At 36.1% G+C, this 72,089-nt stretch overlaps 1 protein-coding gene and 3 pseudogenes across 1 annotated transcript in view; 2 read left to right on the forward strand and 2 right to left on the reverse strand.

Moving 5' to 3' along the window:
• Window positions 1–8,132: 8,132 nt before the first annotated feature.
• On the reverse strand, window positions 8,133–26,494 carry LOC109119526 (endoribonuclease Dicer homolog 2-like; annotated as a pseudogene).
• Window positions 26,495–26,932: 438 nt separating this feature from the next.
• LOC112940656 (endoribonuclease Dicer homolog 2-like) lies at window positions 26,933–27,666 on the forward strand (annotated as a pseudogene).
• Window positions 27,667–28,678: 1,012 nt separating this feature from the next.
• Window positions 28,679–29,455, reverse strand: LOC101256618 (endoribonuclease Dicer homolog 2-like; annotated as a pseudogene).
• A 38,966-nt stretch (window positions 29,456–68,421) lies between these two features.
• LOC138341634 (uncharacterized) overlaps window positions 68,422–72,089 on the forward strand; it is a 10,340-nt gene continuing 6,672 nt past the window's right edge. Inside the window, exon 1 of the mRNA XM_069293120.1 lies at window positions 68,422–68,694. Within this exon, the coding sequence (XP_069149221.1) occupies window positions 68,422–68,694 (273 nt within the window). The remainder of the gene's footprint in view (window positions 68,695–72,089) is intronic.

Genomic DNA, 72,089 nt, shown 5'->3' on the forward strand with positions numbered 1-72,089 from the left:
TTCTTAATTGAAACATGATGAACTTTGAATTTCATATCTTTTTATCTTTGAAGGCATGCTTACTTTGACTCTATATGAAACAAAAATATTCTAAAACTTGTGATCTTAAACACGTCGTAATATTTGTGTGACTATAAAACTTCTCGAAAATAGTAAAATAAAAAAATTATGACTTGATTATTTTCAAATACACACATATGTCATATAATTTTGAACAGATTGATTATAAAATGGTGTTACATAAAATCGAAAATGAGTATATGACATGTTAAATACCACAAGTCATTATTTTTTTCTTGTAAACACACTGTGAAGTCTAACTTATAGTGTAAGAATCATAAAATGTGAGTTAAATATTCAATATTATTGCTAATAGTTATATTTTTTTTTTTTATGAAAAGTCTATATACTAAACAAATTAAGCAACATATGGATTTAAAGATTATTCAAAAAAAGTTAGCATAAGATATTTTTTCGAACTTGAAAATTGCCAATTTCATTAAAGATCTCTTATTGATTTTCAACATCGTTATTGTTTATTACCCATATGAAGCTTTTCAAAATTCTATTGCGCTTGAACTCAAAGCCATTATTGTGAGGGTAACGGGTAAGAAGCCCTAATTAATCGCAAAATTGTGTATGGATTAGATGCATCGGGCAATCCAATGTTGGCCAGAAAAATCTTGGAGAAAAAGGGTATATAATGCACATAACAAAGCTCAAGAAGGTGAGTCGTCAGTGAGGAGGAGTACGAGAGTGAGAAATAAGACTCGTGGGTTCAAGAATGAACAAAATAATGATTTTATATGGAAACAAAAAAGGATGACAAAAAAATACTTTGGAAACAATTAGTGAAGCTTACTAAAAGGTGGTCGAATTTATAGAAGATTTTTTGGTGTAATAAATTTCTTTTGTTTTATAGTTCTAGTAAGATTTCGTAATTTATTATCAATGTAGATCATAGACTATAATTAATCTCCTAATCCTTGTCATTTGCCTTTTTAATATCATTATTATATGTTTAATTTTGAACAAAAAAAGTTCACAAAACGAATTAACATAATTCAGTTGATAATGTGAAAATTGTTTGATACATGATCTGCATCAATGTCCTTTTTTTCTAAGAAAAACTAATATTCAATTTTCTTAGTACATTTGATCATTTTAATAATGGTTATTTTTTAATTGTCTCCTATCCTATTCTTTTCTGTTGCCCACTCTTTCTAGCAGAACGTTAGAAGTAATTGTCTTTAGTTTAGTGGCTGAAATGATCAGTCACGACCATAGCTTCTCACTAAAACTTCATTATTTCACTCATTATTTTATCTTTTTATGATTTGTAATTTATGCAATATCTAGGACATTTATCTACCCAATTTACTATTATCGCATGTATTAAGGTTAGTCAAAATGAACTTGACAGAATGTACTTAAAATCCGAGTCCGCAGAAACTACTGTGTCTTCTTAACAAATTTAATCCCCTCACTTTACCAAGGTCACAGATTAATTTCTCCAAAGATAAAATGGATTTATCTTGTTAAAGAAGTAGTGATACATTAAATTTATATAACTTCAGCTAACATAAGAACAGTAACAAACAAGCCACACAAACTTAGTTGATAGACACTTTGTTTATGAAAGAGATTATATGAAAAGAAGAAAAATTTCCAATTTCTGAAAAATGAAAAATGACTTCCTTTTATAGCCATTTTTCAACAAGAAATGTGTCTGTTCAGAAAAATATTTTCAGATCCATTCTTTTCCAGAAAGTTATGTCTTTTGGAGAAATAATCACTTTTCGAAAAGATGTGTCTTTTGAGAAAATTAACAACTTTTTGGAAATCAGACAGTTATAACCGTTGCACTGAATTTCAAATACATTATGTAGCACCAAATTTAATTCTGTTATTTAACTAACATTCTGAATTAATTTATAGAAAAGAAATTGCTTAACAGGTCAATGATTTGTAAAATCCAAATCCAAATTTTAAGCCAAAGTCGAGGCCGAGTAAATGACGACGGGGCGAGGGGGCACCTTCTTCATAGCCCTTTACGATGTAAAGGAAGTTTTTTCTAATATAAGGACAACAATTTTCTTTCTTCTACCGATATGAGATAAATGACTTTTCATTTGCACTTTGCAAATAACTTTTCATTTTCCCTCCAAAATTAGTTTCTCCTCATTTTCATTTTTCTTTTCTCATTTCCTATTCACACTTTGCTAAAACCCAATATATACTTCCCCTTAATCTGCCTATTCATCATTGGAAGGAAGAATTTCTCCCTTATAAATAGTGATGGTCTTACTTTGTTATCAGAATTTTGAGAATAATTATCTTTTGTTTAGAAAATGAATGTGGTCAACCATGACCATTACTTCTCATTGAAACTTCATTAATTAATACTTTTTGTTTTGTAATTCATATAACATTTAAGCCATTTATCTACCTAATTAACTATCCCATATTCTTCCTATTCATTGGAAGTAAATAAGGTTGGTCTTACTTTGTTAGGAGAAAGTTGGGAGTAATTGTCGTTTGTTTAGTGACTGAACGCGGGTGAACCATATTGGCCATAACATCCCATTGAAACTCCATTATTTCAATCATTATCCTATATTTTTATGTCTTCAAACACATGTTATTAACCTCTAGGCCATTTATATACCCAATTTATTATCTCATAATTTTCTTATTCATTGCAAGAAAAAAATTCTCCCCTATAAATAGTGATGGTCTTACTTTGTATGCACAACGTTCAGAGTTATTGCATTTTATTAAGTAATTGAACACGGGCAGTCATATTTGCCATAACTTCTCATTGAAAATCTATTATTTCACTCATTATTCTATCTTTTTATGCCTTGCCAGTCATGTAACATCTACGTTATTTTTCTACCCAATTTACTACCTCATAATCTTCCTATTCATTGCAATGATGAATTTCTCCGCTACAAATAGTGATGATCTTACTTTTTTTTGCTGTATTAGAAAATATAGAGTGCATAAAATTAAGGTAAAAAGAAAGTTCTTATTAGTTGAAGGGAGATGTTCTTTTTATGGAGTTCTGGATTCAACTCTCATTGAGTATTTATTTAGTTGTACTTTGAGATTCAGGTATGTGGTCTGGAGGGGAAAAATTAAGAAGATTATTGCTAGATTTTTGAAAAAGAGTTTTTGTCATGAGCTTAAATCTCCTTAAAGAAAGAAAAATATATATCCATGTTTCTACCTTAATATAATTTATTTTAAATTGTAATTTTAAAATTTTACCAAAAAAAACTACTTGACTTTCCCATATAAATGTATATCATCCTACAATTTTTTGTAAGAAAGGCTCTATTATCTAATCATTTGAAGAATATCTACGTGTAAACCTAAATTTGTTTCGTATATTGCTATTTTTTGGTCACACTTTTTCCTTACAACCATGTTCCGAAATCTTCTTTTAAGTCGTGTGTCTATTAGAAAAAATATTATTATCACACAAAGATAGGAATAAAATATGTGTACATCTTAGTCTTACTCTATTCAAATTCACTTGTGGGATTATACTAAATGTTCACTATTAGAAAAACCGACATCAAAAGGGGTTCGGATAAACCCATCTTTTGAATCGTAGATCAATTAGAAAAAAATCATTTTATTCTTCTAAGGGGTAACATTTGTGTACATCCTGCCTCTTAGACTCAACTGTACATTAATATATTTTTAATACTAAAATATGAGATTGATCAAGACTTCATTAACATAAGTGATGGTGATGTTCAAAAAATAATCATATATCTTGACAAATTGCCTTACAAAAAGTTAAGGTGATCATCAAAATTTTGACCACAAAAATATAGATGTATTGCTAATTCGCCATAATATTTTCAGCATCAACGAAAATATCATATTGATTGATTTGTCTTTCGATATACTTGACATATTTCTGAAGGAAGTGGAATTGATACACTCCCTACTCCGTCCAGTTATACTTTGTAGTTTTACAACAATCAAATCATTCTTTTGATATTAAACTAAATTATGCTCTTGACAACTCAATGATATAGTAATGTGTATGTAGAACTTTTCCAGCCCATTTCAATGGAATGTTTTTCTTTACTAATCATGAATAGCTTGGTTTTACGGGTTGAACTCTTTCTTTTCAAAACGGTCAAACCCGATGAAGTCTGGCATTTTAGCTAAGCAACTTTGTGATAAATTAACCTGTTCTGGGATAAAAAGTGATGAACTTGTAGAAGTGGTAGCAATGAGAAAGAAAGTCGTGAAGGACACTAGGATAGCAATTTGGAATGCTAGTTTATCTATCAATATTTTCTTAAATTCATTTTAAAGGTTTGTTAACATTTCTTTTTCTTGACCTTTCCAGTAAGGTTGTAACTTAAAGAACTCTTAATTACCATTCCTATATTCCATTATGCTAATCTAGGAATTCTTCGTTTTTGCTCTCATTCTTTGTCAACAATTAATTGAATGTTTTTATCTTTTGAGTTATCCCAATACGTTGTTCGTATATTTATGAGGAAGAATCTCAACTATATTTCTTTGCACTTTTCAATATTTATTGTTATAACGATATTGTGAAATCACTATGACCTTACAAAATAGTAAATTCTTTGAAATTTACTTCAAATCCATTAAAGACTCATTGTCCTTCACTTGCAATAAAAATTTCTTACATAAATAGTCTTGCTTATAGAAAGTAAGATACACCAATACTGAAGATGGAAATATAGTTAAGGTAAGAATTCTTCAATTCTCTTTAAAAAATGATGAAAGAGAATGTGGACCATTTTCTCGAGATGATAATTTTGTGCCCTCCTAATTTGTTGCGCGTATTTCCTTTTTGTAGCTAAAAGAAGGTTGCAGGTATAGTCAATAAGTTGGAGACCTGGCATCGAACTATCGTCCACATCTACTTTTACTTGTTTGCACATTCTTAAGTTTGTGAAGTAAGTACTTGAACATGAGTGGTTTAAATGAATACCATATTCCTCTACTATATAAGTCTAATGGTTAGGGGGAGATAATTTCTTTATATTTTCTTGATTATGGTGTATTAGAGTTTTATATCTAAAGATTAAATCATCGTTGGTCATTATGCATACTGAGAGTTCATTAAGAGAATCAACAAATTCGATTCATATTATTCTAAAATTTTTGGAGGAGCTAGAAAACTCTTAAGGATTACTTCATCTTTGGTGATCAATAAAACTCTTATCATTATATACTATAGATGAAATTTTAATTTCTTATATTCCTAGACCATCTACATGTTAGTAGTTGTTAAGGGGGATGAAGGTATTTTCTATATGAGAAACTCACGAAAATCTTGGCAATTTCATATTTTAACTATTTTGAAAATATTATGTTATTGACATTTGTTTACCATATTTGATATCTTGAAACATCCTAAATTACCCCGAAAACCCTTTTTTGAAGATTTTTTTGGGGTCATATAGACCATTTTATTAATTACCAACAAATGAAAATAATGTTTAGGCCCAAGCCCAACTTAATCTGATTAGGGTAAACCCTACTTTTAATAAACCTAACTAAAAAATCTATTTTTACTGTGTTGCCTCCTTGCTCGCGGCTGAATATTACTCTTCTCGATTCTTGTGGGCAGTACCAACTCTTTTTTTCAATGTTCTTATATATCTTCTTCTCAAACAAGATGTGTCACTCAGCCAAGGTAACAACTTCTATATTTTCCCTTCCTTTATTCATTACTGGTGAAGTCGATTTGAAGTAACTTGGATACCTTAGAAGATTAATGAAACAAGCATAACGACCTGTTTAGTCGTTTTGAGCAGTAGAGTTTATTTCAGGTAGTAACTGTTTGGGTCGACGGATCACACGACGGACCGTCATGGGCACGACAGGCCGTCGAGAGGGTCTTGTTCCAAAACACTTAAACTCTGAAATTTGGGTACGGGGAATCAACTCTCTAAACTTCGCGATGAAATGGCAGCACGAACCGTCGTATGCACGATGGACTGTCGTAGACCTCTTAAATGAAATTGAGTCTCTGAACTCTGTGACGACCCTGTAGGACTGACCGTCGCAGGCATGACGGGCCGTCACGAGTGGCGTAATTCCACCTGGGTCAGATTTCTGCTAAAGTTTTTAAGGGGCGTTTTGGACTAGTCCTGCTTATAATTATAAAGTTAATGGGTTAATGTTAATAATGTATTTACTTGTGGGTTACATGAGATAACCTTGAAATAAATAGTGGGTTACTTTTATCATCTTTTATTCTTAATTATATGATAATTAGGGTAAAAAAAAAGGGGTTTGAATAAGGAAAAATAGAAAGAACAGAGAGAAGAGGGGAGAACGAACGATCGAGAGAAGGGAGAAGCGAAGAAGAAAGCAAAGACTTTGAGAAATAGCTTGCTTGATCACGATTCATCGGTGGAGGTAGGTTATGGTTTATGCTATCTCATAGTAAACTCTAAATAGCGATTGATATATATTGGGTAGTATTGTAAAGTCTTCTATATGCTTAATTGTGTGGTTGCATGATGTGATTATATAATTATGATGAATTAGCATGATGTGGCTGTTGAATCTTAAAGACTTAAATCCACTCTATTAATGATGATGCCTTGATATAAAAGAAGGCTTGATGAATTAAACAGAATGAGGTTAGTGGATCGGGTGTCACAAACCGACACGTAGAATTAGGGGATCAGAGTGTCATGTTTCGACACAGAATGTAGGGGATCGGAGTGTCACGTTCCGACACCAGGATAGTAGAGGATCGGAGTGTGACGTTCCGACACCAGGATAGTAGGAGATCGGAGTGTCACGTTCCGACACCAGGATAGTAGAGGATCGGAGTGTCACGTTCCGACACATAGTAGTAAAAGATCGGGGTGTCACGCTCCCACACAAGAAGAACAAAGAGAATGAATCTTGAATTATGCTAATATACTCAGGTTTGAAGAATCTAATTCCTAAGTGAGTGTGGTGTGGAGGCTTGAGTCCTCATAGATGTGCTTGGGTTGTTATCAATGATCCTTGTACTTGTTGTTGTCACCTGTTGAGAATATTAGTTGATTTTATGTTACTATCTGATATATATTGTTTTCTATTTTGACTTGGCCAATGATATCTACTCCGTACTTGTGCCTTGTATTGGCCCCTACTTGTATGTTTCTTTCTTTGTTATTTGTAGAGTGCAGCAAACGTACCATCGACTTCAAATCAACCGCAACTCTAGCCAGACTTCAGCATAATCAGAATTGAGGGTGAGCTACTGTTTCTAGCTCGGACTGGATTCTCTCCTTCATGTCTTGATGTCTTGAAGTTTGGACATGGACATTCTTTTACTTATTTCAGTTTTCTAGATACTCTTAGATTTAGTAATTTGAGGATAAATGTTCTTGTGGTGATGACTTCCAGTTTCTGGGAATAGTACGATGGAATTTTAGAAGTTATTTATTGGTTATATTAATGAGTTTTAAGTCTTCCTCATTATATTCTGTTTATTATGGTTGAAATGTTGGGGTTCAGATTGGTTGGTTCGCTCACATAGTAGGATAAGTGTGGGTGCCACTCGCGGCTCATTTTGGGTTGTGACAAACTTGGTATCAGAGCATTAGGTTCGTTGGTCTCATCACACAAGAACGAGTCTAGTAGAGTCTTGAGGAACGGTAGGGGGATGCCTTTAATTTTCTTTGAGAGGCTATAGGACTTTAGGAAAATTCCATTCTTTGTTTCCTTCGTGCTATTACTTGGATCCAATTGGTATCTAGGTGATACAAATTGGTATCTGACCATCTTCACTCTATTTCTCAGATGGTTAGAACTAGAGCAACAACTGCGCCAATGCCAACACCGGCAAGACAAGATGCGTCTTAGCTAGCCACTGGGGCTGTAGCTCGAAGAGGAGCAGCGGCAAGAGGCCGTGGTAGAGGTCGGGGGAGGACATCCTCTAGAGGAAGAGGATAAGCACCTGGCCCAACTAGTACTAGGGCGGTGACTCCTCCACCGACTGAGGAAGTATTAAGAGAGGGTGAGGAAGGGGAGAATGAACAAGTGCAGAATGAGAAATTACCACCCCAACCTACCCCAGAGATGATTAATCAGGTTCTTGCTTATCTTAGCGGGTTATCTGATCAAGGCAAGACACCTCCAGTGTTTTCTGCACCAGCACCTAAGGCTCTGGGAGTACAACATGCAGCTGCTGTGGCTCCCCGCATGGATGCCTCATTGGAAATAGGCACGTTTCCTTGGTTAACTACAGGGCCTATAATGACAAGTGATCAACAAAAACTTTTCAGTAAATTCTTGAAATTGAAACCTCCAGTCTTCAAGGGTGCTGAATCTTAGGATGCCTATGATTTTCTGGTTGATTGTCATGAGTTGCTACATGAGGTGGTCATAGTGGAACGATTTGGTGTTGAGTTCGTAACCTATCAGTTTCAGGGAAATGCCAAAATGTGGTGGCGATCGTATGTTGAGTGTCAACCAGCACAGGCGCCACCTATGACTTGGGCATCATTCTCTAGCTTGTTTATGGAGAAGTATATACCCCGGACTTTGAGGGATATGAGGAGAGATGAGTTCCTGCGCCTAGAGCAAGGCAGGATGTCAGTTACTGCGTATGAGGCTATGTTTCGCACATTATCTAGGTATGCCACCCAGCTTTGCTTCAGTCCACAAAAGCGGATTCGCCATTTTGTGAAGGGATTGAGGTCAGATTTGGAGATTCCAGCCTTACAGGTAGCTACTGCAGCAAAATCCTTTCAGGAAGTGGTAGACTTTGTGATAGAGGTGGAGGGAGTAAAGCCAAATGACTTCACCATGGCATCGACATCTAAGAGGTTTCTTAAGGGAGGTGAGTTTAATTGTTCTCACTCCAGAGGGCAGGGTTCAGGAGGTTACCCAACCCGACCTATTCACTCTTCACTGCAGGCTGTAGCTGGGGGTCCACCGCAGACCGGTGAACATTTCCTTGAGTTTGGAGGTTACCCCCAGACTTCGTCACTCTCACAGAGACCTATGCTTGAATCTAGAGAGTGTTATGGATGTGGGGAGACTGGACATATTAGGAGGTATTGTCCAAAACAGAGTTACAGACCCCCAATAGTCAGAGGTAGAGGTGGTCATGAAAGGGGCCGTCATTCTGGAGGACGTGGTGGCCGAAGTAATGGTGGTCACCAAAACGGCCGGGGTTACGGGCAAACTGGAACTACTGCAGCACAACATGGTAGGGGCAACGGGCAGACAGGTGATAGGTCCCATTGTTATGCTTTCCCTAGGAGATATGAAGCGGAGACATCTGACGTTGTTATCACAGGTAATCTTTTGGTTTGTGATTGCAGGGCTTCTGTATTATTTGATCCTGGCTCCACATTTTCATATACATCTTCCTCATTTGCTACTGGTCTTAATTTACATTGTGAATTGCTTGAAATGTCTATTCGTGTTTCTACCCCGGTGGGTGAGTCTGTGATAGTTGAAAAGGTGTATAGGTCCTGTCTTGTGACTTTTGTGGGGAGTAATACTCATGTAGACTTGGTTATCTTAGAAATGGTTGATTTTGATGTAATTCTCGGTATGAATTGGCTTTCTCCAAACTTTGCAATCTTAGATTATAATGCAAAAACTGTGACATTGGCCAAGCTTGGGACAGATCCGCTAGTGTGGGAGGGTGACTATACTTCCACCCCAGTTCATATCATCTCCTTTCTTCGTGCTAAGAGAATGGTTAGTAAGGGTTGTTTAGCTTTCTTGGCACATCTCAGGGATGATATTACCCAAGTACCTTCAATTGAGTCGGTTTCGATAGTCCTTGAGTTTCTGGATGTGTTTCCTGCAGACCTTCCTGGTATGCCACCGGATAGGGATATTGACTTTTGCATTGATCTGGAGCCGGGTACTCGCCCCATTTCTATACCCCCTTATAGAATGGCTCCCGCGGAGTTAAGGGAGTTAAAGGCCCAACTTCAAGAGTTGTTAGGGAAAGACTTTATTATACCAAGTGCATCCCCTTGTGGTGCTCCGGTTTTATTTGTAAAGAAGAAGGATAGCAGTTTTTGGATGTGCATAGACTATAGACAACAAAATAAAGTAACTGTTAAGAACAAGTATCCTCTTCCTTGCATTGATGATTCGTTCGATCAGTTACAAGGTGCTTGTACCTTCTCAAAAAACGACTTGAGATCTGGTTATCATCAATTGAAAATACGGGCAGCAGATGTGCCAAAGACTTTTTTTCGAACCAGGTATGGGCATTATGAATTCTCAGTAATGTCTTTTGGACTTACGAATGCCCCTGCCTCTTTCATGAGTCTGATGAATGGGATTTTTAAGCCATATCTGGATCTCTTTGTCATTGTATTCATTGATGATATATTGGTATACTCAAAGAGCAGGGAAGAACATGAGGAGCACTTGAGATTTGTATTGGAAATGTTGAGGGAGAAAAAGTTTTATGCCAAATTCTCCAAGTGTGAGTTTTGGCTAGATTAAGTGTCCTTCTTGGGGCATTTGGTTTCTAAGGAAGGAGTGATGGTGGATCCTTCTAAGATCGAAGCAATGAAGAGTTTGGAAAGACCTACTAATGTTACTGAAGTAAGAAGCTTCGTTTGTTTAGCTAGCTACTACCGTCAATTTGTCAAGGGATTTTCTTCTGTTGCATCTCAATTGACAAACTTGACTAAGCAGAGTGTTCCATTTGTATGGTCGGACGAGTGTGAAGAAAGCTTTCAGAAGCTCAAGACTTTGTTGACTACTGCACCAATTCTTACCTTGCCAGTGGAAGGTAAGAATTTCATTGTTTATTGTAATGCATTCTATTCTTGTTTGGGTGGTGCTAATGCAAGAGAAGAATGTAACTTCTTATGCTTCGAGGCAATTAAAGGTGCATGAACGTAACTATCCGACCCACGATTTGGAGTTGGTTGCGCTAGTGTTTGCATTAAAGCAATGGAGACATTATCTATATGGGGTTAAGTTTGAAGTCTATACGGATCATCGTAGTTTACAGTATGTCTTTACTAAGAAAGATTTGAATTTAAGACAGAAGAGGTGGATGAAACTACTGAAAGACTATGACATCACTATCTTGTATCATCCGGGAAAAGCTAATGTTGTGGCATTGCTTTAAGTAGAAAGGCGGGAAGCATGGGAAGTCTAGCCCACTTCCAGGTTTCTAGACGCCCATTGGCTAGAGAGGTTAAGACTCTGGCTAATGACTTTATGAAGTTATAAGTAAATGGGAAGGGAGGATTTTTGGCCTGTGTGGAGGCAAGATCTCCTTTCTTGACAAGATTAAGGGAAAGCAGATTACTGATGAGAAACTGATCCAGATCCGAGATAAGGTGTTGCGGGGAGAGGCTAAAGAAGCAAAAATTGATGAGGAAGGTGTTTTGAGAATTAAGGGAAGGGTATGTATACCCCGCGTCGATGATTTGATTCACACTATTCTTATAGAGGCTCATAGATCAAGGTATTCTATACATCCTGGTGCAACCAAGATGTATCGTGACCTAAAGCAACATTTTTTGTGGAGTAGAATGAAGCGTGACATTGTTGATTTTGTTGCTCAATGCCCGAATTGTCAGCAGGTAAAGTATGAACACCAGAAGCCTGGAGGGACACTTCAGAGAATGCCCATTCCTGAATGGAAATAGGAAAGAATTGCAATGGACTTCGTGGTTGGTCTTCCAAAGACAATGGGTAAGTATGACTTCATTTGGGTAATTGTTGACAGATTAACTAAGTCTGCTCATTTCATTCCGGTCAAGGTGACTTACAATGCATAGAAGTTAGCCAAACTTTACATCTTAGAAATTGTTCGATTGAATGGAGTTCCACTTTCCATTATATCAGATAGAGGTACGCAGTTTACTTCTATGTTTTGGAAAACATTGCATGCTGAATTAGGTACTAGGTTGGATCTTAGTACTGTATTTCACCCTCAGACCGATGGTCAGTCTAAGCGAACGATTCTGTAACGACCTGTTTAGTCATTTTGAGCAGCAGATTTTATTTCTGGAAAAACAGGCTGAGATGACGGAACCCACGACGGACCGTCATGGGCACGACGGACCATCAAGGGGTCTCGTTTTAAAACACTTAGAAATTCTGAAAATTGGGTACTGAAATCGACTCTCTGAACTTCGTAACGGAATGGCAGGACGGACCGTCACAGGTGTGACAAAACGTCACAGACTCTTCAGAGAAATTGAGTCTCTGAAGTCTGTGACGGAGCAGCAGGACGGACCGTCGCAGGCGCGACGGGCCGTCACAGGCTGCGTAATCCCAGGTGAGGTCGGATTTCTTTAAATGTTTTAATGGACGTTTTGGACTATTCCTACTATAATTATAATTTTAGTGGGTTAATGTTAATAGTCTAATTACTTGGGGGTTAAAAGAGGTAACCTTAAGTTAATTAGTGGGTTATTATTGCCATCTTTTACTCTTAATTATATACTAATTAGGGTAAAAGAAAGAGGGTTTGAATAAAGAAAATAGAAAGAACAAAGAGAAGGGAAGAGAAACGATAGAGAGAGGATTGAACGAGAGGAAAAACACAAAGCCTGGGAAATCGCTTGCTTGATCACGAATCTTCGGTGGAGGTAGGTTATGGTTTTCATGCTATTCGTAGTAAACTCTTAATAGCGAATGATATGTATTGATAGTATTGTAAACCCTGCTATGTTCTTTATTGTATGCTTGCTTGAACGTGATTATATAATTGTGATTATATTAAGCATGATGAAGCTATTGAATCCCAAATCTTGATAAAAGCCTAATCTCTTTTTAACGATGGTGCCTTGGTAAGGGAGAAGGCTTGATGAGCTAAAGTAATGAGATTGATGATGCCTTGGTAAGGGAGAAGGCTTGATGAGTTGATAGAATGAGATTAGGGAATCGGGTGTCACGAACCGACATGTAGAATTAGGGGATCGGGTGTCACGAACTGACACGTAGAATTAGGGGATCGGGTGTCACGAACCGACACGTAGAATTAGGGGATTGGGTGTCACGAACCGACACCTAGATTTAGGGGATCGGGTGTCACGAACCGACACGTAAATTTAGGGGATCGGGTGCCACGAACCGACACGTAGATTTAGGGGACGGGTGTCACGAACCGACACGTAGATTTAGGGGATCAGAGTGTCACGTTCCGACACATAGTAGTAGGGGATCTGAGTGTCACGTACCTACACAAGAGGATTAATGAATATGAGGGAGCGGAGTGTCACGTACCGACACAAGAGAAATAAAGATAATGAATCTTGGAAGATGTTAATATACTTAATCTAATGAATCTAATTCCCAAATGAGTATGGTATTGAGGCTTGAGTCCTCATGTGTGAACTTGACGGTAATTGTTAATGATATAGTACTTGTATTGCTACATGTTGAGTATTATAGTTGATTTTATGATATTACTTGGTATATACTGTTTTCTATTTTGAGTTGGCCGATGATATCTACTCAGTACCCGTGTTTTGTACTGACCCCTACTTTTATGTTTTCTTCTTGTTATTTGTGGAGTGCAGCAAACGTGCCGTCATCTTCGACTCAGCAGTAACTCTAGCCAGTCTTCATTACTCCAGATATCAGGGTGAGCTAATGCTTCTAGCTTGGACTGGATCTTCTTACTCATGTATTGATGCCTTGAAGTTCCGGCATGGACTAGCTTTTATTTGTTTTAGCTTCTTGGCATACTCTTAGTTTAGTAATTTGATCATAGATGTTCTTGTGGTGATGACTTCCAGATTTTGGAGAATAATAGATATTGGATTTTAGAAGTTATTGAATTGGTTTTTATTAATGAGTTAGGTCTTCCGCATTACTTTCTGTTGATATTATATTGGAATGTTAAGGTTTAGATTGGTTGGTTCGCTCACATAGGATGGTAAGTGTGGGTGCCAGTCGCGGCCCGGTTTTGGGTCGTGACAACCTTGGTATCAGAGCATTAGGTTCGTTGGTCTCATCACACAAGAACGAGTCTAGTAGAGTCTTAAGGAACGGTAGAGGGACGCCTTTACTTTTGTTTGAGGGCTATAAGACTTTAGGAAAATTCCATTTTTTCATTCTTTCTTTCGTGCTATTACTTGGATCAAATTGGTATCTAGGTGATACAAATTGGTATCTGACCATCTTCACTCTATTGGTTAGAACAAGAGCAACGACTGCGCCAACACCAACACCGGCAAGACAAGAAGCGTCCGAGCCAGCCACTGGGTGTAGCTCGAGGAAGAGTAGCGGCAAGAGGCCGTGGTAAAGGTCGTGGGAGGACGTCCTCTAAAGGAAGAGGACGAGCACCTAGCCCATTTGATACTAGGGCGGTGACTCCTCCACCGACTGAGGAAGTGGTAAGAGAGGGTGATGAAGGGGAGAATGAACAAGTGCAAAATGAGGAATTGCCACCCCAACCTACCCCAGAGATGATCAATAAGGTTCTCGCTTATCTTGGTGGGTTATCTGATCGAGTTCAAACACCTCCAGTGTTTTCTGCACCAGCAACTCAGGGTCCGGAGGCACAACATGCAGCCACTATGGCTCCTCGTATGGATGCCTCATTGGACATAGGCACGTTTCCACGTCTGACTACCGGGCCTATAATGACAAATGATCAGCATGAACTTTTCAGTAAGTTCTTGAAATTGAAACCTCCAGTCTTCAAGGGTGCTGAATCTGAGGATGCTTACGATTTTCTGGTTGACTGTCATGAGCTACTACACAAGATGGGTGTAGTAGAACGGTTTGGTGTTGAGTTCATGAGTTATCAGTTTCAAGGGAACGCCAAAATATGGTGGCGGTCACATGTTGAGTGTCAACCAACAGAGGCACCACCTATGACTTGGGCCTCATTCTCTAGCTTGTTTATGGAGAAGTATATCCCCCGGACTTTGAGGGATAGGAAAAGGGATGAGTTCTTGAGCCTAGAGCAAGGTAGGATGTCGGTCAATAAATATGAGGCTAAGTTTCGTGCACTATCTAGATATGCCACCGAACTTTGCTTCAGTCCACAAGAGCGGATTCGTCATTTTGTGAAGGGGTTGAGGTCAGAGTTGAGGATTTCAGCCTTACAGGTAGCGTCTACGGCAAAATCCTTCCAAGAAGTGGTAGATTTCGTGGTAGAGGTGGAAGGAGTGAAGCCAGATGAATTCACCATGGCATTGACATCAAAGAGGTTTCAAAGGGAGGTGAGTTCAATGGTTCTTACTCTAGAGGACAGGGTTCCGGAGGTTACTCAGTTCGACCCATTCAATCTTCACTACAGACTGTAGTTGGGGGTCCACCTCAGACCGGTTAACACTTCTCTGAGAGACCTATGCTTGACTCTAGAGAGTGTTATAGATGTGGGTAGACTGGACATATTAGGAGGAATTGTCCCAAACAGAGATTTAGACCCCCAATAGCTACAGGTAGAGGTGGTCATGGTAAAGGCCATTATTCTGGAGGACGTGGTGGTCAAGGTAATGGTGGTCACCAAAACGGCGAGGTGATGGGCAAACTGGAGCCACTACATCACAACATGGTAGGGGCAACGGACAAACAAATGAAAGGGCCCATTGTTATGCTTTCCCTGGGAGATCGGAGGCGGAGACATCTGATGCTGTCATCAGAGGTAATATTCTGGTTTGTGATTGCATGGCTTCTGTATTGTTTGATCCTGGATCCACATTTTCTTATGTATCTTCCTCATTTGCAATGGTCTAAATTTACATTGCGAATTACTTGATATGCCTATTCGCGTTTCTACTCCGGTGGGTGAGTCTGTGGTAGTTGAAAAGGTATATAGGTCTTGTTTGGTGAACTTTGTGGGGAGCAACACTTATGTTGATTTTGTTACCTTAGAAATGGTTGATTTTGATGTAATTTTGGGTATGACTTGGCTTTCTCCTCAATTTGCTATCTTGGATTGTAATGCTAAAACGGTGACGTTAGCCAAGCCTGGGAAAGCTCCGTTAGTGTGGGAGGGTGACTACACTTCCACTTTGGTTCGTATCATCTCCTTCATTCGTGCTAAGAAAATGGTTAGTAAGGGTTGTTTAGCGTTCTTGGCACATTCCAAGGATGATACTACCCAAGTACCCTCAATTGAGTCGGTCTCGATAGTTCATGATTTTTTAGATGTGTTTCCCGTAGACCTTCCTGGCATGCCACCGGATAGAGATATTGACTTCTGCATTGATCTTGAACCGGGTACTCGCCCTATTTCTATACCCCCTTATAGAATGGCTCCCGCGGAGTTAAGAGAGTTAAAAGCCCAACTTCAAGAGTTGTTGAGCAAAGGGTTCATTAGACCAAGTGCATCTCCTTGGGGTGCTCCGGTTTTGTTTGTAAAGAAGGAGGATGGGAGTTTTCGGATGTGCATAGACTACCGGCAGTTGAACAAGGTAACTATTAAGAACAATTATCCTCTTCTTCGTATTGATGACTTGTTCGATCAGTTATGAGGTGCTTGTGTCTTCTCTAAAATTGACTTGAGATCCGGTTATGATCAATTGAAAATACGGGCAACGGATGTGCCAAAGACTGCTTTTCGAACGAGGTATGGGCATTACGAATTTGTAGTGATGTCTTTTGGTCTTACGAATGCCCCTGCTGCGTTCATGAGCATGATGAACGGGATTTTTAAGCCATATCTGGATCTATTTGTGATCGTATTTATTGATGATATATTGGTATACTCAAAGAGCAAGAAGGAACATGAAGAGCATTTCAGAATGGTATTGGAAATGTTGAGGGAGAAAAAGCATTATGCCAAGTTCTCTAAGTGTGAGTTTTGGCTAGATGCAGTGTCCTTCTTGGGGCACGTGGTTTCTAAGGAAGGAGTGATGGTGGATCCTTCTAAGATTGAGACAGTAAATAATTGGGTAAGACCAACTAATGTGTCAGAAATAAGGAGCTTTGTTGGGTTAGCTAGCTACTACCGTCGATTTGTCAAGGGATTCTCTTCTATTGCTTACCAATTGACGAACTTGACTGAGCAGAATGTTCCATTTGTATGGTCGAACGAATGTGAGGAAAGCTTTCAGAAGCTCAAGACTTTGTTGACTACCGCACCTATCCTTACCTTGCCAGTACAGAGTAAGAACTTCACAGTTTATTGTGATGCATCCTATTCTGGTTTGGGTGCAGTGCTAATGCAAGAGAAGAGTGTGATTGCTTATGCTTCAAGGGAATTAAAGGTGCATGAACATAACTATCCGACCCACGATTTGGAATTGGCTGTGGTAGTGTTTGCATTAAAGCAATGAAGGCACTATCTATATGGGGTTAAGTGTGAGGTCTACACGAATCATCGTAGCCTTCAGTATGTCTTTACTCAGAAAGATTTGAACTTGAGACAGAGGAGATGGATGGAGCTACTAAAGGACTACGATATCACTATCTTGTATCATCCGGGAAAGGCTAACGTTGTGGCAGATGCCTTAAGTAGAAAGGCAGGGAGCATGGGAAGTCTAGCTCACTTGCAAGTTTCTAGACTTCCATTGGCTAGAGAGGTTCAGACTCTGGCTAACGACTTGATGCGGTTAGAAGTAAATGAGAAGGGAGGATTGTTGGCTTGTGTGGAGGCAAGATCTTCTTTTCTTGACAAGATTAAGGGAAAACAGTTTGATGATGAGAAACTAAGCAGAATCCAAGATAAGGTGTTGCGAGGAGAGGCTAAGGAAGCAACAATCGATGAGGAAGGTGTTTTGAGGATTAAGGAAAGGGTATACGTACCTCGTGTCGATGATTTGATCAACACTATTCTGATAGAGGCTCATAGTTCAAGGTATTCTATACATCCGGGTGCAACCAAGATGTATCGTGACCTAAAGCAACACTTTTGGTGGGGTAGAATGAAGCGTGATATTGTTGATTTTATTGCCAAGTGTCCAAACTGTCAACAAATAAAGTATGAACACCAGAGGCCCGGAGGAACACTTCAGAGAATGCCCATTCCTGAATGGAAGTGGGAAAGGATTGCGATGGATTTCGTGGTTGGTCTTCCAAAGACATTGGGAAAGTTTGATTCGATTTGGGTAATTGTTGATAGGATAACTAAGTCTGCTCACTTCATTCCGGTCAAGGTGACTTACAATGCAGAGAAGTTAGCCAAACTTTACATCTCGGAAGTGGTGCGATTGCATGGGGTTCCACTCTCCATTATATCAGATAGAGGTACGCAGTTTACTTCTAAGTTTTGGAAAACATTGCATGCGGAATTGGGTACTAGGTTGGACCTTAGTATTGCGTTCCATCCTCAGACCGATGGTCAGTCTGAGCGAACGATTCAAGTGTTGGAGGATATGCTTCGTGCATGTGTGATAGAATTTTGTGTCCATTGGGAAACCTTCTTACCCTTAGCGGAGTTTTCATACAATAATAGCTATCACTCAAGCGTTGATATGGCTCCATTTGAAACATTGTATGGTAGGAGATGTAGGTCTCCCATTGGGTGGTTTGATGTATTTGAGGTTAGACCTTGGGGTACTGACCTTTTGAGGGATTCATTAGAGAAAGTGAAATCTATTTAAGAAAAGCTTCTAGCGGTGCAAAGCCGTCAAAAAGAATATGCAGATCGAAAGGTTAGAGACTTAGAGTTCATGGAGGGTGAACAAGCTTGTTGAAGGATTCGCCCATGAATGGGGTGATGCGGTTTGGTAAAAGAGGTAAACTAAGCCCAAGGTATATTGGTCGTTCGAAGTGCTTAAGCGAGTAGGGGAGGTGGCTTATGAATTAGCCTATCCTCCAGGGCTGTCCGGAGTACATCCGGTATTTCATGTGTCTATGTTGAAAAGATACCATGGGGATGGAAACTACATTATCCGTTGGGATTCAGTTTTGCTTGACGAAAATTTGTCTTCTGAGGAGGAGCCTTTTTCTATTTTAGATAGAGAAGTTCGCAAGTTGAGGTCAAGGGAGATTGCATCCATCAAGGTGCAATGGAAGAATCAGCCGATTGAAGAAGCCACTTGGGAGAAGGAGGCCAATATGCAAGAAAGATACCCACATCTGTTTAAAGATTCAGGTACTCCCTCTCGCCCTTGTTTTCTTATTGATCGTTCGAGGACGAACGATGGGTAAATTGGTATCTATTGTAACGACCTATTTAGTCGTTTTGAGCAGCAGATTTTATTTCTGGAAAAACAGGCTTAGATGACGGAACCCACGATGTACCGTCATGGGCACGACGAACCATCGAGCGGTCTCGTTTTAAAACACTTAGAAATTCTGAAAATTGGGTACTGAAATTGACTCTCTGAACTTCGTAACAGAATGGCAGGACGGACCGTCACAGGTGTGACAGACCTTCACAGACTCTTCAGAGAAATTGAGTCTCTGAAATCTGTGAAGGAGCAGCAGGACGGACCGTCGCAGGCGCGACGGGCCGTCACAGGCTGCGTAATCCCAGGCGAGGTCGGATTTCTTTAAATGTTTTAAGGGACGTCTTGGACTATTCCTGCTATAATTATAAATTTAGTGGGTTAATGTTAATAGTCTAATTACTTGTGGGTTAAAAGAGGTAACCTTAAGTTAATTAGTGGGTTATTATTGCCATCTTTAATTCTTAATTATATACTAATTAGGGTAAAAGAAAGAGGGTTTGAATAAAGAAAATAGAAAGAACAAAGAGAAGGAAAGAGAAACGATAGAGAGAGGATCGAACGAGAGGAAAAACACAAAGCTTGGGAAATCGCTTGCTTGATCACGAATCTTCGGTGGAGGTAGGTTATGGTTTTCATGCTATTCATAGTAAACTCTTAATAGCGAATGATATGTATTGATAGTATTGTAAACCCTGTTATGCGCTTAATTGTATGCTTGCATGAACGTGATTATATAATTGTGATTATATTAAGCATGATGAAGTTATTGAATCCCAAATCTTGATAAAAACCTAATCTCTTTTTAACGATGATGCCTTGGTAAGGGAGAAGGCTTGATGAACTATAGTAATGAGATTGATGATGCCTTGGTAAGGGAGAAGGCTTGATGAGTTGATAGAATGAGATTAGGGGATCGGGTGTCACGAACCAACACGTATAATTAGGGGATCGGGTGTCACGAACCGACACGTAGAATTAGGGGATCGGGTGTCATGTACCAACACGTAGAATTAGGGGATCGGGTGTCACGAACCGACACGTAGATTTAGGGGATCGGGTGTCACGAACCGACACGTAGATTTAGGGGATCGGGTGTCACGAACCGACACGTAGATCTAGGGGATCGGGTATCACGAACCGACACGTAGATTTAGGGGATCGGAGTGTCACGTTCCCACACATAGTAGTAGGGGATCGGAGTGTCACGTACCGACACAAGAGGATTAATGAATATAAGGGAGCGGGGTGTCACGTACCGACACAAGAGAAATAAAGATAATGAATCTTGGAAGATGTTAATATACTCAATCTAATGAATCTAATTCCCAAATGAGTATGGTATTGAGGCTTGAGTCCTCATGTGTGAACTTGACGGTAATTGTTAATGATATAGTACTTGTTGTTGCTACATGTTGAGTATTATAGTTGATTTTATGAAATTACTTGGTATATACTATTTTCTATTTTGAGTTGGCCGATGATATGTACTCAGTACCCGTGTTTTGTACTGACCCCTACTTTTATGTTTTCTTCTTGTTATTTGTGGAGTGCAGCAAACGTGCCGTCATCTTCGACTCAACAGTAACTCTAGCCAGTCTTCATTACTCCGGATATCAGGGTGAGCTAATGCTTCTAGCTTGGACTGGATCTTCTTACTCATGTCTTGATGCCTTGAAGTTCCGGCATGGACTAGCTTTTATTTGTTTTAGCTTCTTAGAATACTCTTAGTTTAGTAATTTGATCATAGATGTTCTTGTGGTGATGAATTCCAGATTTTGGGGAATAATAGATGTTGGATTTAAGAAGTTATTGAATTGGTTTTTATTAATGAGTTAAGTCTTCCGCATTACTTTCTGTTGATATTATATTGAAATGTTAAGGTTTAGATTGGTTGGTTCGCTCACATAGGAGGGTAAGTGTGGGCGCCAGTCGCGGCCTGGTTTTGGGTCGTGATAGATTCAAGTTTTAGATGATATGCTTCGTGCATGTGTGATAGAGTTTGGTGGTCATTGGGAAAACTTCTTACCCTTAGCAGAGTTCTCATACAACAATAGCTATCACTCAAGTATTGATATGTCCCATTCGAAGCATTGTATGGGAGGAGATGTAGGTCTCCCATTGGTTGGTTTGATGCATTTGAGGTTAGACCTTGGAGTACTGACCTTCCGAGGGAATCGTTAGATAAAGTGAAATGCATCCAGGAAAAGCTTCTAGCGGCTCAAAGTAGACAGAAAGAATATGCAGATCGAAAGGTTAGAGGCTTGGAGTTTATGGAGGGTGAGCAAGTCTTGCTGAAGGTTTCGCCCATGAAAAGGGTGATGCGGTTTGGTAAGCGAGGTAAGCTTAGTCTGAGGTATATTGGTCCATTTGAAGTTCTGAAGCGCGTGGGGGAGGTAGCTTATGAATTAGCCTTGCCCCCAGGACTGTCAGGAGTGCACCTATTTTTTTATGTGTCTATGTTGAAAAGATACCATGGGGATGGAAATTACATCATTCGTTGGGATTCAGTTCTTCTTGATGAGAATTTGTCTTATGCGGAAGAGCCTGTTGCTATTTTAGATAGAGAAGTTCGCAAGTTGAGGTCAAGGGAGATTGCATCCATCAAGATTCAATGGAAGAATCGGCCAGTTGAAGAGTCCACTTGGGAGAAGGAGGTTGATATGCAAGAAAAATATCCACACCTCTTTACAGACTCAGGTACTCTTTCTCGCCCTTGTTTTTCTTCTTGTGATCGTTCGAAGACGAACGATGGGTAAATTTGTATCTATTGTAACGACCTGTTTAGTCGTTTTAGGATGTAGGGTTTATTTTTGGTAGTAACAGTCTGGGTCGACGGATCCCACGACGGACCGTCATGGGCACGACGGGCCGTTGAGAGGGTCTCGTTCCAAAACACTTAAACTCTGAAATTTGGGTACGGGGAATCAACTCTCTGAACTTCGCGACGGAATGGCAGCACGGACTGTCGTATGCACGACGGACCGTCGCAGACCTCTTAAATGAAATTGAGTCTCTGAACTCTGTGCCGACCCTGCAGGACGGACCGTCGCAGGCATGAAGGGCCGTCACGAGTGGCGTAATTCCACCTGGGTCGGATTTCTACTAAAATATTTAAGGGTCATTTTGGACTATTCCTGCTTATAATTATAAAGTTAATGGGTTAATGTTAATAACTTATTTACTTGTGGGTTAAAGGAGATAACCTTGAAATAAATAGTGGGTTACTTTTATCATCTTTTATACTTAATAATATGATAATTAGGGTAAAAGAAAAAGGATTTGAATAAGGAAAAATAGAAAGAACAGAGAGAAGAGGGGAGAATGAACGATCGAGAAAAAGGAGAGGCGAAGAAGAAAGCAAAGACTTTGAGAAATAGCTTGCTTGATCACGATTCTTCGGTGGAGGTAGGTTATGGTTTATGCTATCTCATAGTAAACTCTAAATAGCGATTGATATGTATTGGGTAGTATTGTAATGTCTTCTATATGCTTAATTGTGTGGTTGTATGATGTGATAATATAATTGTGATAAATTAGCATGATGAGGCTGTTGAACCTTAAAGACTTAAATCCACTCTATTAATGATGATGCCTTAATATAAAAGAAGGCTTGATGAATTATACGGAATGAGGTTAGTGGATCGGGTGTCACGAACCGACACGTAGAATTAGGAGATCGGAGTGTCACGTTTCGACACACAATGTAGGGGATCGGAGTGTCATGTTCTGACACCAGGATAGTAGAGGATCGGAGTGTCACGTCACGACACCAGGATAGTAGGGGATCAGAGTGTCACGTTCCGACACCAGGATAGTAGAGAATCGGAGTGTCATGTTCCGACACATAGTAGTAAAGAATCGGAGTGTCATGCTCCGACACAAGAAGAACAAAGAGAATGAATCTTGAATTATACTAATATACTCAGGTTTGAAGAATCTAATTCCTAAGTGAGTGTGGTGTGGAGGCTTGAGTCCTCATAGATGTGCTTGGGTTGTTATCAATGATCCTTGTACTTGTTGTTGTCACCTGTTGAGAATATTAGTTGATTTTATGTTATTATCTGATATATATTATTTTCTATTTTGAGTTGGCCGATGATATCTACTCAGTACTTGTGCGTTGTACTGACCCCTACTTGTATGTTTCTTTCTTTGTTATTTGTGGAGTGCAGCAAACGTACCATCGACTTCAACTCAACCGCAACTCTAGCCAGACTTCAGCATAATCAGAATTCAGGGTGAGCTATTGTTTCTAGCTCGGACTGGATTCTCTCCTTCACGTCTTGATGTCTTGAAGTTCGGACAATGACATTCTTTTACTTATTTCAGTTTTCTAGATACTCTTAGATTTAGTAATTTGAGGATAGATGTTCTTGTGGTGATGACTTCCAGTTTCTGGGAATAGTACGATTGAATTTAAGAAGTTATTTATTGGTTATATTAATGAGTATTAAAACTTCCGCATTATATTCTGTTTATTATGGTTGAAATGTTGGGGTTTACATTGGTTGGTTCGCTCACATAGTAGGATAAGTGTGGGTGCCACTCGCGGCCCGTTTTGGGTCGTTACAACCAATTCTTTATTTCAACATTCTGATATATCTTCTTCTCATACAAGATGTGTCACTCAACCAAGGTAACAACTCCTATATTTTCCCTTCCTTTATTCATGACTGATGAAGTTGATTTAAAGTAACTTGGATACCTTAGAAGATTAATGAAACAAGCATGGACGGTTTAAAATACACTAAAATGGAAATTAAGCAAGAGGTGACTACATTTTAAATAATTAATAGGCTAGCCTTTTCTTCGTTTTAGCTCAAGGTTATTATTGAAACTAGCTTAGGTTTGTTTATCTACTATTATAAATAGCAGAAATTAGTATTTATTCTTAGGGGTTGGTTTTTGAATGCACATTTAATGTTTTGGATACTTTGTGAATTTGGGAAACCCTTACATCTGTTCAATTTAACCCCTTTGATTATTTGGGTAAGTCTTCACTATTATAAATTAAATTTCTTTCACCTTTAGATTTTACTCTAGTAGTTAACTTCGTTTTAGTTGACTGATCATTATTTTCTTCTTCTAAATCTCCCTGTCTTTATTTCTATTTCTTAATAGTATATTTTGTATCCTTAATTGTGGTTCACTTTATTGTTCTTGCACCTACAATTACATCAAGTATTTCTCCCTCTTTGTTTTTGTTTCTAAATCATATATCTTTCTTGCTTAATCGTGTTACTAGGTAAGCCTATCCTTCAACGCATAAACAAAAGAAATCATCTAGATTTTTCCACTGGTGAAAATTGTACTTGATACCTCATGGTTCTGAACTCACTTCCTTGTCGACCAGGTAATATTTTGATTGTATGCTAAAAAATTATATTTCTGATGCAGAAGGAATTTTTCCTCTAGTGAACAATATATTGAATGACCTTTTTATTATGTTCTATGAATACTACTATACTAGGTAGGTATTGAGTACATTTTGTTGCACCTCCAATATATGAAATTTTTTGTGTCTTCATAATCCAATTATTAGGTTATCATAGTGCGGGTATTGGAAGTATAACTTATACATGTCACCTATATATCCATTCCTTCTCGCCCTTATCCAATAAACAAAAGAATTGACCCCAACTAGCATCCGTGACGCCCAAGAAGTGGAGAATTTCTTATGGCACTTGAAGAATTACTTCAAGTGTAGTCAGGTTAAGAGTGACAAAAACAATATCAACATTGTCGTGTTGTATCTTCATGGCTTGTCAAAGTGTAAACCTGATAAACTCAAAGATGATACTTGAAGTACCCATACAATGGAGTTTCAGTTTTTGAAGTTTGTTGCTTGATATTTGCTTTTTATTTGCGAGAGAAGAGATGCCAAGTAAATTAGGTCACACTAGGCATGCAAGTTATTTGCACAATTTTTTTCCAAATAGAAAAAAATATTACAATCACTGAATAAATAAAAAAGAATGAGTTTATTTATAAAAATTGTGAGTACAAATATGTTTATCCCTTGATTCCCCTCTCATATGATTACTCCAAGATTAAAAGGCTATTAGTGTCACCCAAACAAGGATGATGTGGACCTTCTTAGGATTTATTTGATCTTTGTGAAAGGATTTTACCGATCTTGTTAAAGTATTTGGGTGTCAAGAAGAGTGCACCCATATCTTCATCACTTAATGAATATATGAAATTTTAGAGATGCATACTCAAAGAAATATATGCACTTTATATTAGTGTTATATAAGTGTGAGATAGAGTTTAGGGTAAGTAGTCTCCAAAAACCCTAAATGAAATTTGATTAATCTTGTAGAGTTCCATAAAATTTTAATGTCTAAAATGTCAAGTTCTTGTCCCATGATTTTTTTTGTGACGCATAGTTCACTTAATAGTCTTGTTGGATACAGTTTTATTGGTCGAGGTCTAATCAACCATTCCAAAAGAGCTCTAATGCTTACAAAATGTGGTATCTTTGGAGTCAGTATTAACAAAGATCGCTCTCTAGCAAGCGACTCAAAATAATCTCCAAGCACCTTTGGGAAAGTAGTTCCACTCTCCCCTCTAAACGTGGACACAAGATCCAATTTCTCAAAATCTTCAAAAGTACAACATAGCCTTTGTAGATCTAGCGAGGCATGAAGAATGTGCTCATGCAGGTTAGCCTTAACTGCAGATTGAGCATAACAATCATAATTTACAAAAGTAGACCGCAGATAAGTAATTAATCTTGACATCACTCTCAAAAAGTTGAAATAGAGATGTGTTGTACCAACATAATATAGCACGAAATCTCCAAGAAATTACAAGTGTTAATAGTATCTCGGTATCTCAGGTAGCATGTAAAATCCGTGAGTTAGAGTTTTAACAAACAACGAAGGGTCACAAAAGTTTTAATGTAGCAGTGATTTCCAAGTACCGTATATTGACTAGCTTTTCAACATCCACGAGGAAGTTCCTTAGCATAGGTGCATCAATAAAATCAATGTCCATTCCGATCCATATCATAAGATAAAGTTTCTACTTTCACGCCTGAGCTGAGGTAGGTACCTATTGGTGCCTCAACCACATTAGCTACTATATTACTTCTAATCTCCTACTGTACCCGACTATACATTTTTACTGAAGGGAAACTCTTTGACAAAGCTTTGAACTAGAGAATTAGCCCTATGAATGAGCCCCATTTTAAGATTTAATGGTTTATTGCGGTTAAATCTAAGAATTTTACGAGCACATCCAAGCTTGAACAATGCAACATTCAAAATTATATTATTTTTCTTAATGATGGAAGGCCCTCATGATGATTTTCATAAGTCTTAAACAGTTTTATACTGATGGCATATTTGAGAGAAGAGTCTCCAAGTTACCTAAGTGATTCCAAATAAAACTTCTGCAGGCATATCTTTGTTGTCAACACTTTAAAAACCTTAGTAGTTGGGATAGAATTTTTTAGTTTTCCCTATAAAGTCTAAAGGTTCAGCAGACATAAAGTAAATGGTGAAAGATGCTTGACCTAGAGAATCTTATGAATCTAAGGTATACATGTATAAGAGTGAATCTGTTCGGGTGGAATATAATAGATTCACTGCGATATGTGTATACCTTAGATTTAATAATATTCTCGAGCTTTGGACTCTCTCACAAAACCTATCTTTCGTGCTACAACCTTAGGACTTTATATGGGAAGCAGTCATGCCAAATAAACTTGAACTACAAGTAAAAACTTTGTTTCCCAATTGCTAAGGTTTTTGAAGTAATGACAACAAAGATGCCTCTAGAAGTTACATTTGGAATAACTTGGGAAACTTGGAGACTCTATTCTCAAATGTGATGTTAGTATGCAATTGTTTAAGACTTATGAAAGTCATCACAAGAGTTTTCTCAAAATTAAGAAAAATAAAATCATTTCCAATCTTACACTGTGCAAGTTTGGATGTGCTCGTAAAATATCTAAATTCATCTATAATGAACCATTCAATCTTAAAATGTGAATCACTCCAGATGATAATTCTCGAGTTCACTACTTCGGTTAACAGTTCCTATTGCCTTCAATAAAAATGATTAGTAGGATAAGATAAACGATTAGAATTAGTAAGAAGTAGTTTATGTGGTTGCGACACTAATAGTTGCCTAACTCAACTAGTGTGGGGAAGTAGCGGCTTTACCATTTATGAAATGACTTTTGTTGCCCAGTAATTTTGTCGATACACCCATGACAAGACACTTCCCTGTGAATGCTGAGAAGCAAGTTAATATGTCTAGTATTTTGAATCCCTACGACATTACAATCCTTCACTGCTTGTTGAAGCTCTAACACAAGAATCATACAAGCTACCTGAGATTCCACGATGATATCAACCCTAGGAATTCTTGGTGATACAATGCTAGATTATGTTGTTAAAACACATATCTATTTCAATTATTCAAACTGACTCCATGACTAATTATTGATTTGATGTATGCTTCTATAAACAATGAATGATATGCTCAATCTGCAGAAAAGGCTGGCATGCACAAGCACCATCTTCATGCCTCGCCAAATCTGCAAAGGCATATATATTGTATTGTTTAGGATTGTTGAAAATCAGACTTGTGTCGGCGTTCGTATGGGAGGCTGAAACTACTTCCAATTGTGCTTGGAGTTTTTATTGGGTTCGTTGTTTGTGCGATGTTAGTTGATTCTAGATCCAAAAACTCGACATTCGTAGAAATCAAATTTGTTCAATTGGGATTCTACTCGTAGCTTACACTCTAGAAAGGGTAATATATCCCTTAGAGAGGGATCTTGAAAATTTTATAAATTCATGAAATATATACAAATATATCAAGATGTGGGTGGACTCTTCTTGATAAACAAATACTTAAAAAAAGATCCATAGAAACCTATTTACATGGATATCAAATAAAATTCATTTAAGGTGCAAATTATCCTATAGAAGAATCAAGAGAGGGACATAATTATACCTAAACTGTTAATTAATAAAATATTCTTGTTTCATCATATATATTTTGTGGCCGTAGTTTATTTTCCATAAATAAGATTTAGTGCAACCAAATTTTGTCTCCCTGAACCCTAACAAATATTTATGATTTCTTTTGGGGTTTGATTAGTTCGATTGGAGTTGATTAATTGGTAAAATTCGTTAGACATACAAGAAAAAAACGAATATTCATTGATCAAATCATTCATTCCGTAGTCCGATAAATTTTTTGTAGAAATAAATTTATAAATTATACGAGAATAAAGATAGATCAAGTGCCTTTGGGGTAATCTCTTACCTTCTATGTAGTATTTATCTCCCCAAACCTTAGATATGAACACACAAGAAGAGGCCTTATGTTTAATAATGCATTAAGTATCTTTTTCAAAGCTAGCATCAACAAAGATCGCACCAATAAAGGACCTAACAACATCCCCAACCACATTTGGAAAAGTAGTTTTACTCTCCCATCCAAATGTAGATACAATTATCAATTTCTCAAAATCCTCAACAGTATAACATATCTTCCTTTGCAGATTGAGGCATGAAGAATATGCACATGCAGGCTAGCCTTCGCTGCAGATTGAGTATACCATTCATTAATTACAAAGTAGACCACAAATAAGTAATCAGTATTGTAATCGATCTCGAATATTTTAAATAGAGATATGTTGTAACGACACAATCTAGCACTACATCTCCAAGAAATTTCAAGATCTAATAGCATCGTGGAATCTCATGTAGCACGTGAGATCCGTGAGTTAGCGTTTTAACAAGCATCGAAGGGTCGTGAAACTTGTAGTGTAGCAGTGATTTCTAAGTACCGTACATTAACTAGCTTTGTAGCATTCACGATGAAGTGCCTTAAGACAGCTGCATCAATAAAATCAATGTCCATACTTATCCATTTCATAAATTATAAAGCTGCTACGTTGTGCGTCCGAGCTGAGGTAGGCACCTATTAGTGCCTCAACTACTCTCTGATTTCTAATCTCCTATATTTTACCCTACAACACATTTTAACTGAAGGCATCAAGAAATTTTTGTCAAGTTGTGAACTTGATAATTATCACTAAGAATGGTCCACACTTTAAGATCGAATGATTCATTACGGATAAATCTCAGAGTTTTACGAGCATATCCAAGCTTGAACAATGCAACACTGGAAATGATCTTATTTTTCTTAATATTGAGAAGACGCTCATGATAATATTCATAAGTCTTAAATGATTGTATACTAATAGCATATTCGAGAAAAGAGTTGTCAAGCTTCTCAAGTGATTCCAAATGAAAATTCAGGAGACATTTCTGTGTTGTCATTACTTCAAAAATCATAGCGGTTAGGATACAAAGTTTTACTTTGTGGTGATTCAAAATCATTCTTGTAAAGTATACTCGGCATGGATGCTTGCCCTATAAGGTCTAAAGGTTCTAGCACGGTAGATAGTTATCATTGACTTCAAGAATCTTATGAATTCTAGGTATACACGTATGGTAGTGAATCCCCAAACTCCGCCGAACAGATTCACTGCTATATGTATATACCTTAGAATTCATAAGATTCTCGAGATCAAGAATATTTTGCCAATAACTATCTTTCATGCTAGAACCTTTAGACTTTATTGGGGAAGCATTCATACTGAATAAACTTGAAAAGAATGCTTTTCTAATCATTCCAAACTAAAACTTAGTATCCCAACTGGTAAGATTTTGGAAGGAATGACAACAAAGAAATGTCTCAAGAAGTTTCATTTGGAATCACTTGGGAAAGTTGGAGACTTTTTTCTCAAATGTAATGTGAGTATACAACTATTTAAGACTTATGAAAGTCAGCACGAGGGTTTACTCAGAATTAAGAAAGTAAAATCATTCCCAATGTTACACTTTGCAACTTTGGATGCGCTCTTAAAATATGAAATTTATGCCTAATTAACCATTTGATATTCTAACGTGAATCATTCTTGATGATAATTCTCAAGTTCTTCGACTAAGAGTTCCTTTTGCCTTCCATAATAATGTATAGTAGGCTAAGGAAAATGATTAGAAATAGTAAGAAGTAGTTAATGTGGTTAAGGAACTAATAGGTGCCTACCTCAACTCGTGTGGGGAAGTAGCGACATTACCATTTATGAATTGGATTGGGTTGCACATTGATTTTGTTGATTATGAGAAGCTAGTAAATGTCTGGTACTTTGAAACCTTGCTACTTACAAGTTCCGTGATCCTTCATGGCTTGTTGAAATTCTTACTCACGGATCATATTCCACAATGATATCAACGCTAGGAATTCTAGGAGATACAGTGCTAGATTATGTTGGTGCAACACATATCTATTTCAAAAATTCGAACTCACTCCATGACTAATTAATGATTTGAGGTAAGCTTCTGTAAACAATTAATAATATGCTCAATCTGCACTTAAGGCTAGCATGCACAAGCACCTTCTTCATGCCTCACAAAATTTGCAAAGACAGAGATGTTGTACTATTTAGGATTTTTGAGAAATTGGATCATGTGTCAACGTTCGGATGGCAATCTGAAACGTGCTTGGAGATGTTGTTGGGTCCTCTGTTGGTGCGATACCTTAAGACCTCTCCTGCAACCGTTGATTACACCTCAAACAATAAACTCCAATCAATAAGAGAGTTAAGTGAACTATGTGCCCAGAAAGGTTATTAAAAAAAGAAATCAGTTTCCTCATGATTCAGAGACTCGACAAATGTAGACATATAAATTGTGTGGGACTCTACCAGATGAGTTCAACTTCATTTAGAATTATTGAAGACTAATCCTAATACTTAAATACTAATCCTAACTCACACTATATAAAGAGTATTATATCCCTTAGAGAGGGATCTCAAAAGTTTCATAAATTCATGGAACACTTACAAAGAGATCAAGATGTGGGCGGACTCTTTGTGACCACAAATACTTCATGAAAGTACACAAAATCCTCTTTACATGAGATCGAATAAAATCCATTTAGGTGCAAATTATCGTACACAAAAATCAAGAAAGGGACAAATTGTACTCAAACTGTTAATTAGTAAAATATTCTTCTTTCTTCATATTTGTTTCTTAGTTGGGGTTTATTTTCAATACATAAAATTTGTTCAAAGAAACTGTCTACTAGAACCCTAACTAAAATTTATAATTTATTTGGGGTTTTATTAGTTTGATCTGAGTAGAAGAATCGGTCACAATCCATTCAACATTGTAGAAAGAACTGAATGTTCATTGATCAAATCCATCACTGAATAGTAAAATAGATCGTTTGACGAAATTAATTAACCAGAAGAGAGTAAAGATAGATCAAGTGTCTTTGGGGTCATTTCATACCTTCTAAGTAGTATTTATCGCCAAATAGATAGATATAAACTCATAAGATTTACTAAAGTTTAACTTTAAATTGTTTCTTGTGAGTTGTCAAGAGATGTTACAAAATGTGGAGTTGATGGAGTCAGACGGAGTGGATTACACTACTTTTCACATGTGTAGCCTATCTAGGAAGTGGTGGCAGTCTGATGTCGATACTAGAACAACATGTTCATTCCCTGTAATTTCAGTTTGATAACTTGACTTAAGATTGTATTTCAGATCGATTTTTGGAAAGATTTCATGTCTTGTCTCACCATGCTTTGGTGATTTTACCATATGAGACTTAGAATTTTTCAATTCATGAGAAGTTTGACTTAATATATCCGTTGAAGAAGCTTATCAAACAACCTTGTCGGGAGCTTCTTTTCAAAGAGAAGTCAAGGTGGTCACAGAGCTTATGCCCTGCGTGGAATTTAGGGATTTGGTAGACAAGAAGTCTTGTCGTTGTTGTTACTTTAGTGGTACCTCATCTGGAGGGGGATCCTTAAGGAGGGGTATTCATCCTCGGTTCAGTATACATGTTCATGCAGTTATGTAAGTGTTTGAGGGAGGTTATATTGGACAAAGTTTCTACAACTTGGGTCAAGAATTATCAGGGTTGATATTAAAGGGTTTCAGGTTACAGTAACCATTCAATGTATTTGGATTTTGTTAGTACATGGTGGTTCCTAGTCCTACTATGAGTGTGGTGAGTCAGGAAAAATCAATAGATATTCCTCCAGACATGGAGTAGGAGGCCGACATGAATAATCGTTTGTAACGTTGTTGATTCATTTCTGTTTTTATAAAATAAAGTTTGGAAAGTTCTTTATTTAAAACTAAGTAAAATATTCAAATTCAACTTGGAAAAAAATGAACAATTTCATAGCAAAACACTAATATAATAAAAAGAAATGTTATTTGAAGAAAGTGAATACAATTTATATACCATGAATTTTATGAGAAAATAACAATGAACAAGAAAATGCATATTTCATTTTACCTCATTCTCCTTAAATGGTCTTTGATTCATTCAATTCATAATTGATCAAATTAATTTTTTTATGAATCTAACAACTACTCATTAATGCAAGGTAAGAAAAAAAGTGGATCAAAATTTACCAAGTGAATTAGATCCTCTAAAATGACACTCAAAACTTTTCTTTAAAAATGGAGATAGTTGAAGAAGATATGGTGTTGGCATGTTCAGCGCGACACCATGGACTAGAAAATCAGAAATGATGGCTGCAAAATTCTCACATTCCATTACCAATTTATGTTGATGTATTCTCAATTTTTCGTAACTAGAATGTTGGGTTTAAGTATGAAAATTTAAAAGGGCGTTGTAAGTGTCTAGATCAGACAAATTTTACTGATGAAGAAGATGATGAGAGTGCATTCATAAAGTTGTGACATATAAACTTACAAAGACTTGTAGAGAATACATATCCGTTCCAATAAACAAATAAGAGGTTTCTGTAAAAGTGAAGAAATGGTCTTTAATTCCATTAATCTTGGCAATCCGTTTCTTAAAATGAAAAAGAAAAATTAATTCTTCTATTTGAAACTCCTCCTCTTGAAATAACTATATAAGAATGACATTTTGTAAGCACACAAAAAAAACATCAACCATAAAGAAAATGAAAAAAGAATTCCCCTCCTTTCATCATATACTTTGGATATTTTTGGGCATTTGGTTTTATGCAACCTCCAAACTCTTAGCCACGAGTGCATGTGTTTGAGAGCAACTGTGGAACCTTGGGAGAGCGACCAGCTATAACGACTTGCGTCGGAGTCAAGTCGAAATCACTTTCAAAGCAGCAGTATTTGTGATAAGTTCTTTAGTACTTTATATTTCCAATCTAATATCAATATTGTAGTATTTTTCCTAACAATTTTAAAGCGATTTTCCTAACATAAAATATTGATACATGCCTATTTCTTGAAACAAAACTGTTAATGATTTGTCAAAACATGAGCCTTTGGATGGAAATAATTTTAAACGATGGTAACAAAAACTTTTAATATTCTTTGAACATTTAGAAGTTTATTATGTTTTATTTAAACAACCTTCTATGAATGGTTCTAACACAAGCACTGATTCTACTAATGTTATAAATATTGACGATGTTGTTAAAAAGAAGTTTGAAAAGGATAACAAAATTGTTAAGGACATTTGCTAAATCATATGGCTAATCCTTAGTTTGATTTATTTTTAAACTATAAATATGCCAAAGAAATATGGTGTTGAAGATGCAAGAAAGAAAAAATATGTTGTCTGTCAGTGGATTAAATTCCAAATGGTTGATAATAATCCAATAATGGAACAAGTTCACGAATATGAGAACTTTACTGGTGATGTTCTCAACGAGAACATGAAGATATGTGAGAAATTAAAGGCTAATGTTCTTCTTGAAAAAATTCCACTATCTTGGAGTGAATATAGAAATTAATTAAAACATAAGAAAAATAATTTAACCCTTTGAGAACTGATTAGTGACATGAGGACTGAAGAGGCGAACCGTCTCTAAGAAAAGATGGAAGAACTTTTTCTTAAATCTTCTAAAGCTAATCTTGTTGAATCTTCTTGTACTGTTGTGAAAGACAGGTTAAAAGGCAAACAGAAGAAAGTCTCGAAAAAGGAACTTATGAAGAAGAAAACTCAATTCAACAAGCCGGAGAGTCAAATTCAAAAATTTAAGGGCTCTTGTTTTGTTTGTGGAAAAGTTGGTCATAGAGCTGTCTAGTGCTATCAAAGAAAAGGGAAGACTCAAAGAAGGAAGGATAAAGTGATGTCCAAGACAATCTTGTTGAAGGTAATGAAGTGATTGTTGTTGTAGTCGTTGAGGCAAATCTGGCGGCAAATAAAATTGACTGGGTGCTAGACACAAGCAACTCAAGGCATTTCTGTGCCAATAAACAGTTATTACATGAATTTGAGGAGACTACTGATAGATAGTGTGTATATATGGGTAACTCCACTATTGTTGTAGTAATGGGTAAAGGAAAAGTTTTGCTTAAATTAACTTTTGGAAAGACATTATCCTTGAACAATGTTTTGTATGTTCCCTCCCTCCGTAGAAACTTAGTTTATGGAGCACTTCTCAACAAAGTAGGCCATAAACTTGTGTTTGAAGGTGATAAAATAATTATTTCTCGCGATGGTGACTTTGTTTGGAAGGGATATTTTAGTGGAGGATTATTTGTATTAAATATTGTTCAAGAGATTTTCAATAATGCAAGCATTTCAAAATCTGCTTATAATGTTGAGTCTATTAATTTATGGCATGGTAGACTAGGTCATGTTAATATTGCTTCTATTAAAATGCTCAGAAAAATGGAATTAATTTCTATGATAAAAACTGATAATTTTTCTAAATGTCATTTGTGCATAGAAGCAAAGCATGCCAAGAAACCTTTCAAATTTGTTATTAGTAGAAAGACTGAATTACTTGCACTAATACATTTAGGTTAAGCAGATTTCAAGAAGACTGTTAGCAAAGGTGGAAAAAAGTATTACATTACTTTTGTTGATGACTTTTCTAGATACACTAAGGTATATCTTCTTAAGTCTAAAGATGAAGCTGAAAACATGTTTTGAAATTTAAATCAGAAGTGGAAAATCAATTAGACAGGAAAATCAAGAAGTTTAGATCTGATAGGGGTGGTGAATATAGTACTAAAACTCTAGAAGATTTTTGTGAGCAAAATGGTATTATAGATGAATTTAGTGCTCCATATACTCCCCTACAAAATGGTTTAGCCGAACGGAAAAATAGAATCCTTAAAGAAATGATGAACTCTATGCTTTTAAGCTCTGGTCTATCTAACAATATATGGGGAGAAACAGTCTTGTATGCATGTTATATTCTTAATAGAGTCCCACATAAGAAGTTAGACAAGATTGGTCTGCCTGATTTTAACAATATTGGCTAAGGTTGGTCTACCTGATTTTAAACGAGTAAATGTTTGTTCTATGACTTCTGATACTATCTTTATTGGTTATGTTCAAAATAGTGCTGCATTTAGATTTATGTGTATAAATAATCATTCTATTCGTGAATCTAGAGATGCGAAATTTTTTGAGTATGTTTTTCCTTTGAAAAACAATGTGTCGAGTGATGCGCAAAATAATTCTTCTATGTCTATGTCTATTAATTTCCATATTGTACCTTCTTCTAGAGTTATTTCTAATGAGCATGAAAATGAACTTAGAAGGAGTAAGAATCGTAGAATTGAGACAAGATTTTGTCCTGATTTTATCATTACTTTCTTAACTGAAATTTTGATATTAATATTTTAAATGACGAATTAGTGTCTATTTATTTAATAGAAGGAGACTCGAAGACTTATGATCAAGTCTATAGTAAATAGACCTTTATCTTATCTATAATATATAGATATGAGCTTCACATTACAGAAACTGATTAAGGAAATTCAATTTAGTCACAATTCATCATATTGATGCTTAAAATTTAATTGACTTATAATTCATGCATTTTAGATAAGTTTTGTAGATGCTTAATGAGAAAATACATCAAATTCACCTGAGCTTGACGTCAAAATTTACTTTAGTACTTTAACTGTACGAGCATTGAAATACCTTCCTTAACAATTTTGAAGTGATTGAATAACACCGTAAGAGCCGAAGTGACAAAGTGAGTGTACTTACTCTTTTAAAAATGCATGAAATAATAATAATAATAATAATAATAATAATAATAATAATGATAATAATAATAATAATTATTATAATAATTATAATAATAATAATAATAATTGATTGGTTATATTGCATACATGACATTTTTTATTGGCCAATATATAACTAATAGTTTATATATATATATATATATGTACATATATATATATATATATGTACATATATATATATATACATACATATATATATATATATACATACATATATATATATATATACATACATATATATATATACATACATATATATATATATATACATACATACATATACATATATATATATATATATATATATATATATAAAGAACCCTAGGCCCGCCTACGTGGCGGCGTCACAAACCAAGATTCCTTTTAATTTATTTATTTTCAAAATTACTCTTCCCTTTCATGAGAGTTGTGATTTTTATGAAAAATTTCGACTTTTAGGAAAAGTTTTGACTTTATGAAGAGTTGCAAATTTTGTGAAGAGTTGTAACTTTACGAAAAGTTGTGACTTTTATGAAGGGTTGCAACTTTTTGAAATATTGTAAATTTTATGGAAACTTGTGTCTTTTATGAAAAGTTGTGAATTTTTCAAAGAGTTGTTAACTTTCTGATAAGACACAATAAACATTTATTCACACTATCATTTGTTGTGTATAAATAGAGGGATTTCTTCTCATTTTGAAACACCACAAATTCTGAACTTCTTCTTCTACATATGCACGATTAAATATTTGTGTACTCCTCTTCAGTTAACTGGTTCACTAACATCATTATTTTGTATCAATATAATGGTGAATAAATTCGTTCTATCCTGAGAGGATCTATTCCTTTAAAGTTTCGGTAATATATGAGAATAATTATTTAAAGGAGACAATGTGTGTTCAGTGAGCTAGATTTTTTCCTTTCTATTCAATTCTTTTATTAAAAAATCTTGTATATTCTTTTACGGTCATTAATTTATGTTTATGTGTTATTAATTGTTATGTTTGAGTACATGTTTTAAATTTTGTTGTTTATGTTTATGCTTTTGATCATTTTGTTGAAGTAAAGATATGTTAATAAAGAGTTTGATGAACTCATTAGACAATAGGTGTCACATAGATTTAAAAACTTGAACTTATAAATAAATGACTTTGATCTTTATAGAGTTTTAAGTGACTACAAAATTCATGGATTTTCCAAAAAGGGACTTTTGAGTGTTCAGATGTTATTGAGGTTCCACTCTACCATGGAGTTTTAGTTACTCAACTTCATTCAATCGTTTAGTGACATCCAAAAAATAATAGAATGTAGTAGGATGGTAATATTGTACTCAACCATAATTAAAAGTTTGGAATTCAAATGTTGGATTAAAGTCAATTAATCACCCCTCAAAGTAGGATGAATCCATATTAATCAAATATTAAAGAAATAATTATCTCTTTATAAACATTAGATTAAAAGGTGGGGAAAATGCTTAACCATATTTATCGAAACATATGCAAAAACATATGCATTTTGGCTATCAAAGTAGTGTCATACACTGCAAATGATTTTGAATAAGGGACTTGTCATACATTATTTAATCCAAATTATTTGAGTGACATACATTATTTCATTGAACTACAAAAGATGTTTTTTTTTAAATTTGACCTAACTTATCAAGTAGACAACTAAATATAAGATGTATAATATTTAGATTTTGTATGTAGAGGCCTTGACTAGGAGAAAATATCTCGCAATTGATAAATAAAAAATTTGTACTAGTTTTGGAAAGTACAAACGTAATCAATGAAACAATTACCTAAATTTTCTTCATATTTTGTTGATGAATAACTAAAGTAAAATGAATAACTACTAACAAAACTCATAAACAATTAGAATCAAATCTTTTTTTAATATAAAAAAAATAATTCATGTCATCTTTGAAGAAGATATTCTTCACAATTTATCGTTGGATTGTACCCACTCGAAAATACATGTATTATCAAATGTTCAGACGTATATTATTGACGTAGTTCACTACCACGCAAAGCGCAAACAAAAATGTAAAATTTTTTGTTCAAAAGTAAATGAAATCATGGGTTCAAAAGTAAATGAAACTGTGAAATGAACCCACAAATTTCATTTAGTTTTAAACAAGAAATTTTACTATTTTTTAAAAAAAAATTAACATATTAAAAAAAATAAAAACTATTAGTTATATATTGGCTAATAAAAAAAGGTCATGTGTGTGATATAACCATTTAATTTTTTTTATTTCGTTCGCTTTTAAGAGAGTGATTGCACTCACTTTGCCACGTCAGCTTTTAGGTGATATTTAATCACTTCAAAATTGTTAAAGGGATATTTCAATGGGGCATATAAGTAATGTACTAAAGTAAATTTTAATACTAAGTTCAGGGGATTTGATGTATTTTCTCATTAATTTATTCACAGGTCATGCATGTCACTTAGTATTAAAGAAAGGAAAAAAATCAAGGATATGCAAATAAAATATATGCTTCTTTTTACGAAAATTGATTGAAATACACGTCTTATGTTTTCCTTATTTCCAATATCCCCTTATATTTAATTTTAAAAACCTCCAAAATCTCTTTTTTCTTTAATATATCCGAACTACATATTAATGTATCCGACTCTATATTTAATGCATCCGAGCTACATATTATTTATTTGGTTTATTTTATAATTTATCAGAGCTAGTTTTTAATGTATCCGAGCTACATAGTATATATTTGAAGTAAATATTATGTATTTGCTTTAAGTTATAATGTATCCTAGATACTCTTTAATGTATTCGAGCTACATATTATGTATTCGATTTCATATAAAAACTATATGATTTCTAAAAAATTTACCATTTTTTTTAACTCTATACTATATATACTATGCAATTATAAATTATCAAGTTTATTGACAGAAAATTGTTGGTTTTTTTTATAATCAAAATTAACATATAATTTATCACGCGAAATCTTATTACAAATTTGATCTAGAAATTTTTTAATACTCTTTAATTAATATACACATGAAATTTGGTCATGTTATGTTTTATTACAAATTCATTCCATTGAAAAAAAGAAATATTGATTTTAACGATTTATTGTCCACACTGAAAAAATATTCAGTGGCGTAGTGATATATATAGTTCAAGGTGGCCAATTGGATATCCTTGTCAAAAAATTTTATTATATATATTTAAAATTGCACCGATTATATTGGTAAAAAATTATTTTTCATATATATATATATATATATATATATATATATATATATATATATATATATAAAATCTTGGATATTTTTAACGAAATTTTTAACTTCACTGAATTAGGCCTCAAAAATTTGTACTATTTAACATTAAATGTGTCATTTGAATATTTTAACAAAGGCATTTTCTCTAATAAAAAAGTTATTGGACCTCTTAAGCTTCACAATAAAATGGTGGAATAGTAAAGGTAATCTTTTTCTGATTAAGTTTTCAGAATATAATTTTTGAGGGTAAGATTCTCTGCAATATAATGTACGTAGGAGCTCTAACGAAATCATAACTAATGAAATTTATAAATTGTGAATTTGAATTAATTAAATTGATAAATTTCAAATATAGATGATAGAACATGAAAAACATCTTGCACGAAAATAAAAACCAAACAATTAGCTAAAGTGCGAAAAATAAAAACAAATAAATGTATGAAGCAAAACAAAATTAGGAAAAGGAAAATCTACTTTCAAAGGACTTTTGTGTGATTAAGTACTGTAATAGTAAGCAAAACAGAAATGTCTTTAACACAACCAAAAAAACAAAATATTTAACACATAATTCAGATAATTCTATAAGTGTGAGTTAGTACGAAATTATTATAGAATCTCATCATATGAATGAAAATGCTACAGTTTCATAAATATTCACTAAGAATTATTTCACATCAACGTGTTACGTGTGACAAAACTTGATGTGTTATTTTTCACCACAATAATAATAAATTCTTGTGAATTGATCAGTAATGAAAATCTTAGGTAAAAGCAAAGAAATAAGTGATAATATAATATCGTGATGAAAAAGACATAATGTGAGTTTTTTCTTTCTTGTTAGTGATAATATTGTAATGAAAAAGACATATTGTGAGTGTTTTTGTTTATTGTTATGCCTGTTATTTTTTGGTTGATGTTAGCACTTATATTTATAGTGATTAATGTGTGTTATATTGTCACACTTATCCTACTATGTGAGCGAACCAATCAATCTAAACCCCATCATTTCAAACATAATGAACAAAATACAATGCGGAAGACTTAAAACTCATTAACGAAATAAATCAAATAACTGCTAAGATTTATAAATTACTATCCCCAAAATCTAAAAGTCATCATCACAAGAACATCTATCCTCAAATTACTAAATCTAAGAGTATCTAAGAAACCAAAATAAATAAAAAGTTAGTCCATGCCGAAACTTCAAAGCATCAAGACATGAAGAAGAAGATCCAGTCCAAGCTAGAAGCATTAGCTCACCCTAAGATCCGGTATGATGAAGACTGGCTAGAGTTGTGGTTGAGTTGAAGACGACGGTACGTTTGCTGCACTCCACAAATAAGAAACAAAAACAAATACAAGTAGGGGTCAGTACAAACAATAGTACTGAGTAGGTATCATCGGCCAACTCAAAATAGAAAACAGTATGTATCAGATGATATCATAAAACCAACTGCAATACTCAATAGGTAGCAACAATATGTACAAGAATCTTTGATAAATAACGTCAAGTACACTCATGAGGACTCAAGCCTCCATATCATACTCATTTGAGAAATAGGTTCATTTAATTTAGTATATTAACATATTTCAAGATTCATTCTCTTTACTATCCTGGTGTCGGAACGTGACACTCCGATCCTCATCATATTATCCTTGTATCGGAATGTGACACTCCGATCCATATACTATCCTGGTGCCGGAACGTGACACCTGATCCATATACTATCCTGGTGTCGGAACGTGACACCTGATCCATATACTATCCTTGTTTCTGAACGTGACACTCCGATCCATATACTATCCTGGTACCGGAACGTGACACTCCGATCCATATACTATCGTGGTGCCGGAACGTGATACCCGATCCTTTATTACTATCCTGGTACCGGAACGTGACACCCGATCCTCTATTACTATCCTGGTGTCGGAACGTGACACCCGATCCACTAACCTCATTCTTTTAGTTCATCAAGCCTTCTTTTATACCAAGGCATCATCATTAACAAAGAGGTTTTCAAGATTTAGGATTCAATAGCCTCATCATGCTTATTTTATCACAATTACATAATCACATCATGCAAGTACACAATTAAGCATATAGAAGGGTTTACAATAATACCCAACACATATCATTCGCTATTAAGAGTTTACTATGAAATAGAATAAACCATAACCTACCTTCACCGAAGAATTCGTGATCAAGAAGTCTACTTTTCGAAAGCTTTGCTTTTTTCTTCGTTTCTCCTCTCTCGATCGATCGATGTTTCTCCCTTTCTTGTTCTTTCTATTTTTCTTATTCAAACCCTTTTTCTTTTACCCTAATTAGCATATAATTAAGTATAAAAGATGATAAAATAACCCACTAATTAATTCAAGGTTATGTCTTTTAACCCCCAAGTAATTGGATTATTAACATTAAACCACTAACTTTATAATTATAAGCAGGAATAGTCCAAAACGCCCCTTAAAACATTTAACAGAAATCCGATCCAGGCAGGGTTACGCAGACTGTGACGGCCCGTCGTGCCTGCAACGGTCCATCTGCTGCTTCCGTCACAAAGTTCAAAGACTCAATTCCTTGAAGAGTCTGTGACGGTCCATCGTGCCCACGACGGTCCGTCCTGCCATGTCGTCACGGAGTTCAGAGAGTCGATTTCAGTACCCAAATTTCAGAATTCTAAGTGTTTTGGAACGAGACCCCCTCGACGGTCTGTCGTGCCCATGACGGTCCATCGTGGGGTCCGTCAACCCTGACAGTTATTGCCAGAATAAACTCTACTGCTCAAAACCACTAAACAGGTCTTTACAATAGATACCAATTTACCCATCGTTCGTCCGCGAACGATCACAAGAAGAAAAACAAAGGGCAAAAAGGAGTACCTGAATCTGTAAACAGGTGTGGGTATCTTTCTTGCATATCAGCCTCCTTCTCGAAAGCAGATTCTTCAATCGGCTGATTCTTTCATTGAACCTTGATGGATGCAATCTCTCTTGACCTCAACTTGCGGACTTCTCTATCTAAAATAGCAACAGGCTCCTCCTCATAAGACAAATTCCCATCAAGCAAAACTGAATCCCAACGAATGATATAGTTTCCATCCCCATGGTATCTTTTCAACATAGACACATGAAATACCGGATGCACCCTTGACAGTGCTGGGGGTAAGGCTAATTCATAAGCTACCTCCCCCACGCGCTTCAGAACTTCAAATGGACCAATATACCTCGGACTAAGCTTACCTCGCTTACCAAACCGCATCACCCCTTTCATGGGTGAAACCTTCAGCAAGACTTGCTCACCCTCCATAAACTCCATGTCTCTAACCTTTCGATCTGCATATTTTTTCTGCCTACTTTGAGCCGCTAGAAGCTTTTCCTGAATGCATTTCACTTTATCTAACAATTCCCTCAGAAGGTCAGTACCCTAAGGTCTAACCTCAAATGCATCAAACCAACCAATGGGAGACCTGCATCTCCTCCCATACAGTGCCTCAAATGGGGCCATACCAATACTTGAGTGATAGCTATTATTGTAGGAAAACTCTGCTAAGGGTAAGAAGTTATCCCAATGACCACTAAACTCTATCACACATGCACGAAGCATATCCTCCAACACTTGAATCATTCGCTCAGACTGGCCATCGGTCTGAGGGTGAAATGTGTTACTAAGATCCAACCTAGTACCTGATTCCGCATGCAATATTTTCCAAAACATAGAAGTAAACTGCGTACCTCTATCTGATATGATAGAAAGTGGAACTCCATGCAATCAAACAACCTCTGAGATGTAAAGTTTTACTAACTTCTCTGCATTGTAAGTCACCATAACCGGAATGAAGTGAGCAAACATAGTTAACCTATCAACAATTACCCAAACGGAGTCATACTTGCTCATTGTCTTGGGAAGACCAACAACGAAGGCCATTGCAATTCTCTCCCACTTCCATTTAGGAATGGGCATTCATTGAAGTGTCCCTCAAGGCCTCTGGTGTTCATACTTTACTTGCTGACAATTCGGGCATTGAGCAACAAACTCAACAATGTCGCGCTTCATTCTACTCCACCAAAAATGTTGCTTTAGGTCAGGATACATCTTGATTTCACCAGGATGTATGGAATACCTTGAACTATGAGCCTCTGTAAGAATGGTGTGAATCAAATCATCGACGCGGGGTACACATAACCTTCCCTTATTTCTCCAAACACCTTCCTCATCGATTTTTGCTTCTTTAGCCTCTCCACGCAATACTTTATCTCGGATTTGGATCAATTTCTCATCAATAAACTGCTTTCCTTTAATCTGGTCAAGAAAGGAAGATCTTGCCTCCACACAGGCCAAAAATCCTCCCTTCTCATTTATTTCTAGCCTCATCAAGTCATTAGCCAGAATCTGAACCTCTCTAGCCAATGGGCGTCTTGAAACTTGCAAGTGGGCTAGACTTCCCATGCTCCCTGCCTTTCTACTTAAGGCGTCTGCCACAATATTAGCCTTTCCTGGGTGATACAAGATAGTGATATCGTAGTCCTTCTATAGTTCCATTCACCTCCTCTGTCTCAAATTCAAAAGTTTCTGAGTAAAAACATTCTGTAGGCTACGATAATCCGTATAGACTTAACACTTAACCCCATATAGATAATGTCTCCATTGCTTTAATGCGAACACTACCGCAGCCAACTCCAAATCATGGGTCGTATAATTACGTTCATGCACCTTTAATTACCTCGAAGCATAAGCAACCACTTTCTTCTCTTGCATTAGCACTGCACCCAAACCCGAATAGGATGCATCACAATAGACGATGAAATTCTTACCTTCCACTGGTAGGGTAAGAATCGGTGCAGTAGTCAACAAAGTCTTGAGCCTCTGAAAGCTTTCTTCACACTCGTCCGACCATACAAATGGAATACTCTGCTTAGTCAAATTTGTCAATTGGGAAGCAACAGAGGAAAATCCCTTGACAAATCGGCGGTAGTAACTAGCTAAACCAACAAAGCTCCTTGCCTCTGTAACATTAGTAGGTCTTTCCCAACTCTTCACTGCTTCAATCATAGATGGATCCACCATCACTCCATCCTTACAAAATACGTGCCCTAAGAAGGTCAGTGAATCTAGCCAAAACTCACACTTGGAGAATTTGGTATAAAGTTTTTTCTCACTTAACATTTCCAATACAATTCTCAAGTGCTCCTCATGTTCTTTCTTACTCTTTGAGTATACTAGTATATCATCAATGAATACAATGACAAAGAGATCCAGATATGGCTTAAAAATCCCATTCATCAAGCTCATGAAAGCAGCAGGGGCATTCGTAAGCCCGAAAGACATTACTAAGAACTCATAATGCACGTACCTGGTCCGAAAAGCAGTCTTGGGCACATCCGTTGCCCGTATTTTCAATTGATGATAACCAGATCTCAATCGATTTTTGAGAAGGTACAAGCACCTTGTAACTGATGGAACAAATCGTCGATGCGGGGAAGAGGATACTTGTTCTTAACAGTCACCTTATTTTGTTGCCTGTAGTCTATACACATCCTAAAACTTCCATCCTTCTTCTTCAGAAACAAAACAGGAGCACCCCAAGGGGATGCACTTGGTCTAATGAAGCCTTTGCTCAACAATTCTTGAAGTTGGGCCTTTAACTCTCTTAACTCAGCGGGAGCCATTCTATAAGGGGGTATAGAAATGGGGTGAGTACCCGGTTCAAGATCAATGCAGAAGTCAATATCTCTATCCGGTGGCATACCAGGAAGGTCTGTGGGAAACACATCCAGAACTCATGGACTATCGAAACCGACTCCATTGAAGGTACTTGGGTAGTATCATCCCTGAGGTGTGCCAAGAAAGCTAAACAACCCTTACTAACTATTCTCTTAGCACGCAGAAAGGATATGATACGAACTGGAGTGGAAGTGTAGTCACCCTCCCATACTAACGGATCTGTCCCAGGCTTGGCCAACGTTACAGTTTTAGCATTACAATCTAAGATTGAAAAATTTGGAGAAAGCCAAGTCATACCCAGAATTACATCGAAGTCAACCATTTCTAGGATAACCAAGTCTACATAAGTATTGCTCCCCACAAACGTTACAAGACAAGACCTATACACCTTTTCAACTATCACTTACTCACCCACCGGAGTAGAAACACGAATAGGCATGTCAAGCAATTCACAATGTAAATTAAGACCAGTAGCAAATGAGGAGGATACATATGAAAATGTAGAGCTAGGATCAAATAATACAAAAGTCATGCAATCACAAACCAGAAGATTACCTGTGATAACAGCATCAGATGTCTCCGCTTCAGACCGCTCCGGGAAAGCGTAACAATGGGCCCTATCACCTGTCTACCCATTGCCCCTACCATGTTGCACTGCAGTGGCTCCAGTTTGCCCGTCACCCCGGCCGTTTTGGTGACCAACATTACCTCGACCACCACGTCCTCCGGAATGACGGCCTCTTCCATGACCACCTCTACCTCTAACTATTGGAGTTCTGTAATTCTGTTTTGGACAATACCTCTTAATGTGTCCAGTCTCCTCACATCCATAACACTCTCTGGATTTAAGCATAGGTCTCTGTGAGAAAGACGAAATCTGGAGATAACCTCCAAACTCAGAGAAATGTTGACCGGTCGGCGGTGGACCCCCAGTTACAGCCTATAGTGATGACTGAATAGGTCGGGCTGGATAACCTCCTGAACCCTGTCCTCTAGAGTAAGAACCATTAAACTCACCTCCTTTACGAAACCTTTTTGATGTCGATGCCATGGTGAAGTCATCCGGCTTCACTCCCTCCACCTCTATCACAAAGTCTACCACTTCCTGAAAGGATTTCGCTGTAGCCGCTACCTGTAAGGCTGAAATTCGCAACTCTGAACTCAACCCCTTCACAAAACGGCGGATCCATTCTTGTGGACTGAAGCAAAGCTGGGTGGCATATCTGGATAGTGCACGAAACCTAGCCTCATAAGCAGTAACCGGTTTCCTGCCTTGCTCTAGGCTTAGAAACTCATCTCTCCTCCTATCCCTCAAAGTACGGGGTATATACTTCTCCATAAACAAGCTAGAGAATGATGCCCAAGTTATAGGTGGTGCCTCTGTTGGTTGACATTCAACATGTGATCGCCACCACATTTTGGCGTTCCCTTGAAACTGATAGGTCACAAACTCAAAACCAAATCGTTCTACTATACCCATCTTGTGTAGTAGCTCATGACAATCAACCAGGAAATCATAGGCATCCTCAGATTCAGCACCCTTGAAGACTGGTGGTTTCAATTTCAAGAACTTACTGAAAAGTTCATGCTGATCACTTGTCATTATAGGCCCTGTAGTCAAACGAGGAAACGTGCCTATTTCCAATGAGGCATCCATGCGAGGAGCCACAGTAGTTGCATGTTGTACCTCCAGAACATGAGGTGCTAGTGCAGAAAACACTGGAGGTGCCTGGCCTTGATCAGATAATCTGCAAAGATAAGCAAGAACCTGATTAATCATCTCTGGGGTAGGTTGGGGTGGTAATTCCTCATTCTGCACTTGTTCGTTTTCCCCGTCCTCACCCTCTCTTACTACTTCCTCAGTCGGTGGAGGAGTCTCCGCCCTAGTACCAGATGGGCTAGGTGCTTGTCCTCTTCCTCTAGAGGACGTCCTCCCGCGACCTCTTCCATGCATCTTGCCACTACTCATCTTCGAGCTACAGCCCCAGTGGCAGGCTCAGACGCATCTTGTCTTGCCGGTGTTGGTATTGGAGCAGTTGTTGCTCTAGTTCTAACCATCTGCGAAATAGAGTGAAGATGGTCAGATACCAATTTGTATCACCTAGATACCAATTGAATCCAAGTAATAGCACGAAAGAAAGAAAGAATGGAATTTTCCTAAAGTCCTATAGCCTCAAAAAAGAAAAGTAAAGGCGTCCTCCTACCGTTGTTTAAGACTCTACTAGACTCGTTCTTGTGTGATGAGACCAATGAACCTAATGCTCTGATACCAAGTTTGTCACGACCCAAATCGTGTCGTGAGTGGCACCCACATTTATCCTACTATGTGAGCGAACCAATCAATCTAAACCCCATCATTTCAAACAAAATGAACAAAATACAATGCGAAATACTTAAAACTCATTAACGAAATCAATCAAATAACTGCTAAGATTTATAAATTACTAACCCCAAAATCTGGAAGTCATCATCACAAGAACATCTATCCTCAAAATCCTAAATCTAAGAGTATCTAAGAAGCTAAAATAAATAAAAAATTAGTCCATGCCGGAACTTCAAGGCATCAAGACATGAAGAAGAAGATCCAGTCCAAGCTAGAAGCATTAGCTCACCCTGAGATCTGGTATGATGAAGACTGGCTAGAGTTGCGGTTGAGTTGAAGACGACAGTACGTTTGCTGCACTCCACAAATAACAAAGAAAAACAAATACAAGTAGGGGTGAGTACAAACACAAGTACTGAGTAGGTATCATCAACCAACTCAAAATAGAAAACAGTATATATCAGATGATATCATAAAACCAACTACAATACTCAATAGTTAGCAACAACATGTACAAGAATCTTTGATAAATAACGTAAAGTACACCCATGAGGACTCAAGCCTCCATATAATACTCATTTGAGAAATAGGTTCATTTAATTGAGTATATTAACATATTACAAGATTCATTCTCTTTACTATCCTTGTGTCGGAACGTGACACTCCGATCCATATACTATCCTGGTGCCGGAACGTGACACCTGATCCATATACTATCCTGATTTCGGAACATGACACTCCGATCCATATACTATCCTGGTACCGGAACGTGACACTCCGATCCATATACTATCCTGGTGCCGGAACGTGACACCCGATCCTCTATTACTATCCTGGTGCCGGAATGTGACACCCGATCCTTTATTACTATCCTGGTGCCGGAACGTGACACCCGATCCACTAACCTCATTCTTTTAGTTCATCAAGCCTTTTTTATACCAAGGCATCATCATTAACAAAGAGGTTTTCAAGATTTAGGATTCAATAGCCTCATCATGCTTATTTTATCACAATTACATAATCACATCATGCAAGTACACAATTAAGCATATAGAAGGGTTTACAATAATACCCAACCCATATCATTCGCTATTAAGAGTTTACTATGAAATAGCATAAATCATAACCTACCTCCACCGAAGAATTCGTGATCAAGAAATCTACTTTTCCAAAGCTTTTCTTTTCTCTTCGTTTCTCCTCTCTCGATCGATCGATGTTTCTCCCTTTCTTGTTCTTTCTATTTTTCTTATCCAAAGCCTTTTTCTTTTACCCTAATTAGCATATAATTATGTATAAAAGATGATAAAATAACCCACTAATTAGTTCAAGGTTATCTCTTTTAACCCCCAAGTAATTGGATTATTAACATTCAACCACTAACTTTATCACTATAAGCAGGAATAGTCCAAAAAGCCCCTTAAAACATTTAACAGAAATCCGATCCAGGCAGGGTTACGCAGACTGTGACGGCCTATCGTGCCTGCGACGGTCCGTCCTGGTGCTTCCGTCACAAAGTTTAGAGACTCAATTCCTTGAAGAGTCTGTGACGGTCCGTCCTGCCATGTCGTCATGTAGTTCAGAGAGTCGATTTCAGTACCCAAATTTCAGAATTCTAAGTGTTTTGGAACGAGACCCCCTCGCCGGTCTGTCGTGACCATGACGGTCCATCGTGGGATCCGTCAACCCTGACAGTTATTACCAGAATAAACTCTACTGCTCAAAATGACTAAACAGGTTGTTACATATATGTATCTATCAACTACTTTCATCGATGATAATAGTGTTATAATATACCTTTTTCTCTATGCTTTTTGTTAAGTTCTTACTGTATAAACTTGAATATTTTTTATGACTATCTTTATTTTACACTAATCATCTGTATATACAATACTATTTGCGATAAATTTTCTCAAATTTGAAAAATAAACTATTATCACAAAATAAAAAAAAGTAGTCTTATTTATCAAGAATGTGAGAATGAATTAAATCTGTATATATTTTTGATTGTTGTGTTCTGATTTTTCCCTATAATTCGTTGGTCGTAATTTGATCGTTAAGAACGTTGAACAACAATTCAATATTTCTAGTTGATATTGAGGAAGATTGTATTTTGTCTACTTTGTTCCTTTGATTTCTTCATGAATATTGCAGGAGTTTATGAAATTTTTAGATGATTACTTTTACTTTAAGTAAGACAATATTTGATGTCTTGATATCTTTGTAAATATTTACAAATTTATGGAACATTTAAAATGTCTAATAATAATTATATATACACACATTTTATATATGGGCATGAGGTAGGATAAAGGATCTAGGAAAAAGTTTCTGCAAGAAATCCTTACGAACCATAGGGGTTGAAGAACATGAATTATGCTTGTCTTGTAAAGTCCTATTTAAAATTCTATAAAATTTCGGTGTATATAACAATGCATTCGCTTAACAGAGCTAAATATGGAAACAATTTTAAACTAAATAAGTCAAAAGAGAAATAGAATTTAATACATGTGAAGAGAGTAATATTTGGAAATTCTGCAGTAATATAACTATACTCTTAACTTGTCTTGTTTCAACCCTACACGATACATGAACTATATATATATCACTACAAAACCCTTAATTCATTGCAATCAATTGTTAAATTATTTGTAATATCTGTGTTTTTGACATGGACATACCCACAATTGGAACAAGCAAACATATTTACTATTTATCACTGTCTAATTGTTATTTTTATATAGACGATAAAATTAGCCTATGCAATTATTGTTGAAGGAATTTTGAAGAATAATTGAACATGTCGAAAGAATAGGTCCATAGAATCAGGATGACGAGTTTGAGTTAGAGTCATACTAGGATTAGACTACTAAAGCCTAAGTTATGTATGACTAAGCTACTAAATATTGTAGAGTCGACTATGATAATGTATTTGACTTGTAATACAATACTATTCATGTAAATAATTGTATTGTAGTCTGATTCCAAGTACAATAAGAATAAGACTCTTCTCTATATAAGGAGCTTGTAACTCAACATTATAATTATCAATACACTCCTTGATTTTTCTAATCCTAGACGTGAGATTTCTTCGTGATATCAGAGAAATCAAGAATGGACCACTCTTTAATGTATAAGATTAAAACAAAAACAAAAAACAATACCGAAACTCAATGACCCCTTCTACCAACAGTCTTTCGACCTCTTCACATTATCATCTTATTTTGTCCTGCTCCAATATTAAACTTAAGCCACCAAACTATCTTATATGGAGGACACAATTGTCTCTGTTGATTCAAGTGATGAGATTAACTTACCTCATCACAGAATCACTTTAAGATACATGTTCCACTGGAAAGATTACATAGAAAGTTGTAGCAAGCGACAAGGGTGCAAAAGACAACAAAATTGTCGATGACTGGGAGAAGTAGGATATGTTGTTAAGGAGTTGGATCTCAAGCACCTTGACAGAAGAAAGCATGTACTAAATCGTAGTCTTCTCCACTGCCAAAGACACGTGGGAATGCTTGGATGAAGCTTATGTTCAAGCAACAAAATATAAGGAGTTCTAGCTCAAATAATAACTATAAAGTGTGAATCTAGGAACCAAAACAATTGACGAATATATTAAGGAATCCAAACGCATATGTGATGGTCTTGCATCCATTCACAAGTCTGAAGATGAAGATAGACAAATGACTAATTTTGCTAGAGGTCTAGATCTTAAGCATAAGAGCTTCAGGACAGTCAAGCTAGGTAAAACACCATATCCTAGTCTTAATTAATTTGTTAATGCTCTCATGGTTTTTATATGAGGGAGGATAAAGAAGAAGTGCCTCAACAAAACCATAACATGACATTCTCTGCCCAAAGAAGTAGGGGAAGAAGAGGAAACAACAATACTTTAATTCAAGAGAAAGATGCTTTAAGCCTGTTGGACGAGGAACAATTGTTATAACCGCAGAAACGGACTAGATCCTTATTACAGTACTTCAAGTCAAAAACATGAGATGAACAATATTGTTGCATGCCAAATATGTGGCAGGAATAACCACACTACTCTTAAGTGTTTTTACAGGTGGGATTACTCTTACCAAGCCAATGATAAGTTACCACAATTATTGGCGGCTACTAATCTACAAACACTACAGATGACACCTTGTATGTGGACTCAGGAGCAAGTAGTGATATGACACCTGACTCAGGTATACTAATTCATCTTAAATACTATAATGGACAAGATAAAATCATTATTGAGAATGGATCAAAGATAGGCATAAAACATGTTGAAAAAATATCTAAATTAGGTCTAAAGTTAAAAGAAGTGTCACATCCGTAATCTAGACCCCGGATGCGACCGGCGTCGTTAGTCTCTCAGAGGTCGCAGACAAGCCTCTTCTTAGCTTTTGTCACAATCATAAAGTTAAATTTGCGGAAATATTTAAAACTTTTAATATACTAATGAAGTATACTTAGACTTCATATTTAAGTTTTATAAAAAACATACGATATTATAAAACTGTCTCACATATAAAGAAACCACCTAAGAGTGCAAATCTGGACTTACCAATAATAGTCAATATGCCATATAGGTCTTATTGCAAAAGAATCCAAAGAACATAATGGAAATAGAGTATTATTAAAACTACTACAAATCTACGTAAGCTAGAGTATTAAAGATAGCATCCCCGAAGATGAAGACCTACCAAAACTTGGAGAAAGAGTTCCAAGCTTCTTCGGATAGAACTCCTTAAGCTTCAATGTCCGGAACATACATTTGGAGTAATGTAAAGTAATGGGGTTAGTACACCACATGTACTAAGTATGAGTATATTCACATAACACATAGGGACATTCATGAAAAAGTATCATTTATCATTCTTTGGAAAACATTCTAAGTCATATGAAAGTCTTCAATGCACATACCATATAACATATACAAGTAATGATTCCATCACTTTAGAGCATGCTGATAATCAAAGACATATTCTCATAAAGTCACATTAGCAATTCATATTCAATAAATTATATAAACATAACATACAAAACATTTACTAATGATCCCATCCCCAACCTACAAGTGCAGTGGTCATGTGAAGACCCATAACCCCACATAACCAAGTAGATAAGATAGGAGACCATAAGTAAAATTTGCTTCATATAACAATATAACTCAATAACATATTCATTATAATAGCAAAAATTTATGTGCAACAAAGACCCAACAATAATAACAACACATGTTTGCAAAATCACACCTCAAGAATGGGGTTTTTAGCCACAATCAACCAATAACAAAATACACCTAAAATGATAATGAAAGGAGATGCGTATAAGAAACTAAACCTTAATATGAACAAAATAATATTAATAGAAGACCCACTTCCAACTTTGGGATGATGAAACCATTCCCTCTTCAAGTCTCCCACAAAGCCCTCTCGACACAGTAGAGAAAATAAAAAGTAAAAATTTCTTAAATCTGAAAACTATAAAAATGTTTAGATTTCTAAAAATAAAACCTGCAACTACTCCGTCCGTCCGGTGTCATTTGTCATGGTTTCTATTTTTGGACTCAAACTATAAAAACGTTGACTAACATTTTAAGATGTATTTTTTTCATCATATTAATATGCAATAGATTGTATTTTATTGTAATTTCCATGAAGTTTTAGAATATCTAATTTTTATTTAAAATATCGAATTAATGTTATCTAATTTACATTTGAAAATTAGTCAAATTGACTTTCGATAGCAACATAACAAACAATTTCGGACGAAGGGAGTAGTATTTATATTTTTCGGATTAAGTGCTTCCTCAGAACACTCAGAAAGGTTAGTCGAGATTGCCAAATAACTCGGTGAATCTCCTTTCTTTCTAGTTCCTCACATTTTTGTGTTTGCTTTCAGCATCTTCATGTTCTTGACTATTGGGCGGTATAGCAATGCTTCGCAAACCTGTTTGGCGATACGCTAACTTGTCCTTTCATCACTTTTTATCCCACTTACTCAGGTCTTCACATGTTTGGAACAAAAGGCCGCCTAGGTCCACTCGGTGAAGCACCAAGTGTGCTTGGCGATGCTTAGGCTTCAGTTTCTACGTTCTTTTCAACCTTTTTGTTGCTTTTTACGTGTAAGTAAGTGTACATGCTTCAATATACTTAAAATACCTGAAATATAAGATTTTCATAAGATATTGCGACTAAATAAGAATTGGAGAACACCATTCATATAAAAATAAAGCCCAAAATAAGTCCAATTTAAGGACTCATCAACACCCTTAACTTAATCTTTTTTTTGTCCTCAAGTAAAACACAAGTTCAGCAGTTCAAGAGGGATGTCTAAATTAGTGTTACACAAGTCTCAATCATGAATGTACATAACAAGATTCAAATACTCATGGAAATGTTTGTTGTGTACACAGAGATTCAAGTTGTGACACACCACTACCAAAGATTCTCATGCACACAATATTTGCTACTAATGCACGTTCAGGCTTAACAACAGTATCAGAATGCCCTCACACAAAGAATTATTCAATATTCACACACATAAGTAAATCATTTTAAGATTAGGAATCAAATGCAACACTCACTCTTGGAAGGAGGAACACAATGCATGTTTTCACCCATAGGTTTGAAATTATTTTCCAATCAATCTTTGATTCGGGTTACCCAGGATGAAAAACGTGTTTCTAATTTTTCTTCTACCAATTTTCTTCTAGCGCTTCTAAGTTATCCTATTATTTGTTTCCATGGATTGATTGGAAACCCAAATTTCTTTTAGAATTTTATTCCATAATATTTATTTTGGGTTTCCATTTCATTGCAATACCTTGGTTTAAGGAGAATTTTCTTGAACTTCTTGCATTCTCCTTTCCGTTTTCACCAAAAACCAATTGAAGGTTTTGGCTTAAGTTGTCTATTCATTCAATAAAACGTCATGAGGATTATAGGTGGTTGTTGAATAAAGGTCTTTCGAAGAAGAGTATGACTCAAGGTGTGTTAAAAAGAGTTTCACATGCTCACATGTAGGTTACAAAAAGCGATATATGCCAAATTTGGTTCACACTCTTTAAAAATTCCTAAGATCATTTGAAGACGACACCTTTCTAAATCAATCAAACTAACTAGGATAATTCTAGGTTTATTCATGCATGGTTAAAAATAAGATCATCAAACAAGGTATTGATACTAACGAAAAAAAAAGAGTACACACTTTTGTTAGTGTGCAATGATCATCACAAGAGAAATCAATTCGATACGTGGCAAATCACAACGTGATGAAAAGAGTTTGCATATTGCATTTGTAACTTTATTTGCTCTAATTGTAGCCATACATTCATGTTTTAACAATCAAGAGCACTATTCAATTCATCGGCATTGATCAAAACTGAGACTTAAATTCGTAGTTGAACATTCACTATCAACACAAGTGGTGGTGAAATTTTTGAAAAAATGAAAAATTTTGAAAAGGGCAAAATCGTTTGAAATTAAACAAAAAAAAGGTGCCATAAGCTTAACTAATTTCTCAGAAGTTTGTAAGCACAATTAAAACATAGGATCCAATTGCACACAAAACACTAATATCCATCATATTAGCAAACAATGGTGAGCCTCATCCCACCACAAAAAAATGTTTCTGTCCTCAAATGCAAGTGATACGACATTTAACAACAAAAGTAAAGAAAATTAACGAGGGAGTTAAAGAGGGGATCCTATTTATATGTTTTCTTCATCCTTCGGGATATTAGTGCCTCATGCATCACTTTGAATACAACAATGGTCCCCGAGTAATCTGTTCGGTTCTATTTTGTCCAAAATCCATAGTTTCTGCAGCAATGTTAGTCGCAATCATTTTGCACAATTCATGGGCTTCCATAAAGGCATCTACATCTGCGTAGAATCCACGTTTCCGTTAATGAATAGTGCGATCAATAGGCATCCTCCTGCTAGCACTTGCTTTCTTTATCTCCTTTAATTCTTTTGCCAGTTCTTGTATCTTTTTGTTTCTTTTTAATTCCTGTGCTCTTATGTGTCGGGGTGGCACACTCTTTCCTGCGACTGTGGGTCTCATCATTTATGTAAAAGACTTCAATAAAAAATTAGACAATATTTTAAACTGGAGGAGCGAAATCATAGTTGGGAAATTTCTTCACCCAACTAGTTGGTGGTGTGTTCATCCATTAAAACAGTGAGCTGAAAATGATGCATAGATGGTACAAGGGTGCATACAAAAGGAGAACCAGATGTCTTTCAGTGTGTCGCCAAGTGTATTCGGCGTCATAAGGTTGTTTGCCAAAATATATATCATTACTATGCTAATGGTGTTAAACTAAAGGCAAAATGGAGACTCTACCTGAATTGTCGAGCAGTTCGTCTATCTATAATCATCTCAGCAAATAGCCCAACATGCGTATTTTCAACCCATTCTTTCAAATTCATTGTTGCAACCCCTTAAAATGAAATTCAAGACTCTTAAACACAAACTTCGACTAAAACCTATAGCATTTCCACAATTTCAACATATAAAAGTTTAACTCAAACCCCAATTGAGTGGGATTTACCAATTATGCAAGAAGCACCGAATAATAATTGATATTATATTCTGTACCATCAACTGAGTGACTCTACAAAGATTTAACAAAATCTATCATGATGCAAATAAAAAAAAAATTTAATAGAGTAACTGATGGGTTTGGTTACGAACCTTAGATGTCAATTTTGATACTAAACAAGTGCTAGGCAGTAATGTAATCCAAATCGGAGCAATGTATGACAACTAAAATACTCTAAAAGGGCGGCAAATATAAAGTTAGAGTTCTGGTGTGAGTTTGTGCAGATGGAAAAGTGAGAGAGATTATTGAAAAGGGGTTTTTAAACCTCCCACTCGTAGTGACGGTCCACTTTCATTACTTTTAGGGATATAAGTCAGATTCGCCAATTCACTCGACGAAGCGCCAAGTAGTCGGTGTCTTCTGCGAATGTGACAAACTTTAAAACTCATGTAAGGTTCCCAATGGTGGTGTTCATAGAGATCGCCAACATGTTTGAAACAATTCTCTACAAAGTGCTCAGTTTCAAAGTGTCAAAGATGGAGATGCCTAAATAATATGGCGGAGGAGGTCGGGTTCGCTGATCAAGTTGGCGGTTCGCCTACAATACATTTTTCTATCCGCATGCACTTTTTCAATCACTTCCCTATATCTGCACTGTATAAACAAGCAGACCATTACTTTATTTATATAACAAAAAGCAAGTATAGGCTTTACGGTTGCCTCCCAAGCAATGCATTAATTAACATCGTGTCACAACACAAGTAAACTTTCAAACCTCACTCTTGGGGTTAGCCATATTATCACTTGGAAAAACCCCCCTTTCGTCTCGAGTTGAGATGACACGAGATATGATCATTTGGGTCTCTAAGTACTTGATTGAAATTGAATTAAAGGTGACGTTCTGGCGAAGGGTGGATACATCTTATTTCATACCTTTCAGCATCTTGCTCAACCCTTCAACTTTGTTAAGGATATGCGAGAGCATGTCCTCAGACCTTCCTCCATCTAAAATTTTTGGACTTCTGATTCTTTTAGGGAGGCAAACATCTGTCCCATCCCCATATTTCCGATTCCGATTATGGTCTCTCTACTTAGGATCTCTATCTTTTCATCCTTCATCTGTACACCAACCTTGATTTCCATTTTATCTAGGGTATTTTGACGATAGGCGCTGCCACCATTGGCTAGAAAGTTTACCTCCTCGTTATACATAGCTTGAAATTTCATTTCTTCAAGAATAGTTCTCTCGACCCCCACAACATTGGTGCTACGGGCAAAAGCCCCCACGATGTTATTTAAAAGAATACGAGGTTGTGTCATAATCTTTGCCATGTTTTGTCTTTCTCATTGTCCTTTTCAATCTTCTCCATTGATATTTGAAATATATCAGAAGAGACCCGATACACGCGACTGTACCGTACCCGGTTGATGGTTGTCATGCTATAAAGAAGTTGAGCTTCTATTGCGTAGAGTTGCTGCATTAGCCTCCGGGTGAGAGTTGGTCAGCAACACTTTTGTTTACCGAATCTAAATTCCGCTAGATGTACTGAAGGAGCTCATTATGATACAAACCATGGCTTGGGAATTGTAGGACTATCTTCTTCAACCTTAGCCAAGTATCATGCAGAGGCTCTCCATTGAGGCGCTTAAAGCTTTGAAAACTATCTCGAATAGTCATTATCTTCAAGGGAGGAAAAAATTTCCGGTAACCAGCTCTTCACATGAAGTGATGATATTTCGGGTTAATTCAGCTAACCACTTAAGAGATTCCCCATCAGGGAAAATGTGAATAATAACTGTCTAACTGACTCTTGAGAGATGCTATTTGAAACAAAAACGACCATAAACATCTATAATGTTTATACGATGCTCATGGGGATCGTCATGAGCCAATCCAATGAAGATTCCTTTTAGTTGCAAGAGCTGCAACATAGTGCTCGTTTTATGGAACATTGCATTCCCTTCGGCTGGGGTCATTGATAATTTTCTCTTTCACAACATTGAGGTTATAAATGTTATCTTGGTGGACCACGTGGATACCATTACTGCTATTTACTCTCATAGTTCCTGCTTACAACACAAACACTTCCAACAAAAATGAAAAATAAGTAAGTACACTACCACTAATAAGAATAAAAATTCTACCGAAAGGCTTTTTTAATGTCACACCATTCCCCGGCAGCCGCGCCATTTTGTTTCTTATTATGGACAATGACACTACCTTGTGGTATGAGTGTTTATGATCATCGATAGTTTGGTAACCCAAATTAGGGTTTAGGTCGGGTCACGAGGGAGCAGTTTTGAGAAAATGTAGTTAAATTAGAATTTCATTCAAATGAGTTATCTCTAAAGAGATTAATGAATAAAAATATTTTAAATTAAAGGAGTGACAATAAAGTGTCAAATATGGATGTTGGGTTTCGTCACAAGAACAGTAAAAATGATAAAAATGCGAAAGGGAATCACGTATGGGGAAAAGTTTTTAGGGTGTGACCGCAATACAAGTTGAGATATGTAGTTGGGTACATGATTGATAGGTAATCTGCGAGATAACAGTGACTAGCCTAAACTATAGATGGAAATAAGTTTCCTATCGGACAACTTACAACGCTTCAAATGCGTTCCTATCGGACACCCACTTACTCTATCAAGCTTAGTGTTAGGATACGGGACTAGGGTTCACCCTCTCTGGCTGAGCCTCATGTTGACCCACTCCTTAGGGCATTAGTCTAGCAGTTTTGGTTTCACGATCTCTCTCTCAAGAAAGTCGAAAACACATGGATGAGATTATATTTGCAACTACAAACCAATTAAGTTAAACTACAACCACTAGGTATAATAACCATTATAGTACATCTAACCTCTCCAAAATCAAGACCCAACAATAATATAAACACAAATTTTCTAAATCACACCCCAAGAATGGGGTTTTTAGCCATATATCAAGCAATAAAAAATTACACCTACAATTATAACGAAAGCATATGGGAATAAGAAATACACCTTAATATGAGCAAAGGAAAATGAATAGAGAACACCCACTTCCAACATGGAAAAGATGAAACCCTACCTTCTTCAAGTCTCCCACAAAGCCCTTTTCAAACCTAAGAAAATATGCACTTAAAATTAATCGAAAGCCTATAAACTATATAAATGTTTGGATCTCTGAAAATAATACATACGACTAGTATTTATAGATTCAAAATAAAGTTCTTCGGTGACCCACTCGACGAGATTAGTCATGAGGAAGGAACTACTCGATGAATCACCTCTCTTCAAGTTCATCGCCATTTTGTGCGTGCCTTCAACATCTTTCTATTCTGGACCATTGGGAGGTATTGCATTGTTTCGCGAACCTATTCGGTGATGCGCCAATTACTCCTTTCATTGCCTCTAAATCTTCTTTCTTCTAGGCTTCTCATGTTTGTAACAAAGGGCGGTGTATGCCAACTAGGTGACTCGCCAACTCTTCTTGGCGATGATCATCAGGCTTAAGTTTCTATTAAAATAAATCCCTAAACAATTTGAGGATTCATCAACTTACATTCTTCAAATAGTAAAATATCAAATTTTTCTCTTGAAGAAATAATATTTAGAAAAACTTCTGAAAAATATTCTAAAACAATGTCTTATTGTGCTTGAGAAAAATAATGAGCTATTGATGAATATTATATATCAATCACTCAAATAATAAGGTTTCATATCCGAAATGAATAAAAGATATACCACTGTTTGTCTACTGAAGAGATAAAATAACAAAGCATACACATTTTATTTTGTGTTTGAAAGTTTACTGCAATATGTGCCTGTCATGAATAGAATATCTAGAACAACTTTAGTAAAGCAACATTGTAAGGTGGGAGAAATGAATCTTGTTGGTTGCTTTCTATTATATGTTCTATTTATTTTCATGAAGGAAATAACAATTCATAAACCTTCCTAAAAGAAGTGACAATAAAGTCAAAATTACCGCTTTGATAAAAAATTGTAGTATTAATCACGAAAGATAATGGAATTATAAAGATGTACATATTATCTATTCAAAATATATTGAAGAACTAGGAAATTCTTCAAAATTCTTTTATATTGTTTGTTCTCATGAAAAATATAAAATATCAATATAAACATGTGATATTTTAAGGAGATTCATCTATATAAGATAGTCATATGTGTGTTTACTATATACATGCAGTTTGACATTCGTAGAGATGAATTATCGAGTTAAGAGAATTCATTAGTGAGTGTTATGTTCCTTACCTTGTAATCTCCTCTTTCATTTTCCCTCTCAAGACCCCTATATTTTAAGAAATTCTTTAAAATACATATATATAAAAGTATCACATAAATTTATATTAAAAAATGGTGTCATCAAATATAAATTTGTTAGTTGAAAATTAAATAAATAATCAACAAAAAAGAAACACCATTAATTGTCTACAGAAAATTACAACTTATCATAAAGATCATTTTTAATTTGTGCCAAAAGGTCCAGAATACTTTCCTTATGTGATTAACATTTTTTTTCTATCAATGGACTAAAAATATGAATATTTCATTTTAAGCAACAATAACTCTTAATATTAATGTATGATAATTCTCCCTTTTGTAGTTTTTAGCGCTTTGTTGTTTCTCAACAAAAGAAATAGCAGCATGTCAACCATGAGTGTGAAAGACAAATTCCCTAGTAGTTGTGGTGATGATGAAAACTCTGAAAGTTTTTTTTTATTGGAATCTCACCTAAAAAATATTAAGATAGAATTTGAAGAAACTAACCTCATTGATAGAATCAGTCAGTTGCCTAACGCTATTATTGTTAAAATTCTTTCTTGATTGACCATAAAAGATGCCTTCAGAATAACTAATCTCTCTAAACATTGGAAATAGTTCTTGACTTCTATTGTCCGTTAAGGAAATGAATTTTTGTAACCCCAAGCCATGTGCATAACAATGCTCCTTTTTATCATAAACAATGTTGTCAATAGAAGTGCAGAAGTATTTCCAGTGTTTAGAGGGAATAGTCAAGGCATCTAATATCGCCAATCGAGAAAGAATTTGAACAATAAGAGCGTTAGGCAGCTGCTGAGGTTAGTTTTAAATAAAAATAATTTTTAGAGTTTCCATCATCCCCACTACTGCTAAGGAATTGGTGTTTCTCACTGATGGTTTTCATGCAACTTTTTCTTTTCTTGAGAAACAACAAAGCTCTAATATCATACATTAATACTGAGAATAATTATTGTTAAAAAGGAATTATTCATATTTTTAGGTCATCAATAGAAAGAATAATGTTAATCACAAAAGCAAAGTAACATTCTAGACCTTTTGGCAAAATAAAAAAGGAATCTTCATGATAAGTTAACTTGTAATAGTTATAGATAATTACATACGTAGATGCAGAATATGAAAGAGGAGATAACAAGGCGAGGAACAAAACTCTCACCAATGTAATAATGTCGTTTGACATTCATTATTTTCACATAAAGACCATTCATTTCACCCATGTTTATTTATACCCAAGCTGGCTACCTTGACATTGAATATCTTTGATAAATAGCTAAATCAGTACTTATAAAAATAAACTTAAGTGTTGGTATAGGATATGATATAGTGTATACAATAAGACTGTTATGCCTCTGACCAACAATTATAGCATATTTGGTGTCATTTCAATATATTTAGGGTCGGGGTACAAAATAATTTCCACCTAAAAGCATGTAACATGCGAAATATGAATTTATTCTATAAACATGGGAGTGGCCTATGTTTAGGGAACCGAGACTAGATCATTCCTACATGCGAATAGGGGTGAATAGACAAACTAGTGAGGAGGTGTTAGGAGTTGCTTCTAGAGGTTACGAGGATACTCATTCAAAAGATAATTAGAGTCAAATGATAGAAGCATTTGTTGAATTAAAATTAATCTCATATTTCAGTTTCAAATGCTCCTTTTATATATCCCAAAAGGTCATAGTATACGATATGAATTAAGCATAGAAAATCAGTTGGTTCCAATTGTAATAATCCTTACAACGGGGAAAAAGAGGAAATAATCATAATAAGTAGGCGATATGTTCTCGAAAAGATTATGCTTTCTGAAACCTCATGCAAGCTTCAGGTACGTCATTCATATGATACTTATTCAAAAGTTAATTCAAGTCAAATGCTCCACAAATTTGTTGACCCAAAGTTAACTCATATTTCAGTTGCAAATGATCTCATTAAATGTTCCAGAAGGAATGTCTACAACATGCACAAAGCATAATAAAATAGTCGGTTTCGATTGATATAATTCTTAGAAATGGAAAAAAGAAAATTATCATAATAAGGAGACAATGTGTTCTAAAGTGTCATTCTTAGGTCTCCTTTGTTTGCATTTAATGTTTTATGAGTGTTCAAACGTAATGTTTTATTAACTGCATTTGTTTACATTAAATCTAAGCACTTATTTGATCCAAATAGGCCTTCGTTATTTAGATCTTATTAAGAGGTATTTTGTTTGTGTATATTCACCCCCACTCCATTCACAATTACTAAACACCACCACAACTATTACCGTCGCCAACCACCATTGCACTCGCCATCCACATCAATATAATTGTATCCACCCCACCCCTACCAGAGCTATTGTTGTTAGTCCTCACTAACAATGACCTCGGTCTTCACAACTACCACCAACACATTATCAGCCACTACATGCTCTTCAACCTTGAACAACAACACCAACGACTACTAAGATCAACTAAATTCTACCAACACAACCACCTTTACCACCACAATTATTAAAAACTAACACCAACCATTACCCCCACCACTATTGAAAAACCATTTTCACAATCAACAGAAAGCATATATATTATATTTCTTTATCACATAATGTTTTTATTTTATTAATTTAAATTTTTAATGTTAAATGCTTTTTTTAATATTATATTTATTATTTTTATTCAATATTCGGAGCTAAAGAAAATATAATGATCATTAGCACGTGCACTCATATTAAGATATCTTAATCTTTATGAGAATAAACAATGCTTTATGAGTCTTCAAGCTATGGACTAGTAATTAATTCAGAAGAAATGATAAAAATATATTGGTAATTGGAGAGTTGAACAACAAGATGTAAATCAATGGCCTTGTGTATTTATGCTAGCTACTCAACTTAGATGTTGCAAAAATCCAATTTTCCTTCTATAAGGACTACAATTTCCCTTTCTTTTGCCGATATGGGAGAAATAACTTTTCGTTTGTACTTTGCAAATGACTTTTCATTTTCCCTCCAAAGTAGTTCCATCACTTTCTCTTTTCTTTTCCCATTCACACTTGCTAAAAGCCAACAATCCCCCACATGAATAGGGAAGGCCATTGTTAAAACATATGCATGAAAAAACTTGTGTGTCTTGTAGGTTAAGGTTAATCGCATCTGGATAAGTAGGTTCCCTTTAAACTTTCTGTACTGAACATGTATCGGATATATTCGGTCAATCGATAGATTTGATAGCTTTGAACCGTCGAGCTTTGGTGTATACCTACACAACATATGTCACATAATCAACCCTCGAACTATTTTTAGTTCTCATTGTTTTGTTCGTTTCAGCCATGATCACATCTTGTATAGTAAGTGCTTAAAGAACTGGCCTTACCGTATTCTCCTTCAAGCAGCTTACACTTCGCACGTACATAAGTGATTTCTAAATGTGTTTTCCCATAGATACACCATTTGATATTCCCTGTATCAAACTTAGAAACCATTAAAAAGTCCTTATGTCTTTATCCTGGTTACTAAACATTGTCTCATCATGAGAACTGACCATAAAATAATAATAATTTTTTTTTTCTTTGACAATGTTGAACCGTCATCAATGACTTTGTTTTATCTCCTTGAACCTAGATCTTGGGATCTCCAGTCTTCTAGGTAGAGTTACCGCCATGATGACTTGTTCTCGGTCATAGTCCCATTCCCGTCGATGATTTCTCCAGTCCCTCCCTATTTAGGCCTTTTGTAAGTGGATCCGACACATTATCTTTTGACTTCACATAGTCAATTGTGATAATTCAACTAGAGAGTAGTTGTCTCACAGAGTTATGTCTTCGTCTTATGTGACGAGACTTGCCGTTATACATAATGCTTCCAGCCCTTCCTATTACAGCTTGACTATCACAATGTATGCATATAGCAGCCATTGGTTTGGGCCAAAATGGAATATCTTCTAAGAAATTCCGGAGCCATTCAGCTTCTTCACCTGCCTTGTCCAAAGCAATGAATTCAGACTCCATTGTAGAGCGAGCTATACATGTTTGTTTGGATTATTTCCAAGATATTACTCCTCCACCAATAGTAAAAACGTATCCACTTGTGGATTTTGTTTCAGTTGACCCAGTAATCCAATTTGCATCACAATATCCTTCAAGAACGGCTGGATATTGGTTGTAATGTAAAGCATAGTTTTGAGTGTCATCTAAGTATCCCAAAACTCTCTTCATTGCCAACCAATGTTTATGATTAGGATTACTTTTGTATCGACTCAGTTTACTGATAGCGCAAGCTATGTCTGGTCGTGTACAATTCATGGCATACATTAAGCTTCCCAATACGCTAGCATAGTCCAATTGAGACTAACTTTCGCTTTTATTCTTGGCAAGATGAAGATTTACATCAATTGGAGTCTTTGCCCTTTTGAAATTCAAAAATTTGAATTTTTCAAGTATCTTTTGAATATAATGAGTTTGAGACAATGCTAGACCGTTAGGAGTTTTTAGAATTGTAATTCCTAATATCACATCAGCAACTCCTAAATCTTTCATATCAAACTTACTAGCAAGCATACGCTTTGTAGCTTTTATATTAACAATGTCTTTGCTCAATATAAGCATATCATCTACATATAGGCATAATATAACTTCCTGATTTTGAGTATCTTTAATGTAAACACATTTATCACATTCATTGATCTTAAATCCATTTGACAACATGGCTTGATCAAACATTGCATGCCATTGTTTTGGTGCTTGTTTTAGCCCATAAAGTGACTTAATAAGTTTGCACACTTTCTTTTCTTTACCAGGAACTACAAAACCCTCAGGCTGTTCCATGTAAATTTCCTCTTCAAGCTCTCCATTTAAGAACGTTGTTTTTACATCCATTTGATGAATTTCAAGACCGTATACTGCAGCTAGTGCAATTAACATCCGAATTGATGTAATCGTAGTCACTAGTGAGTATGTGTCAAAATAATCAAGACTTTCTTTTTGTCTAAAACCTTTGACAACAAGTCTTGCTTTATATTTGTCAATAGTTTCATCGTCTTTCATCTTCATTTTAAAGATCCATTTTGAACCCAAGGGTTTGTTCCCTAGAAAAAGATCAGCCAACTCCCAAGTATGATTGCTTAAGATTGATTCAATTTCACTATTAACAGCCTCCTTCCAAGAGGTTGAGTCACTAGACAACATTGCTTCCTTGAATGTTTGAGGCTCACTTTCAAGAAGAAGTGTTACAAAATCTGATCCAAATGAAGTAGATGTCTTTTGACGTTTACTACGTCTTGGACTTTCTTCATTTTGTTCATTCTCTTTTGGTTCTTCTCTGGGTTGTTTAGATCCCCCACTAGATAACTCGTGTCTAGTTTTATACGGATAGATATGTTCAAAAAATTCAGCACTATCTGATTCCATTACCGTATTATCATGAATATCCGGATGTTCGTACTTATGAACCAAAAATTGACATGCCTTACTGTTTGTCGCATATCCAATGAATACACAATCCAAGTCTTAGGTCCTATTTTTACCCTCTTAGGTATAGGAACTTGGACTTTGGTTAGACACCCCCACACTTTGAAATATTTCAAATTGAGTTTTCTACCTTTCCATTTCTCATATGGAATTACATTTGTCTTTGAGTGAGGTACTCTGTTAAGTATCTGGTTTGCTGTAAGGATAGCTTCCCCCCCCCCCCACAAGTTTTGTGGTAAACCTGAACTTATAAGTAATGCATTCATCATTTCTTTTAAAGTTTGATTTTTTCTTTCTGCAATTCCATTAGACTGAGGAGTGTAGGGAGCAGTAGTTTGATGAATTATTCAATTTTCTAAACATATTTCTGCAAATGGAGATTCATATTCTCCACCTCTATCACTTCTGATCATTTTGATATTTTTATCTAACTGATTTTCAACTTCAGTTTTATATTGCCTAAATGCATCTATTGCTTCATCCTTACTATTTAGCAAATAGACATAACAATATTTAGTGCAATCGTCAATAAATGTTATGAAATATTTTTTCCCACCATGTGATGGTGTTGACTTCATGTCACAAATATCAGTGTGAATCAATTCTAAAGGATTTGAATTCCTTTCAACAGATTTATAAGAATGCTTAGCATACTTAGATTCAACACAAATTTGACATTTTGATTTATTGCACTCAAATTTTGAGATAAAGTGTTAGTAGAAACCTCACTATTTCCGATGAGCTCTCCAAAGATGAGTTGGAGGTTGGATACCTTTCGTGAGTTGAGAAGTGGTTTTCAATAGTTATCTCTTAACCTAGAGTCAATGAATGTTTAAGACTCCATGGGGGAGTTATGGTTTGCACCGAAACTATTTGAAGAAGGGGTGTGTAGTGAGTAGAGATGTTGTATCTAATGTACCTCTTAAATGGGTGCTCCTTATTAGTAGAGAATGAGTTACTTAGTATCACTCTCCTTATCCCTTAACTATAGGCCCACATAGGTGTAGAGAATCCATGTAAAGTCTAAAGAATATGACCCTACCTTAGGCAAAGAGGGATCCGTCATCCGGTAAGGGTATTAACGGGATTCCATGTCAAGCTCTCATGGTCTATGTCTGTTATAGCTTTCCCCCACAAACGTCTGCAAATGAACTAAGCCTTCTTAAGGGTGTACTACTTAGGGTAGGTGGTTGAATGGGATGCTACTTATCCATTGCACAAGTAGACATTTGAAGGGAGTCTTGGTGTGTCCTTGTATGAAATGTATGTATGGGTCATTATATGATGTAAATGAAAGTAATGTGACTTTAAGTCTTATGTTAAAGAAGCATGTCAAAGTTATGTCTTATATGATGAAGCAATGAATGATTATTGTGGTGTGATTATCAATGGGAATCCTCAAGGAGCACTATGTGGGGTTAGTAGTGTGGTATGCTATTCTCACATTACACTTAGTGTACCTTGCTAGTCCCATTGGAGGAGGGCACTTATGTAAATTCTTTAATGCATGAATGTTCTTGAAGTGTCTCTGATATTGATTGGTAATTTTATGAACGAAATGAAGTATGCTTATCCTTAGTAGCTTTAAGGATCTCTTTGTTAGGTATTGAGGAGATTGTATAGCAACCTCCTTATGTCTTACTTAAAGGAGACTTAGGATAGCTTAGGATAGGAGTGGTTCATGAGTAATTTTTAGCTTTAATGTAAGTATGCTCTTATTTTCATAAAAATTGAAGTTTTACCTTATGTGTTAAATGATGAAACTATATGATGTTTTGCAACTTAATTCATGAAAGGTTTTATCAAAATAGAATGACTTGTATTTTTCAACTAAATTGTCCTTTTTTGCATGATTTTGCATAATAACATACTTAGTACAATGCTTGTACTTACTCCATACTTTTCTATACTCTATAAGTATAGGTTGGAGGTAAGTTGAAGGTTAGAAGGCAATCTTGGGAATCGACTCTCTCAAGACTAAGTATGTCCTCATTTATTCGAGGGCATATTCCATGTTTTTTAATTATTCTTTAATACTCGTATAGAATATTTATGTATTTCTTTCAATATAAAGGCTCGTGTCCGTAAGTATTTAAAGTTGTGTCTTTAAGATTGGCTTGTGACGACGAGACTTATTGCTTATCTTTTATAAAAGATGTTTCTCATTATTATATTTTTGTGAAAAGTTTTAATTCCTCACTACTTTTCATACTTTATGTAATGAGTGATAACAAGAGGCTTGTGTAAGACCTCCAAGAGGCCAAGCACACCTTGTTTGGACCTAAAGAGTGCCCTAACTTATAGGATGTACTTGTGGATCGTTTAAACCATGGTATCAGAGCATAAAGTTATGAGAAATAGTTTAGGGTGTTAAAGTCTCACAAGCCACGTCTAGTAGAGTCTTGGTCATCTGTGTGAGTCGCGAAACACCCATGAGTGAGTGGTTGTAGGACGATAGAGTTTCACTTTCTTCATTACTCTAGTATTATGCCATAAAGTTGAATACTATAAGTTCCTCTTCTCTGCCTTTTCTTTTGTATTTATAGGACATGAATAAGAGGATGCCACCCTCTAGAAGGGAGGAGGGATAAATAGCTAATGACAAAATTCTTATCTGAAATGAGCAATTCCCTATAGTTGACCAAGAGGATGTGATTGAGGAGGTTTCCCCTCAAGAATCTTCAGAACCTCAAAAACCTCATATACCCCAAATGCCTCCAATGCCACAAGGTCCTCAAGCTGCTTATGTTGAAGGGGATATGACTAATGTGGAGATAAGGGTTGCTCTTAGGATCTTGACCCATCTCATGATGACTCAAGCTCATGTTGTCACTAATCATGTGGTTGCCCAAGCTAACCTAGGATTTGGACCTCAATCCAATTATAGTACACCCACTTCTAGAATCTGGGATTTCATGAGGATGAACTCTCCTACTTTCCATGGCATTAAGGTGGATGACGATCCACAAGGCTTCATAGATGAGGTACTCAAAATGGTGGATGTGATGGGTGTGATTCCTAGAGAGAAAGTAGAACTACCCGCTTATCAACTAAAGGACGTGGCATAAGTGTGGTTTGAGAAATGGAGGGATGAGAGACCCTTAAGGGAAGTTCCGGTAGTTTAGGATGTGTTCAAGCTGTCTTTTCTTGATAGATTTTTCCCTTAGAGTTAAGGGAGAGAAAGATGGTGGAATTCATGAACCTTTGTATAGGAGGAATGAGCGTGAAAGAGTACTCTCTCAAATTCATCCAACTCTCTATGTATGCCCCAGCCTTGGTAGGCAACTCTAGGATGAACAAATTTGTGATAGGCGTGTCTAGCTTGGTGGAAAAAGAGTATTGTACGACAATGCTCCTCAGTAATATGGATATCTATAGGCTCATGGTGTATGATCAACAAATTGAAGAGTCTAATCTTAGGGAAAGAAATAGGGATGGGAATAGGTCTAGGGTGGATGAACCAAGTCAACCCAAACCTAAGAAGAGGTTCTATAATGAAGACCCTTCCATGGGGAACAAGGATAGGGTAATTCTCAAGGAAGTAGTTATGTTTTTGTGAGGCCTAGTTGTTCTATTTGTGGGAAGTAACACTTGGATAGGTGTGTTTCCGGCACATATTGTTGCTTTGGATTTGGTAATAGAGGTGTAACACCCCGTAGACAAAACGGACCAAAAATTAGTTTTTCAGAAAAATCTGTAGGTGCTACCAACGGTGGCATCGACGGACCATAGCCTGAACCGTAGTCCGTCCTGCACAACTGTTGTTGGGATCAGAAACTCCCACAAATTTCAGCCTAGCAAAATTGGCTAAGTCTTGGACGACGGACAGACTTATGGTCCGTAGGTCAAACCACGATCCGTAGTGCATGACCGTCGATCAAGACTCCCTTCAACCACTCTCTGACAAGAGCTATGGATTATCAGTATGGTTTGTAGGTGGACCTACGGTCCGTAGGTGGAAAATTTGCAGCCAATTAAGGGGAAATGCAGTTGGGTCATCTTAAAATGATCATAGGTCTTAGCACAAAATGGATTAGGTCTCCCATGACCTACCTACAGATAAATAATTGAATTATATTTCCATATCAACCCACCTTGCTAAAATCAGACCTCCGAGTTAAAAGCTATACCCATTTTAGTAAAGGCATGTATAACAGGCCCTCACGACAGACCCAACGACGGGGCGTCAGGCGCACGACAGACCGTTAGTCCTGGCCATCGTGAGGCCCGCCAGCAACCTTCCCAGGGGTCTCTTTGACCTTTCCCACTCCGTTTAAACCCTAAGTTACATCGTTTTGATCCTAAGTCATCAGATTTTAGTAAGTTTAAGCCTAGAAACATAATTAAAACTTATCCAAGTCAAATCAGTAAATCAAAACATAGAAAATTAGAAGCAAGAGAGGAAAAAAATGCTCAAGAACCCTAGTTCAAGAACTCCACAAGATCCAGCAGTTCCAACCCTAAAACTTAAGTATTTTTCCATGAATTTCATCACCACGTATGTGGAATTTTACTAGTGGGCTCCTTTCACCCATTGGGTCCTTAGTTTCAGTCAGCTCTTGATTCTCTTATCATGATTAAACCTACGGTTCCTAGAACTTTGATATAACTTCATGAATTTATTAAATATATATGTTCCAAATTAGATTATCATGTTATTACTCAGATTATCGCATGAATTTCAGAACCCTAGCTTTGTATTTCTATAGTCTTTGAATTACACATGCTAGGTCATATATTTTAGACACTTCAGATTTATATGCCTCAGTTATAAGTGCATAATTACTAGATTAATTGTTGCATTGTCAGTTTGCATGTTCAGTTTTGAGCTATCCAGTATTTACAGAAATTCATATATAATTAGTTAATTTACAAACTTAATTGGGGTAAGCGTAATACCGAGTTGGACTAGGGTTTAGCGTACACAATAGTCCCAGAACTACTAGCCTAGTAGGTTGTAAGTGCCCTATGTGGGCAATCAGTTTAGTGATCACGCCAGCATGCCTTTATACCTTTGGTAGGGTATATTGGGTCCTCTCAATGGGGCGTATAAATCGTATTCCACATTTAGCTAATGTGGTTTTATTTTCGGTTATTATTAGCTCCCACAGTTTAGTCAGACTCTCTGCATTGACCATTTATCAGTATATACTATATTCAGTCTTAACATGTTATAAATTGGTCATTGCATCCAGTTAGCTCAAAAATCAGCACATCACGTTTGGATTATTATACTTGTTTTTGTGCTTGTTCATTTATGTCTTATTTCAGCTTTACTCTATCCTTCATGTTATGTACCTTTCAAGTATTGATGCAATACGTGCGCTACATCTTCTTGTGATGTAGGTTCAGGTTCTCAGCATCCAGATCACGCATAGATAGATTTACTGATCTCCAGTTAAGCATATCCAGTGGTGAGTCCTCATTCTCCGAGGACAACAATCATGAGTTTCATTTACGTTTTCGTCATTTAGTTTCAGTTTTTGCTAGATTTAGCTAGGGCTTGTCCTAGTATTTCTAGTCTAGTTTAGAGGCTATTTCGAGACATAGTTAGATTCAGCTTAGTATTGAGTTAATATTTCTTTTGTATTAAACTCGTTGTTTTCAAGTATCTCAGTTATAGAATATGGGTATTCCCCATCTTTTCATTTTAGGTATGATTTAAATTCCACAATAATTTATTATATTTAGTATACTCATGATCATGCCAGGAGGGTTAGCTTGCGATCATTCATTGTCCTAGGTTTTGTGTCTGCGTTTCAGGGGTAGCTCGGGGCGTGATAAGGGGTCACAAGATGAGATATTTCCCTAACCACAAGGAAAAAGGGAATGAGGTCAACCAAGCTCATCATGATGGTCGAGATCCCAATGCTCCAAAGAGGAATCATTTCTATGAACTCGGAGCTAAAGAGGCGACTAATCCGTAGTGAAGGACTTGTTAAGTCGTAAGTCCTTTATGATTGTTTTGATTTATTTTTGATGAGTTTAACATAAGTGGGAGATAATGAGTTGAGTAGGTACGTAGTTGATTTCCTTATATTTCCTTCTATTCATACTCAAGCTTGAAGCAAAAATCCTTTGTAGTGTGTTTTGTTTAGAGATTCGCATTAGTATGAGTTGCATGTCTCCTAATGTTATGGATTTCATTGATGATGATATGTCTTGCATAACCTTGATAACATCTTAGTCATATGTGTAGATTTGTAGTTAATCTATATTCCTCATGTAAATGTGTAGCTTACTATACTTGCTTAATTTCTTCAAAGTTTTCACGTTATGTGCCAATGTGTGAATCGAAGGTTATTGCATGTTGAGTTTTAAATTATGTGATGAATATGTAGAATGTTGGAGAAAGTGTTCCTACATAAATGAAATGAAA

The sequence above is a fragment of the Solanum lycopersicum genome, chromosome 1 (assembly GCF_036512215.1).
Source record: "Solanum lycopersicum chromosome 1, SLM_r2.1".
Lineage (NCBI taxonomy): Eukaryota > Viridiplantae > Streptophyta > Magnoliopsida > Solanales > Solanaceae > Solanum > Solanum lycopersicum.